The following is a 72089-nucleotide window of genomic DNA, read 5'->3' on the forward strand; positions in this document are numbered from 1 at the left end:
GGGTATCTAGAATTATATTCGCCTCATCTGTTCATTGAGTTTTCACGCAGCTGAAACTACCGAATTATTTGTACATAATTCGTACTGACACAACAGCGCAACACAGTTCATTCGATACATTCTGAAAACAATTGGTCTGTGTACATCTAGTAAAATACATATTATATCTCTACTGCTCAGTCTGTATGTCGATCTATAAGCGTCGCTATATAAGGTATATGCTTTGTGGCTAGCGGTGCGCGGTATTACCGGTGTACTGGTTTACCGCGGGATCTTTATTCTTGTGGTACGTACCACAGTACCTTTTCCCTGTACCGGTACTTCAGTAGTTTCCATTAATAAGTAATGTACGGAATGTTAATTTTCGAGCAATATTGTTCCTACTTTAATGATATTAACAGCGTTTTTATTTTGCAAGGAGAAGTAATAATTTCATGAGGATAGTAATATGTTTTCCTAATGTTCATCTATACCCGTCAGGGACCGGTAAAACACTTATTATATTTGCAAACTGTATGGCATCGTCCAACTACAAAAGTATTCTTTTTCTACTCCAGGTATGCATGGTTGTAAACGAAAAGAGTTCAGATTGGATTTACGACTTGGTCCTTTCATTATTTCTAAATATATGTTATTGGATAGAACAATGTCAATCTCTTTCTATTCACACAATGCTGACAGTAACTGCAACGGTTTTAACTCTACTGTCACGGTCTAATTTTATTCATTTATTGCAGGTTAGTAAATGCACAAATTTGTATTTAAAGATGTACTGCTTACCAGGAACGGAAACTATGTCAGCTTTAATAAATATCAACTGATGTTTTATCTTTGATATTTGCAGTGTCAAAGGATTTGTTACTTTGTATTTAAATCAAAGGCATCAATGTCATTCGACCTTCCCATTTTTATCATGCAAGTATTTATGTTTGTTCCAGCACTTGACTGTAAACATAGTTATTGAACACTAGTTCTGAGTTATTATTAAAACAAAATTATTAAATTTTCAGTGAGGTACCGCGTTATAATTATGTATGTAATACAAAGAATATGTTTTTTCTTTTTTCAAAACCATACTACGTCAACATAAGGTCTAATTATGTAAAATGTTTATCAAAGTCAACAGTTAGCTAAGGTGTAATGCAACCATACAATTATCTAAGGTCTGATGCTCATAAATGTTGTTAAAACGGTAAAACTAGCTAACGTTTGATGACTGGCGCTTGAACTTAAATCTACCTTGTGCTAAAAATAGACCATAACATCCTTGTGCCCGGCTGCCGCCATACTGTTTTCGGACAAAGCACCGAGAGACTCTTAGTAACACGTAGTAAATCGCGATATATATGCAAAAATATTTTTATTTGCACTTCCCTCACTATATATGTGAGCGTGTACAGTAAAAATTTTGTACATTTTATTTCTTTGTCATACGTTTGTATTGTTTTCCAATCTTCGTTTAGGAAAACTCTCCTAAGTGCATATTATATATGTATTTGTGTGTGTGTGTGTGTGTGTGTGTGTGTGTGTGTGTGTGTGTGATTTGGGATTTGTAACGTAGCTTTAAAAAAATCAGTCATATCGCTACGATGTCTGCAGTGTGGCAGTTTACAGTGATGCCTAGCACTGGGGCATCATGCCGCAGACATGTAGCATGATGTCCCACTCTGTCACATTATTTTGACACTGGGGCCAACCAGTCCTAGCACTAACCTCTTAATGCTAAGCGCCTGTTAGTACTATTTTTATACGTTTTTGTATGACTCAGCCGGGGATCGAAACCCACGACCTCCTGCATCCGAGGCAGACGCTCTAACCACTCGGCCACTTGAGCGGTATGTATGTATGTATGTATGTATGTTCTGAAGCCAAAGGCATGAAGAATCTGAGAGTACAAACCACCATCTAGGCATCAATAAGTGGTGCCAGGGGTGATGGCGGGCCAGCGCAATTCCATAAGAATAGTTTCACGCAGAGACTTTAAATCCGTTTTCAGCACCGTTGAAAAGCCAGAGAAATGACTGATCACATGGTACTCTATATGATCATGCAATGTTACAAAAGATTATCTGCACTGGTTGGTTCTTTGAATTCAGCTACCTTAGGCAACGCATAGGAAAAGATTTGATCATGCTCACCCCAATTAATCAATTACGTAACAGTAGTAAAATTCCTAGGAATGTTCTTTGACAACCACCTCACATGGAAATAGCACACTGAACAACTCACCCAGAATTGTAACAAAGATCTCCATTTACTCAGGAACATCATAGGGACTGACTGGGGATCCAACCAGGAAACCCTCCTCACGATACATAAAAACCCTAATTAGATCAAAACTGGATTACGGTTGCAAAGCATATAACTCGGCTAAGCAACCTGTACTTCAAAAACTTGACACTATCCAGAGATAAGCCTTAAAATCATGCACAGGAACACTCCCCTCAACATCATTAGAAGAACTACAAGCAATAAAAGGAGAACTACCCTTAAAATTACGTAGGCAAGAACTGCCCCTCCGATACTCCATTCGATTAGATACCCACCCAGACAACCATCCCACCAAAATAGCTGCAAACAAGTGTAACGTTGTCTTCAAACCCAAAATCATACCCACCACACCAAGTGCCAAAGTAATCCTTGAACTAAAACAAAAGATACCTCTACTAAAAAAACAGGTAACAAACAATACAGACCAGAACAAATCACCATGGTTACAAAAACCACCAAAGATTAACACTGAATCTACCAAATTAGGCAATAAAGAAGGACAAGAAAACTTACTAAAACCTGTACTGGTAAACGAAATCAAACAAAAATACCCGGACTACATTAAAATATATTCCGATTGATCAAAAACAAACAACCCACAAAGAACAGCAGCAGTAATAATCATCTCTGAGTTCAATATGTAAACGGGATCCAGATTACCTGACTATTGCTCCATTCACACCACTGAATTCTGGGCTATACTTGAATCACTACAATGGATCAAAGACAACCAAATACCTAAAGCAGTCATTATAAGCGATTCACTAAGCGTTATCAAATGGATCCAGAATCGCAATACACACTCTAGGGAACAATTCCTCGACAGAGCATGCTAATTAATCGACGATATCACCACAGCACATCAAGTAGTCGAGAGCATGTGGATACCGTCGCACATTGGAATCTCTGGCAACGAAAGAGCAAAGTTGCACAAACCAAACTATGAAATCAAAACTCTATCAAGCTTAACTATAGCTCTACAGAAGCACTAAGCTTCGCACAAACATATAAAGACCAAACTGGCAAGATTTTTTGGAACTCCTCCGCAAAAGGTAAAAAGCACCATGAAACCCCAGAAACCGTAGATAGGAACATACAGCTACCTAAGGGTACCTATTTAGAACAGAAAACCATAAACAGGATAATAACTGGAAAAACTAAACTAGCAAGCAGTTTTGGAAGGTTTATAGGACCCAAACCAGCAACCATTAACTGCTTTAACTGCCACACCACCGAAGATCTACACCACGTATTCAATATATGCCCAAAATATCAACCCAGAGTTAGTTATGGACTCTAATAAAAATAAAAGATCAGCATATGAAAATATAAATAAATTCATAGAGTCAGCAGGACTTAGGAACAAATATAATTACTATCCCCAAAAAAGCAAAAGACCCAATAACTAGCTAAATAAATTTAGAAGCCCCCACATAAAAACCCATAACATATCATTCAATTTTACAAAAAAAATTATTAATAAAAAATTCACTTACGAAGCACCTATAAAAAACTAAGGAAACCGCAAAATCGGTTGTCCTAGATGTCCTTAACGAACCGAGTAATTAGCTAGGACTCCGGTCGTAGATGTCCTTAACGAACCGTGCATTCGGCAGAACTCCGGTCTCTTGCTAAATAAAGTAAAAATAACATTCAATCTCTAGAAGTATTAATACATAAATAACTTAAAGAAGCAATATCTAAAAACTTATAAATAACATAACGTAGGAAGCACACCCTAAACACCTCGACTAGTAATACCATAATAACCTTGAAAATCTCTCTCCATACATGATTTCTTTTAACAACCTCTATAACCAGCATAGAACACACACACACACACACACACACACACACACACAAACACACCCTTTTAGAACATTTTGAAAGAGAAAAAAGCATGAAACATCAGGCAAATGCAACAAGAAACCAGCGATGTGAAGCAACCAGGACCGTTCCCGAGCTCTCCTTCCTACTAATGACAGCCAACCATTCAACTGTAAGGGACCTTTATGGACCCACAGATTGAGGCCAAACTATCAGGGTTCCTTGAACCCATAAAAGCCTGGGGGAGGTGGCACCATTCCCGTCCCCATGAACAACTTGCAGGATGCGGTGCAGGCAGAAAAAAAGTGGCACATGCAACATTGTGCGCACGCCACTATAATTAAACTCAACAACAATAACAAATGCCCAACCCACGTGAGCCTCCAAACAAGCCTCGTGAAGGCAGCAAGTACTATTGCATAATCCCCTGTCAGTCGCAAGGTACATGTGCAACATCCTATTCGAGTGTTAGCCAACGACTAAGCCTTATAATTGACATTACATCAGCTTACCACACCAGCAATGTCCCCGTTAATGGCCATAATCAGACAAAGCCCATTGCAAAACTGGAAATTTGTACCTGAAAAAACTCAGGATCATCAAGCTGTGCATAAACTAAAATATATTCAATTATCGTTAACTGTGCATGTCTATTAGAGCATGATCGTCTGCTTGAGTAAAGAATAGAAACTGTAGTAAAGATCCGAAATGCTATGGAACTACAGCTTCAAGACTCGAGTAAAACATTTTCTGCTCTTATCTGATAATATTTTCTTTACAAAATATGAAGAGCATGGAGTATTGCAGTGTGAAATGCCTTGCAAACAGTAGCCGTCTATGTACAGACATCGATCATATTTATTCAGTTGCTATAGTGGTCTCAGTACAAGGTACAGTACAGCTTTGCGATGTCACAGATCTTGCATTTCAAAAGATAGATTTTATTATTATTATTATTATATACAGAGAGAGAGAGAGAGAGTATCATTCTTGGATTTCATTGCATTTATAAATTATAATGCAAGGAACTATTAATAGTTGTCAGAAGATAGATTGTATTATTATATATATATATATATATATATATATATATATATATATATATATATATATGCTGTTTTATCTTTGATTTTTGCAGTGTTAAAGAATTTGTTACAATGTATTTAAATCAAAGGCATCTATGTCATTCGACCTTCCCATTTTTATCATTTAAGTATTTATATTTGTTCCAGCACTTGACTGTAATCTTAGTTATTGGACACTAGTTCTGAATTATTATTTCAAAAAATTATTAAATTTTTAGTGAGGTACCGCGTTATAATTATATATGTAATACAAAGAAAATGTGTTTTTTCAAAACCATACTACGTCAACATAAGGTCTAATTATGTAAAAAGTTTATCAAAGTCAACAGTTAGCTAAGGTGTAATGCAACCATAAATTATCTAAGGTCCGATGCCTATAAATGTTGTTGAAACCGTAAAACTAGCTAACGTTTGATGACGTTAAGTGCTTATTAGGCCATACTAGAAATTTATACGGTCTGATGTTGTTTCAGATTAATGTAGCCCTGCAACTAGCTAAGGGCCGACACTGTTAATTGTTGATATAATAAGAAACGTACAATTAGCTAAAGTCTGATACCTTTTAGTGTAAATTAAACTCCTGCTGATAGTTAAGGTCTGTTTCTATAAGGTTTCGATAGAACCATCATGTAACTAGTTACGATCTGATGATGTTACTTGCTAATTTAGGCTTACTACAACAGGCTACAGGGAACAATATACCGCTAGTAGGTGTCTGATAATGCAACACCATATACTACAACGAGGAGGTGTTTCGACAGGTCATTTGGAACGATACAACATTACATTAATATTCATCAATTACTGCATGACGTGGTGCTTTACCAACTCTACAAAGGTTTAATGCGTTGGCAATTAATTTTGGGCTGCATTTGTGGAACGATCACCTGGCACTAAAATCAAAGACCAACTAATATAGCTTATTTATAAGGATGAGTCTTTCAAGGATAAATTCATTTCAATTCTGAACATGTCGATGATAGAACCAATAAAGAGTATGAATCAATGCATCAAAAACGTTATGTATACCGAATAGACTTTATTGTTCACGATCATGTATAATAAGTTGTATTTGTTAAAATGGCAGAACCCGAAACTTAAACCCACGCGGAAAGAAGTGAGATGGCAGTGTTCAGATAAGGCGAGCTTTCTTTAGACCAAACATATTATTTCGAATCAAGGCTGATAAGTGTCCAAATTTATTGCGTTTGACTAGATCACTTACAAGACTGGTTGCCGATTTCACTATTTAGAACAATGTTTCGTACATAACACATAATGTGAAAGACACCTTAACATCTAAGATAAGTGTGAACTATCCGATCCACAAAGTTGTTATAGATAAATATATAAAGCTTATAGTTTCTGAATAACAAAACATGCCAAAAGTATATTTACTCCATTCATGACTATAAAATATTATTCTTCAGTCTTTTTTCTCCTTACTTTATTTTTTTCGAAACACTATTTTGCAGCGTAGTGGTCATGACATTGTACATCTTAAGATGTAGATATTTTCAGTTGGCATTGCATATGGTCCAGAAGTCAATGTCATGCGACCTAGTCTGTAATAAATAGCAGATTCAACTATGCCCACGTCGTGCCTACTTTGATCTACAGGGACATTAAACCATCGACATATGTATAATATTCCATTCAGGGAACTAGTTTGCAGCTGACAAAACAGATACCATTTTAAACACAAGCGAAAACATAGTAACATAGCCGCCTGGACAGATGTTGATTCCTTCAAAATGAATTTCATCGCCGGCAATTAAGGATGTTGATAATGTGAATGCAACACGATATTACCAAAGCTATTTGCGCTCGATAGAATTCAGGCCTTCAGGTCCTGTGCGCAGAATTTGTTTATTTCGGATATATATATATGTAAGACAACCGAAAACGGCAATCTAATGCTAGCCATATAATTGGAAATTCAACTGAGACGAGTGTGGGCTTGAGTTTACGTTTCAAACTTTTAGAGTCTTTGCCTGTCGCCAACGAAGTACATTATCATTGACTGAGTCAATCTCGTATGCACCTTCCAACTTAATCAGCACATCAGAATCCATACCCGGTGACGAAACGTAGTAAGCTATTCTTATATTCTACTCTCTTCGAAGTATCAGGAAGCGTTTACAGACCACGACAGTCGCAGTCTTTTTGGCAACAAAACGAGGGGCCAGACTGTGTTTTTATGTTCATTGTTGTGTGACAGAACTACCGCCAAAAGGCAGACATGAATTGAATGCATCGATCGGTGGTATCCCATTCGCTCATATACTTATATGCCTTTAATGTTTTCTGCAGATCCAGCGCAAGCGAGTGTTAATTTGCTATACTGGCATATTTAAATAGACCTAAAATACAATATATGTAAATATTGATCTCTATACGAGCAACATATTCAATATCCGTGGCAACATTCAACTCCAAAGATGCAAATTATGTATGTACTTCTGGCATTTGTCCGTGGCCGTGGACCACATTTGCCTTGCAGACAATGCAGTGAGTAATATTGTAATCTATAGTTTGTTAATTTCAACCTAGCTTGAAGTCACCTTCCGAAAGTGGTTTTCCTCCTCTGAGGTGCCTGTGGTAATATTCACGTGTAACATGTGCGCGTGATGTGAGGACAAAGTCGAAGATGGTTACCTAGATCAGTAAAAAAAATTACGAAGCCGCTATTATCATACTACTGATTGATCGAAAGATAAATGTGGTAAAATATCGTCTGTAAAGTCATAACGTGCGATTTTCCAACTAAGTGCCATTACTATTGGTCATGAGAAATCTTCACTTAGCTAAGCCAATCCGGTCGAGTTCATTGTAAAAGGTAATAATCATAAATATTCATTATTTGTTTCAGAACGTTAGCCAATTTGATTTGCAAAACAAATATCTGAATAGGAACGCAAATAATTTCACAAAATAAATTATGTTCAGTTGGATTTCCCTATGAATAGCCTGTTCAAAACAATTCAAGTTTCTTTGTAAGATATTCACATTAATAATTGCCTGTAATCTTCAAACTGCAGTCTTTACATACTTCGACACCATAACACTCCATGCACTTTACTCTCGTCTACATTCCAAAACACATTGATCCAGTATCATCATTACCGCTGCCTTCTCCCTATTCTAGATGGCCTGAAGACAACCTCGCGTCTCCATTTTAATTTTAAATATAATTTATATCCAACTGTTTCTTTATTAGCGTGTCTACTTAGCCTATTACCCATTTAGTACAAACGTGTCCAGTACCAACACATTGTCTTGACGAATATAGCGTCTGGTTACTGAGATACAGTTCAGAATATCGGACACGCATATAATTTTTTCACAGACATTATTAGTAATACAACATGCTAAGAATACAATATTCCATTGCGCATGCTAAATCACATCCTGTATCAAGTATTGTCAACCGTGATACAACACAATGAACAGTGTGAATAATGTTATGGCCCAAAGACGAAATATAACTGTTAGGGAAGGCCGTTTTAGAGAACGCTCACATTATTCGGTGGGTAAGATAAATAAATGTGTATCACGCACTATTTTGAAAGTTGTTGTAATGCATAGAAAGCGTTTATACATTAACGACTGGAATACTCCATATTATTTTCGTCGATAGTCATGAGCAACTAAAAAATATGTATCTACCATGTATAGGCTTAACATAACAATATATTCCGATACGAAAGTTCTACCAAAAGACAATCTATTTCCTAATCTACTCATGCTATAGATATATTCAGTCATTGCCACCTAGCCACCTTGATCATATGCATAATAACATACTTCTGCAAGCTATTGCTACTTACTGACGGCTACATTTCAATTAAATTACAAGAAACGGACGATACACTTTATACAATTCCATGGTTTCCTGACAAACACGTGTTTTCCTTGAACGGTGATTAAGAAACAGATAAACAAAATCAAAGAGTGCATTAGATTATTGCCTTCGTACGCTCCTAGAAATGGTCTAGTTTGTTTACATCTACATTTGCAGGCCATTCCAGCCTTTTCAACTTGCGGCATCTTTTTCTTAGTGAAGAAGAACGAGATTTTATCTGTATTTGTTCCAAAGCGACTATAATAATTTTGATAGATGGCAATTCCAGGTTCCAATTCACACCAGCGACTATATGCACATTATGTCGATATGACAAATAGTACGGCTGAACATGAATATATAGCTCGTATAGTTGTATCTAAGATATAGGTAACAACGTCAGAATCTCTGTCTTATATTCGCACAAGCTTGTCGTCAACTTTCATTTCTCGCTGAAGCATGGTTTCTAATTCAGGAGAGATGTGTTTCAGCTTGAAAGTACTAATGAACACACAAGTGTTTTAGTGGCATCAACTGAAAGATATTTGCGAATGGAGCTGATGCGTCTCAGCTCACGGTATGCAGCCTTGCATATGCTCATGACATGTTGGTGCAATGTGAGAGTACTGTCCAGAGTAACACCTAGGTTTCGTACTGATTGTGTGAATTTAATGTTGGTGTTGCTGATATTTATTGTTTGAGATAAAGGATGTGAATGAGAAAGTCTTTGTGTTTTGATCAGAATGGCCTCAGTTTTATCATCATTCATCTGCAGCTTGTTACATGTCATCCATGATTTCACATCGGAAATGCACTTCTCTACACCTTGGATAGTAGCATCAACTTCAGTTGGGTGGCTAGATTTGCATATTTGGGTGTCATCGGCGTACAATTGGTGAGACACTGGATGATGATCTATGACACTTGAGAGCTGCTGAGTGTACAGAATGAAGAGAACAGGTCCAAGAACAGACCCCTGTGGAACACCACAACATAGATCAACTGGGCTGGAGTGTATTCCATTTACAGATACAATTTGTGTCCTGTTGACAAAGTAGGAGTTGAACCAGAGGAAGGCTTTATCATGAATGCCAAATACATGCTGGAGACGGTGAAGTAATATATCATGGTATATTGTGTCAAATGCTGCAGACAAGTCAAGGAGGGTAAGGACTAAACTCTTTCTGCTATTCAACGCAAAGAGAATGTAATTAACTACTTTTAGAAGAGTAGTTTCAATACTATGGTAAGGGCGATATGCAGATTGTACATTGCTAAAAAGACTGTTTGAATTTAGATGAGATACAAGCTGGGATAGAAGAACTTTTCCTAAGATTTTTTATATGAATTGGAGATTAGAAACTGGGCGGTAGTTCTTTAAATCGTTATGGTCTAGTGTTGGTTTCTTCAGCAGAGGCTTTAGAATGGCAGTTTTTTGAAAAATGATGGTAATTCCCCAGATGAGAGAGAGAGAGTTATTAATAACATTAGTTAGTGAAGGCAATACTGGATCTAAGCACTAAAGCAGCAGTGATGTTGGAATTGGATCAAGTGACTTTGGTGCACTCTTCATCAGGATTTTACGTACAAAATCCATAGAGACAGGTTCAAATGCTGCTAATGGTTGCCGCTCAAATTCTGTATCCCAGCTCTATGGTGACGATGAGTCAATTAAAATTGTGGTGTCAAGCTTATCTCTAATAGTTTGTACTTTGTCTCGGAAGAAATTTGCAAACATGTCCGGAAGGTCGACTGGAGAGAAGGTAGCTGGAAGTGGTGTTGATTTGTTCCTTGACATTAGCTTGTTAGTAATCTCGAAGAGCTCTTTGCAACTCGAACTTTCCATGATCTTAGTGGTGTAGTGGGCTGATTTCCCTGCATGGACTCTATTTGTGACATTCTTCTTAGCGACTTCATAGATTTGCTTATGAATAGTGAGTCTGGTGGAAAGCCAGAACCTCTCAGCTTTACGGCGGTCTCTTTTAGCAGTGCGAAGCTGATCCCTAACACTGCTATATCACGGAGAACACTTTTGAATTGATACTCTGCATTTGGTAGCTGGGGCATGCTTGTCAAGCAATGAACGCAGGCAGTTATCGAGTTGTTCTGCAGTAGGAGGTAAGCAAGTTGTTAGGTTAGCTTGGATGTCGTGCATTAGTTTAATTCTATTTATCATACGGAGGTTTCGCTTAGTAGCAGATAAAGGTGGAGGGTTAGGAACTGATACGTCAAGATGGCATATAATGCAGAGGTGATCTGATGCAAGGTCATGGGATACCAACGAGGACCGTAGAATGTTATCATCAGAATCCAGTCTAAAATGTGACCATGTTTATTGGTGGGTTGGTTAACTGACTGTTTGAGGTTGAAAACATTAATGGAATCTATGAGTTTTGATTTTATTTGAGTTTCCGGGACAGTCAAAGTAAAAGTTGAAATCTCCAAGTATAAACAGGTTGCCACCTATCAAATTTCCATAGTCCAGGAGATTCAGAAACTGCTCCAAAAATAGAGTCAGCCAGCTTGTTTTTTCTACTAGGAGGAGGGCTGTATAGACAGAAAAAATGGACCGACGTTTGCTCCAGTGTGAGTGTGGTTTGGACTAGTTCAAACGATGTGTGGTCGAAATTGAATGTTGTGGTGTAGTTAAGACGTTTTATCATGGAGTTCTTTGTGATGACGGCAATTCCACCTCCGCGAGAATTACGGGGGAACGACTTGATGCAGTAACCAGTGGGTGTTAAATCCGTACACTTGGGTTCATCGCCTGATGTTTTTAGCCATGTTTCTGTCAGGAAAAATAAATCAACATTTTGGTCGTTGATAAAATTAACTATTTCTGTGCACTTTTCCGGTGGTCCTACTGACTGGGCATTTAATAATGCAATGCGTAGAGGTATTTCTTCGATAGCTGACACAAATGTTGACGAATTAATAGGGATTTGAATTAGGTTATCTAAATTAACGGTCGAAATTATTTTTTTAAATTGTTGAACCGAAATAAGGGAGGTAACTGGGATTCTTCTTCCTGTTCTACGTTTCTTTTTTCGCTTCTGTTTACATTTAAGCAATGGTGAACGTAGTCCCAGTTCGTTTAGTTTTGAGCACATTATAGCGTGGAGAGCCAAGGAGTGATCATTTAAAGCAATTAAGGAGGGTCCATCGTAGCATAAACGCATTGTCTGGCGAGTATCACGTGATGGCGGTTTGTTCAAAAACAGTGGAGCAAGACAGCTGAGAAAAAGTCTAATTGTTCTCGTTTCCAAAACGAGGAGATGAAGAAACACATACGAATTTAACAGCCAATACATAATGAACACAATAACGAAGATGAAAACAGGCAATAAGCACAAATATCATGAAAACGGCACTAAACAAAGAAAACGGAACAGCTGCTTCAAGCCGGTAAAGTGAAAGCGGCCATCTTGTATAACTGTCTAACTGACTTACAAATTAACTAGTTACAAACTAACCGAGTGACAAAATAGATGACCATTATTGCTGTAGGGTTTAACGCCATTTTCAGCACAAGATAGGCTATACATGGCGGACAGTATTAATGGTGGAAAAAGAACCCGGAAAAACGGAAAGAATCACCGACCCACGAGAAGCTACTGGCAAGCTTTCTCACATACCCACATTGGCGGGACCCGAGACTCGACGTACGCAGAGAGAGGAGAGATGAACGGTGAGCGCTTTAGACCTCTGCCATTTTCCCACCCAACCGCCAACATCTGACCTTTAATTAAAAGCTAAATAATACTGACATTCTTTCCCACAGAGCGACAGACATATAAGTGTAACGAAAGTTAATGGAAAGATATTAATTTTTGGAAAAATATAACAATGATGGTATTAATACACTGAAACTCAGTTGCGTTTGAGACAAATTAGATCCATTTGCGACCTGAGCAAACGCGGGTCCCGATTTGGATCCTTTTGGCCTGGCCCTTTGGATTTACGCGCTTAGCCCCCTGTGAGCACGGCGTTTGGAAATAAAATTTCGAACAAGTTTTATATAATATTGAAAAATTGATTTCTTCCATCGCTTTAAAATTACTTTCTCTTTATATATGCTTTTTTCTTAAAAAAATTACTAACGAGATGGGTCCCTGTGGGCGCTGGGCTAGATTTGGCCAAATCAGACTAATCGGTCTAAGGTCGGCCCTGATGAGCCCCACTGATTATAGAATATTGCACCAGACAGAGGGTAAAACATTCCAGAGGTAAAAATGTGGACGGTAACCTAAGTTAGCTAAATGGCATTTAAAAAAAAATATATAATGTTATGAGCAAAAATTACAAGCCCTATCAGTATCATGTAAAGAAAGACAAGATATGATCTATATAAAGTCACGGAAATCATTTTCCTTATAGTTTTTATAACGTTTTATAATAATAATAATAATAATACAAAACTATCTTTAACGAGGATAGCACATTAGGTCATGGCTGACACATCTGCCTTTTCGTCCTCTGTTTTTGTAATCGGCTATGTTAATATATATATATATATATATATATATATATATATATATATATATATATATATATATATATATATATATATATATATAATGCACAAATAAAAAATACAAGACTATGCACATAACCAGGTATCGTCGCACACACATTCATACATATTTAACATGAATGACAATGTGTGCATTTATTGGGAAACATACAAATATGAACAATATTCAATACACAGTCGAATATATTTCTGCATAAGTCGTACTATATATATATATATATATATATATATATATATATATATATATATATATATATATATATATATATATATATAAGATCTGAACATATCATTTATGTACATGATAATAAGGTTTTAGGACTCACGCTAATAGTAATATGCATATAAAATGATAAATATAATAATGATCTCATTTAATGACTAAAAAGTAGGCGAGGTTTACAAATTAGTTGTCACTTTAACGCAAAGTAGGTATCCGTATTTTGTGTCATCTGGCGTCATTATCCGTGTTGAATTTTGACTGTTGTCTCCTAATAAGCTTTCCAAGATGGCAGCATCCTTTGCTACCACATTGAGCGAGAAAGACAGTAAGAAGGCGGTGCGTTCTAGAAACCCAAATAATTATATACAGAAAAAAACAGTGCTAGAACCTCTTCAACTTAAAGGGTAAAAGTTTTATAACTTTATTCTACAGTGTAAGCGAATACGGCTAGGTAGCAATACATGTTGTATAGTCCAGTAATATGTTTTCGATGATCATTTCCTTTCGACGACGGCTGTGTCGCTGTGCTCAAAATATTTGATCGGTTTTTAAGGCGAACTATAAACTTTTTGGATTGAACGGGTCGCATTATTACAGATTTATTTTGTTTTCCTTCATAAATCCAGCGTTATTTCGCAAAGAGCTCGTCAAAAAAATCAAACCTTAAAATAGCAATATTAAAAGTTCTAATATTGAAGATCAGGAGTTTTCTCGTCAACAACTGGGTATTTCCGAACATGTCAAACTGGTGACATTTTTATAGTACCATAAACAGTAATAAATCTGTGATGTCCAAATAATTTCTTTAAATGAACTAATAGGATAATGAAAGCAGTTATGCCGATGTTATTCCTATTTGGGATAATTCGTAAGTAAATTGTCCATGATTGATTGTACATTAGAATTCACCTTGCATTAATTTACTCAGAAATAAAATCATAATCCATGCGAATCAAAGAATATAAATTATGTTATTTTCATTGTTTAAATTGTATCTGAAAATTAAGTGGTAAAAATATAAGTCAATACTTAACAACACTCGTGAAGAATATGAATTGGATATTCCTTGTTGATAAGTTCATAGGATGGCACTTACAATCACCAGACGAACAGTCCAAAAGTTGATACATTTAATCAGGCATATTAAAATTACATATCTAGTGTTGAAAACTTATGAATTTATTACATGGTGTGCCAGTTTGGTACAAAAGTTGACATACTTTTGAAGTGTAACATATATTTGAGCCTTTTGAATGACATCACTTACAGCTTTCTTCATGCTGACAATGTGACAATGTGTCTTCCAGTTTGGATTACATGCCTGATCCACTTCATTCAAAACATTATTTCATTCAATGCACATTAGCTAATATTTATTAAAATATCTCTCAATATTTTAAAATTGTTACACTGTCTAAAACTTTATGTGTTGAGTGCATATTTGGCCGAATAAGAGAGTAAAATGCAATTTAAACTTTTCGTCATGCCTTTACTCATTTTAAAATGCTTGCTAATTAAAATAAGTTCAGATATGTATCATTTGGGTTTATTACTTTGCAGAGAAACCAATAAATCCATGCCAGCCATTATTACTTAAACACAGTGTATGGTGCAAACATAGACATGTTTTGATCACTCAGTCTAATGTTAATTTCAAAAAGCTGCTATGTGCTATCCACCCTTGCTTGAGAATAGCTACTATATGGGTCTAATGCATGCATAGGTTTAGTTTGGTGTGGTCTTTTATGGCAAAACATTACAAAGAGGTTATTAACTGCCAAAGCAATTGGAATGAATGGTCTTTACCGGGACGCTGTCATAGTATGATACGAGAAACCGGGCCTTTACCATGCTGATCAGATCAATCAATCGCAAATTATATCCGCATATGTTTCTCATTAATTTTTCATGTCAGCATCTCAAATTGTATCTAAAATTACTTAATGTGTTTTGTGCATGTATGATTTACCCATAATACATATTGACAGCAAAATCATTCTATCAAGGTCAGTGTACATGTAATTGACTGAGTTCTAGAAGAGTCTGTATATGATACTGCAAAGAAATCAAAGGGAGATAGGAACACTATGAAAATGTACCTAAATAGGAGTTCTGATCACTCCTCGCTAAAGAACTGTATTCTTCCACAAGTCATGGTAGCATAAAAAAGTTTGTAAGAGAACACTGTTTTATGAGATGTGTTATACTCTATGTTGATTCAATGTTGAAATATTTTGTGCATGAAACAAATTACTTTCAGCTACATTTAATGATGTTCACAAAAAAATTCAGTGAGTTAAAGATTTTTTGGATATTATTTACATTGCTGTGTGGAACGAACTATAGATGCCACTTACAACATAAGGGATGGAACCTTAAGGTCTAATGTAAGCTAATGGTCTCACCTTTAGCTGCAAAAAGATGTAAACATATTTGAGTCAGAGAACAATGATTCTTCAAGAATCGTGAAACATAACATCCAATGGGCAAGTAGCTAGGATGTTATTGCCTGGTATATCATATTACTACTTAGAAAACATATCTAAAAATGTTGAGTATTCTTAATTTCTCATTCTATATCCTACTTCATCAATAAGCAATTGGACATGGTGATTTGTATCCTACTACATCAATGAGGAATATGACATGATTTGTTTCCTACTGCATCAGTAATTAGCATGTGTGGAATTGGACATGGTGATCAATTTTGATTTCTGACAAATGGCTCTGTCCAATTACTGGGTGTTCCAAGGTGACCACTGATACAGTCTGAAAAGAACATCCTATTACAATGACAGTTGAAAAACAGTGTGACTGTTGGTGGTAGTATGATGTGAAAGTGAAAAAGAAAGAAGATTCAGGAAATGTTATGTAAAGGCAACATATTTAATGATAAAAAATATCCAGATTAATTATTTAAGATCTTTGCATGCAGTTGATCCATTACAAAAATTATGATTTATGATATCCTCATATTGTATTAGATGGCACCCCAACCCCAGTAAATTGAAATTCTATACCCCATGTTTACAAAGCACCTTTTCTGAATTTGAAGGGCTGACTGAATTCATTAACTTCCCTTTCTATTACTACCACTCTGAAGAAAAAAACTCATGAGTTTGACAATACACACTTTATGTGAACCCACAATTTAGATATATGAGAAAAAAAGTTTTGAATAGCTATTTGATCAATTCAGCTTGTGTTGTTTAAATTGTTGACATTATGGTTAGCATGAGAAAATATGGAAGGATTGAAACTGGATAAGGTATGAATTAGATTTGATCACTCACTTACCTAAATGTATTCATGCACATAAAATCTAAGATTATCTTTTATGCCACAAATAGATTTATTCTTCATATTTTTTATCTTCAGGCTCTGTGAACTTCCTGACATTATAATTATTACATTTTTAGCACTGTAATAAGTAATTTTAAAAAAATGAATTTGCAAATCTTTTTTTTGTAATAAAAGAACCTTTAAGAATTCATTTGATTGATGTAGATAGTGCTTCAATGACATAAGTTTTTCAGCATTATTTAAGCATATTTTACCTGATATAGGTGAAATTGTCATTTTTTAAAATCAATACATTATATGTAAGCACTAAAATGCTTTAAATTTTGTGACACAGAGAGAGTATTTTGATTCAGATCATGCACAAGTACTTGTTTCTGTTAACCACAGTACAGATTACTAATTTGATATGTTTAATTAATTTGTACATGTATATAGAATACAAGTTATATTTTTATTTTTTACCTCATCTCTTCCCTTTACATTCTCAGTTCTCTCGTTGTCATCTGGATGGAGATGTTACTTCTCACATTTTTAGAACAAAGTTTGAATCCTTAAATAGTAATTGTTACTGTGTATTTTACAGGATTCATTATGTCATGAAGTTGATCACAAAATGCATGCATGGCCATAGTGAGGCAAAGGCTGTTAAGGCATAGTGTAAAATCATTCATTTCCAGACTATATGAAGCCTCTGACATATGAAGTTTAAGTCTTATTGAGTACAAATTGTTTAAAGTACTAAAACAAATCTCAAGAAATAAATGAAGTTTATCTTAAACATATTAAATATATTTTATACCGAAAAATCACAAAAGAAGGATTTATGATTACCTAGATACTGGTAGTTTATTCCTTTTGACATGAACTTAGGTCTCACTCGACAGTTTTTTCGTGAATTTTTATCAGACTGATAGATTGCAGAAAATTGAGAACAGTTCTTTATTTAAAGATACAAATAAAAGCTAACCAATTAATTTAACAAAATGCATGCTTGTCAGATATTAATTAACGTAACTATTCAGGTTAATTCGTTGTTACAGCTGATAGCTTTCACACCAACAACACCACTCTAAGCCATCATTTTAATTTTTCATCATAAAGATCTCTTTTTAGTGTTTTCCTTTGACAAGATGGCTGAAGCAATCAGTATGGACCTTAAACATGTTAAAATTTCACTTGTATTGCAACAAATTAAATGCTTCTCATCACCCCTTAACCATCTCAGTTTTGTAGACAATTACTATAGTGGCAGAGACATAAATGTGCAAACAAAGCTGGCTGTACCTTTGCAGCCCAAGTTACACATTTGATTTCCAATGCTAGTCTAGCTGTGAGAGGCAGTCGCCAAAGAAGCTCACCCTAATTCAAAGTAAATGTGAGCCAAATTGTATATTTAGCTTTTGTGTGAATTTATAAAAACTAGTCTCATGCTTTTTAGACACATGCTGTCTTCCTTAAAAATGATGGAGGTGTCAAAATATGAAACTATCCAGTGAAACGGTTATATTGCCAAATCACATAAAAAGTGTTCATGATTACATAAATTGTTCCTTCCTGGTGTAGTGAGGAAAGAACTTAAAAGTTGTCATGAATTAAGAACCTCTGGTTTACTTTGTCACATGTAACCAATCAAAATGCTTGTTCCTCAACTGGTAAAAATTCATAATTATATTATAAAATCTTTAGATTTAATTTACTGGAAACCTTGATGGTATTTATATGGATGTTTTTAAGGAAATATTTGCTAATGTAGTAACATTTTGTTGATGAACTAACTGTCATTTCTCCTGCAAAGTTGTACTGTATTAATGCTTGTAAGGGAAATAACTCATAAATAAAGTGCTTAGGGGGCAGGGGCCAGCTTTTATGTACAAATTTAATGCTGCAATCAGCAACCTAGTATAAAAAATCATAAAATATCAAATACACAAGTGAAGTCAAAAAGGTCCATATTTTTAGATACCTATATTAAAACAAAGCATAAGAATAGTATTCACTTGACCAGAGAAGTCAATGGCAGTTCACAGCAGAAGAGTTTTATGCACCCCAACCCCTATTTTATACATGCATTTTTCACATCCAGATGCCATTTTTGATAGCATGTGGTGCTCACAGTGCAAATGCAAGCCCTTTCCCTGGATGAAAATTTTGAAAAACATTGTCTACTAAATAGTTTGATGCAATTCAGAATAGTCAGAAAAAGTCACACCATAGCCTTAAGTTAAGAAATTCACCAGGAGCCAATTTACGAAACTGGACCCTGCCACCTTAAAGAATTTGGCTGAAAATGGTTTATGTCAAAAGTTGTGTACATATCACATATTTAGACATGATCTAGTACAATGGTATAAAGGAAAACTTTTTGTGCACAAAACTAAAAATGGTATTATGCTTTTGAAAAAGCTACCTCTTTGCGGCAAAAAGCACTGCATTATTTACATTGTGAATTATGACTGACTGCAATTCTTGAAAGATTTCAAATTGTTTGCAACCTACAATGCTTTTGGTCTTTGTTTACAACCATAGCATCAGTACAAATTCAAAATTCCTTTACAATGTTTCATGAATGTCAAGAAGAGATCTGGAAGTTAAAATTTTAGGAGGAAATGACAGAAATGCTATGTTAGGTGTCAGTGACAGAAGTGAAAAGTTTCTATAAAAAACTTAAGGAAATCACACATTTAAGTAAATCATGTGCTTTAGAAGTACTCTTAGACTGATATAAAAGAAGTGGTTCCTAACTTTTCATTATCATTCTGGAGATGCTAATAGCAGCATCAGTGTTGTGTCAGTGTGTGTTGTGGGGGGGGGGTAATTGCAACACAAGTCTAGCTAGTCTGGAGAAGTCAAAGTTTAATCAATTAACATTAGACAATGCTGGAATATTTATATACTGATGTGTGGGACCCTAAAACTTACAAAGTGACATATCAAATAAATTCATTGATACATAGCCAATGAAATTGACCATACATATACAAATTACTCAATACAATTTAACAGAGAAATTTCTTCTCAGACACCAATTTACTTACAACTGACTTTAATGTTTTCTGGAGTTTACAAAATCATAGTAAATAATAAGATAAGGTATAGAACAAATATTTATAGTAGAAAATCCAGTTCAAGGTAAAAATCATTTCACCGGCTTGGCTTTTGATAAGCACGTACCATAAAACAACTCCTGCAGAAGCTAAATCTGTCTGTCAAAGTCATTCTCTTGTGCACTTAGATCAGAATGAGTATCTGGATGAGATTGAAGCTATTGTTTCTTTCAGCATGACTAACCGATTAATCCTAATCTCTTACCATGCAAACTGAGACCTGCAAAAAGAAAAGAAACCAGTGATATTTATGTACTTTTAACATTCAGTGAAAACATAAGACTTTCAGAGGAGAAACTGTATGTTTATTGTCATATGCATGAAGCTGCCACTTAATTTTAAGCTTTTCCCCCTTTGTTAACTGAACCTAGAAATTTCAAGATATATGCATAACACTGAAACATTTTCTATTATCACCCAAGTGTGAGATATGAATCTCTTATGTCAACTTCAGAGTGGGGTCATGAAAGTAGAAACTATGTCGGTGTGCTAAAACTTTCATTCTTTTCACTAAAATATAGCAAGTAATATGTCATATGCATCATTATTTCTAAGACCGTTCCACTGGTGACATTCAATATTCACAACAATATGTTTATGTATGTTTCCTCTGAATTCCATCTGCTCCTGTGGAGTTAAATTACTTTAAAGAATACATGTTGACATGCTGTGCAATTGTTTAGGTGTGTCTGTATTGAAATGTGAATATTATTCATAAAAATAGGGGTGCAAAACCTTGACAGCTACAGAAAGTGCAAGACAATACAGTATGGTTACCATTTTGTTCCCATATTTAGTAAGGTATGTCCAAAATATGCTACTTTGTCATGATATAAACAGTTCTCACATGGAGGTACAAAACACAGTTACCTCCCTCTCCAAAGAGCATTACATACAACACTAAGTGATGTATGGAAAAAGGAAGGAGATATAATAAAGTTAATGCATAACGATTATTTAACTATACACAAAGAAACAAAAAAGTGCAATAGATGTGGCTGACATCACCATCAAAAAATTATCAATTTTCCTTAAGGGGGCAGGGTCCAGTTTTTATGTGTACAAATTTAATGCCACAGTCGGCGACCTAGTATAAAAAATCATAAAAAATCAAATACACAATTGAGGTCAAAAAGGTCCATATTTTTAGATACCTATATTAAAACAAAGCATAAGAATAGTATTCACTTGACCAGAGAAGTCAATGGCAGTTCACAGCAGAAGAGGTTTATGCACCCCAACCTCTATTTTATACATGCATTTTTCACATCCAAATGCCATTTTTGATAGCATGTGGTGCTCACAGTACAAATGCAAGCCCTTTCCCTGGACAGAAATTTTGAAAAACATTGTCTACTAAATAGTCTGATGCAATTCAGAATAGTTGTCATCCAAGCCGTTTTTGAGATACTCTAGTTGCCTTGAACCCACGTGTCTACTGCTATGGGAGGCTAGCTCTTCTTCCTAGTCAGCTACTGGTATTTCACTATCAACATATGGCAGAGCAACTATGGAAGGTGTACATGCCTGACATCAATTTCAAGAACATTACAAGCCCAAAACACCTAGTTCACAAATATATCCATATCTATAAATACTAAACAATAATAGCTGAAAAAGTCACACCATAGCCTTAAGTTAAGAAATTTGCCAGGGGCCAATTTACGAAACTGGATCCTGCCACCTTAGGGGGCAGGGGCCAGTTTTTATGTACAAATGTAATGCTGCAATCAGCGACCTAATATAAAAATTGATAAAAAATCAAATACACAAGTATGGTAAAAAAAAGATCCATATTTTTAGATACCTATATTAAAACAAAGCATAAGAATAGTATTCACTTGACCAGAGAAGTTAATGGCAGTTCATAGCAGAAGTTTATGCACCCCAACCCCTATTTTATACATGCATTTTTCACATCCAAATGCCATTTTTGACATCATGTGGTGCTCACAGTACAAACGCAAGCCCTTTCCCTGGACAAAAATTTTGAAAAACATTGTCTACTAAATAGTTTGATGCAATTCAGAATACTGTAGTTGTCATCCAAGCCGTTTTTGAGATACTCGCCTTGAACCCACGTGTCTACTGCTATGGGAGGCTAGCTCTTCTTCCTAGCTAACTATTGGTATTTCACTATCAACATACTGCAGAGCAACTATGGAAGGTGTACATGCCTGACATCAATTTCAAGAACAACTCAAGCCTGAAACACCCAGTTCACAAATAAATTCATATCGATAAATAGTAAACAATAATAGCTGCAAAAAGTCACACCATAGCCTTAAGTTAAAAAATTTGCCAGGGACCAATTTACGAAACTGGATCCTGCAACCTTACTATGAAAAGGGAAACAATTCATGTTTTTTATGATAAAATACTGATAAGAAATCTTTGAAACATAGTGAGTTATAACATTCATTTTGTATTTTATTGTACATATGGATAACCATACAAAAAGTTAAAATCTCTTTAGTACTTTTAAGACATCAGGTTGTGTGTGTGATTGATCAGTTTAGGATATTTGCTCAGCATACCCAATTCCCATCGATTGATCTATTTCTCCCTCTAAACCCCTCCCATACTGTGGTTGATTGGTCTGTGGAAGTTGCCTCTAACCATTATTGAGGAGCCTGTCTGGTGGTTTTGAGGTCAAAGGTGGTAGATTTTACAGACTGTTCATAGGGTCTGTCCATGTGAGTTTGAGTCTTGAGTCATACCAAAACATAGTTTCTATCAGAATTATGATATGCAATTGGTTCTAAAAGATATTACCAGTCTAACAATATATCTTCCATCATGATCATTTTGAAAATATTGTTATTCCTAGATGGATGGGTTTATCGACACAAGGACTTCTTAATCTTAACTTTCTCAAAATTCCTTTTGCCAAGTACAGTGTCATTTCCTGCAGGGTAATGTTGTTTGAGTTTGGGAACAAGTATTTAATGAAAAAAATAGTCATGAGAGTGGAGTTCTACAGATATATGTATTTTATTTAAATTAAACATCAAAATGTATTCTTGTAGACCTACAGGTATCTTGTCATACTTTAGATTCATGTACGAGTTATTCTGATATTAAAATCATGATCATTTAGTGAATAGATGAAGTACATGTATAAAGAGCAAATTTACAAAGTCTTACAGTTTTTGCATTCAAAAATATTGAAATATGTTATGGTTCTCCTTGGGATGTAAAATTGAGGGTTAAAAAGATGCCTTGGTGTCAGAACTGGAAATAAAAAATGTGTGGTCAAGAATGTGCTGACAAATTTTCATGTTGTACCTAATTTTTTCAGCTGAACATGAGAACTTACAGTTTGTATGTTATGCCCCTCCCCCCCCCCCCCGGACTTATCTCACAGAAAATTAGAAATCAACAAACACGTGCAGTATGCATACATTGTCCAGTCACAGAGTTTATTAAACTTTTAATTGCACTCTGCCCAGGCTCTTTCATCTATTTCTAGCAAAATTATAAGCCAAAACATTACATAAAACATTACACAAAACATTACATTTCAAATACAGAATCCCATTTAAACCATTTTAACCACATGACAGCTAGTTTAGTGCCTCTGTCATGAAATGTTTACCTTCATCTGTAAAATTTTACTTCATTCTAGGACCACTCCGGTGGCCTAGTGGTTAGAGCGTCCGTCTCAGAAGCACAAGGTTATGGGTTTGAACCTCAGCCGAGTCATACCAAAGACTAACAAAAATGATACTAACAGCTGTCTCACTAGGCGCTCAGCATTAAGAGGTTAGTGTTATGACTGGTTGGCCTGGTCTCAGGATAATGTGACTGTGTGGGACATCTTGCTCCATGTCTGCGGCATGATGCCTTAGTGCTAGACATCACTATAAACTGCCACACTGCAAACATCATATTTATATGACTGAAATTTTTTAAAGCTTCGTTAAAAATCCTAATCACACATACACACTTCATTCTAGAGCTCATTTATCCAAAAATCAGAGTTCTCCTTTTAGTAAGTTGCACTTAAACGTTTAACAGTCGTTCATATTGCAACAAAGTTACAAACCAACAAATTACATATAAATAATTAAAAACACTATAAGTACCCTCTCTAATCCACAAAATGCATCTTTTTCTAACACATTTGATGTGAAAGAATGTCTTGAACGATAATGTATCTTTCATATAATTCATGATGAACACGGGCAGAGTTTTGAACATTCTTAGGCTCTGTCATGAATGGGCTCACTTTTGCAGTCTTTGCACTTGTGTAGACACATATCCAGCAGGTTATCCCAAGGAACTTGTCATATTCCTCTATTTTTTCATCAAGTTACACTCGAAAGATACTTTGCTGCATTCTGCTTCTTTCACTTTCTTGGCTGGTGATTCAAAGTGCACGTCCTTTTCATCTGTAGATCTTATTATAGGTGAAAATGCATCGAGGTTCTTTGTATGACATGTTGCTGAGCCTGAATGAAATTGCATATGAGCTCATGATATCAGGGGAAGCTATTAGTCATAGCAGTACCTATACTCAAAGCAGACATGGTGCCATCTTGTGTCCTCTGCATTTCAGATTGAACAAAATCCTGATTGCATTGTGTGAATGCTTGAGATAAAAGATATGTACAGCAACATAAAGTATGCATCCAGGCTTTTATTTTACATGCATCTCTGACATACAAATGTGTGCAAAGGGGAACACTGACATAAAAACAAATACATTTTAGCTGGTCATAGGCAAGATGCACTTATATGATATCCTGTTGTCCAACATCCATACATTATCACTAGTTTCTTATGACAACTCTTGGAGGATTTCCTTAAAACTTTACTCACACACTGCTTCCATGATCTAGTTGGTCTCAGTTAATAAATGGTGCTTCTCAAAACATTCAGGATGACTGCAATGGTGTCCATCTTGAAAATTTGATTATCACTACTTCTTCAGAATGGGTGGTCATATCAACATGGATTTTCACTACAATACCTCTAATGATATCTGTTTAGTCCTTATTGAAAACCATGTTTATCTGACGGCCAATGTGACCACCATGGAAAATGTTATCACTACTCTACTGAATGGAAAGTCATATCAGCATGAGGTTTTAACCATAAGACTTCTTATGAGGTCTAATTGGATCTTCATGAAAATGGTCCCATTCAAACATCAGTTGTGGCCAACAGTGGCCATATTGGAAATTGCTATATCTCTTGAATGGATGGTCATATGAAGATACAGTTTTCACTACAAGTCTTCTTACTATGATTGCTCCTAAATGAAAATAGCACCAATGTAATATCCAGTATGGCCACCATGTAATATCCAGTATGACCATCAATGTAATATCCAGTATGGCCACCATGTAATATCCAATATGGCCATCAGTGTAATATCCAGGATGGCCACCAATGTAATATCGAGTATAGCCACCATGTAATATCCAGTATGGCCACCAAAGTAAAATCAAGGATGGCCACCATGTAATATCCAGTATGGTCACCATGTAATATCCAATATGGCCACCATATAATATCCAGTATGGCCACCAATGTAATATCTTGGATGGCCACCATGTAATATCCAGTATGGCCACCAATGTAATATCCATTATGGCCACCAATGTAATATCTTGGATGTAATATCCATTATGGCCAACAATGTAATATCCAGTATGGCCACCATTGAAGTCATCTTTCTTACCACTAGACCACTCCATGGCCTAGTGGTTAGAGCGTCTGCCTTGGATGTGAGAGATCACAGGTTCAGACTACGGCCGAGATATACCAGACTTATTATGATAGTGTTAGGACTGGTTGGCCTGGTGTCAGGATAATGTGACTGGGTGGGACATCATACTACATATCTGCAGCATGATGCCCCAGTGCTAGACATCACTATAAACTGCCACACTGCAGACATCATAGTGATATGACTGAAACATTGTTAAAGCTACATTTAAAGCAATCCAAACCAAGTTTCTTATCATTTCTTTTGCATATTAGCATGGGGTCTTCACCACAAGATTTCATATGATGTTTCTGTGGTCATAAACAAATGGTGCTGAAGTGTTATCCAATGTGGCCACCATAAAATAAATCTTGGAATCTTATTATTGCAGTTCCTTAATGGATGGTCATATTCACATGCAATTTTCACCAAAGAGACTTTCAGTGATGTCTGGTTTTTCTAGGGGAAAATGGTGCTGATCTTGCATCCAGAATGGCTACCACTGTGGCCAGTTCGACATTGTTACTGTTAAAAATGTCAGAGATATTTTCAACATTCAGGACTTAAAAAGAAGAAATGGTCTTTTTTTGAATTCCTGGATGAATTCATTTTGAACTAAAGATCATCTGCCGCATCAAGTGGTGCGTGTTTTAAAGAATGTGTTCTTCATTGTTTGCACATCCTGATGACATTTAGAAAACGAGTTTTCGCAGAAGTCCAAGATCTTTAACATAAAATTAAGTGGTCAGAAATGTTTGTATTTTATTTATGTTTTAATTTTTAAAAAGTGTTTGCCTTGCAGGTTGGTAGTTAGCATGCCACTAAATAACAATAAATGATACATTGACAAGAATAGTAATTATTTTAACCAATGCTTTTTTGTACGACATAATTGAGACTTGTTTAACTTATTATATTATGTGTTACTGTGTACTAATATTGATTTGCCTGAATATTTTGTAATTTGTCTCATGTATATACTCTATTAAGTCATGTACAGCTTTTCATTAATGTCTGTACTACTGTGTTGATTTGCATGAATATTTGTAATTTGTTCAATGTAATATATTTGTTGTGTACAATTTTGTATTAATGTCTGTACTACTATATGGATTTGCATGAATATTTGTAATTTGTATGCTGTAATACATTCTGTTATGTTGTGTACAGTTTTGTATCGATGTTTGTTGTTGGGTTTAACGCCATTTTTCAGCACACGATAGGCTATGTATGGCAGCCACTGTTAATGGTGGAGGGAAAACCCCAGGAAGAACCACTCACCCATGAGAAGCTACTAGCAAGCTTTCTCACACACCCACATTGGCCGAATCCTAGACTCAAAACCCACGCAGACAGAGGTGAGATGGCAGTGATTTATAACGCAGAGCTCTTTAGACTACTTAGGGCCCCATCAATGTTTGTACTGCTGTATTGATTTGCATGAGTATTGTGTGTGTGTGTGTTTGTGATCTGGATTTTTAACATTGCTTTAACAATTTTCAGTCCTATGGCTACAATGTCTGCAGTGGGGCAGCTTATAGTGATGTCTAGTCATGCTGCAGACATGTAGCATGATGTCCCAAACTGGTGACCCAGTCACATTATGCTGAAACCAGGCTGACCAGTCCTAACACTAACCTTTTCATGCTGAATGCCTTGCGAGGCAGCTGTTAGTACCATTTTTATGTCTTTGGTATGACTTGGCCAGGGTTCAAACCCACAACCTCCTGCATCCACAGTGGACACTTTAACCACTAGGCCACTGGAGCATTCAGCATGAATATTTGTAAATTGGCCCATAAGTCAATTATAGCTTTGTATTGATGTGTGTACTACTGCATTAATTGTATGTTGAAAATCTGTTATTGTGTATAAGTCATAATTTCAGATTTGTTTACCTTATTCTAGCCATATAAAATGCCTTAAGGAATCGTTGCACTTGAAATTGTGTTACAATTAGAAAAATACATTCAGCAGGAGCATGCAGATACATTTGACATGATTCACATCATTTTGTAAAGTTTGCCATTAAAAATCATTACCCCCTTTCCTCTGCTTATTTTGAAATTATGCTATCAGAGGTCATGACTCACTTCCTGCTGTTGATGTTGAGAAAGCTTTGGTTAACCACATTATCTCTTGAGCCCTTTAAATGATTGGAGGGAAGTGCAGATACTTCCAGTTGTTTATTGGAAACCATTATGGAACATTAGAACTCTGCTTACATTCATGTACATGTGGCTTTACAGTAAGTTTAACAATTGTCCTGATTTAGCAACATTAATATTCCATTTTGCTGGGATGAGTAAGACTGAACCAAAGAATAAAACTGCCAGCAATTTCAATTTCTTTTTTTGTGACTTGTAAAATAAGTCTCTTTCCCTATTGCAATAAGATAAATTTGTGGGCGAATTCAGTCATATTTTATTTTTATAGTGATATGGATCATGGTAAAAGATGCTGAAATTCATTCACATCAGTAAAAATCGTGGTGCAAAGTGACACCTCATTAAAGAGGACAAAGTCAGCCCTCATGACCCACTACTTTTGAAGTGTACATGTACTAATAGAATCATTTTGTCTGAATCTTCCTCAAGCATGGGCTCTTGGTTTATGACAAACTTATAAAGACTATATTTTACAGATTTGTATTTTTTTAGGTCTCGGTTGGATGATCATGTTGACCAAGAAATACTGGAAAAATTAAAGAGGTAGATATTTGATTTGATATATAATTATTTCAATTTAATTGTTTGTCAATTTTAAATTTTTTATTTTTCATTACATGATAATATAATGTAAATTTATTCAGTAAAGATGATACTTTTTCCAGAAAATAGTTTGACCTTGACTGTTTGTTTTATAAACACCAGGTGTTGATCAAAATCCTGACCTTGTTTCAAAATTTGTAGTAACCATGTAAACAAGTTCTATCTTTATTTTAAAATGATCGGTTGTTATGGAGGTCATGATGGGACTTTGTGTTTAAGATGTAAACAATTTTTTAAATTTTTTTCTCTTAGAGTAAAATGATTGGTTTTCATCAGGGTCACAGTGGGTGTACATGACCTTTAACAAGTACCTAATTTCTATGGATAGTACTTAAAATGAAACGAATCATGGAGGATTGAGCAATCTTATTCTGAGTTATCTCCTCATTCCTTACTTTAGTAATGTTGCTGACATTGCATAATGAAAGTTTAGGATTACAATCAGTGGACAATGCTAATGATATATTTAAAAACAATTTGGATGTACAATATTGTATTAATACCAAACTATTGCTTATGAGCATGTTACTGTTACCTTAAAAGACAAAAACGAGAGAACCAAAATATGAAGATGTTAGTATTACTATTGATGGAGGTGGAGGAAGGTAAAGGACTTTTTATCTTCTCAAGTGGAAAATATATAATAACTAAATATATACCAGAGATATAACAGCCTAGTGAATAGACCAAATTTGTGATTAAACAAATCTCTTTGATGTAATTATATCATTTTTAAATGACTTACACATTTTCTCATTGATCTCAAGCAATTGCACAGGTTTTCTTTATTCGTTTCATCTTCTACATTAGTGTGTCTGTTTACAGGATTCTTCACTTTGGAAACAATCATTTAAGGGGGGGGGGGCAGTTTGAGCCAGGATATTTTAATTTTTTAACCACCAGATAAAAGTTTTTTTGTTACTTTTATGATGGGTATATTAAATTGTTCCCCTTGTTATCAGAACAAAAATATATATTTCAAGTTATTCAAGAGATTGGATTTTTCCCCAATATCACAGTCAACCCCTGACCATATAAAGATCATGTTCTTTACAATGTTATGATGACTGTTATGATGCACACTGCATGTTGCCTTATAGTCTGTTTTTTGTCTGTCTGTCTACATTAAACTTCTCTTATCAAAATCATATTGTTTTCAGTATTATGTTGGTTAATATTATGCACATTCTATTTTCCCTGAAGGTCATTTATGTCATAAGTAGTATCTGATGATTTTCCCTGAAGGTCATTTATATCATCTAGTATCTGTTGATTCTCCCTGAAGGTCATTTATGTCATAGGTAGTATCTGTTGATTCTCCCTGAAGGTCATTTATATCATCTAGTATCTGTTGATTCTCCCTGAAGGTCATTTATGTCATAGGTAGTATCTGTTGATTCTCCCTGAAGGTCATTTATGTCATAGGTAGTATCTGTTGATTCTCCCTGAAGGTCATTTATATCATAGGTAGTATCAGTTGATTCTCCCAGAAGGTCATTTATATAATCTAGTATCTGTTGATTCTCCCTGAAGGTCATTTATGTCATAGGTAGTATCTGTTGATTCTCCCTGAAGGTCATTTATATCATAGGTAGTATCTGCTGAAGCAATATTTGGATGCAACCCTTTACAATTTATGTGAGTCTAATTTACTGACAATATTTTACTAGTCATGTACAAGTTAAAATGTGAAAATGAGTCAGTATGCACACCACCTGCATCAGGGATATTATATGACAAAATAAGATACACACCGTGACACTGTACCTATATAATGTCATCACGGTTTATTCATATTTGTACTGCATTATGACTGGCACTGAAGATAATCTTGACTATAAAACAGAGATGTGGTTTGTTTCAAGTGACATGTATGAATTGTACATCGTTTTCACAGTGTTATGTCAGCTAATTTTCTCACATGTAAGATCAGAAATCTCATTTCATTGCACTTGCTCATAATTTCCAAGATTGTTGGCATGCATGACTTATTAATCATAAGCAGTATACTAAATATAGATTGTCTTCTATATCATTTTTAATTGTATCCTGGGTGTTGTTGTATCCAGACTTTTGTCTTGTTTTATCTGTCTCCTTTCAAATCATTGATTTATATGTTAATTTACAAATAAGTTTATTGATTGATTTTCTTATTTGTACAGCACATTGGAACCACTTGTATATCTGAACAGGACCAAACAAAAACATACTCGAAAGAAGGCGAGTGAAAAGCTGGAGGCAATTCCCTTCGATGAAGAATCAGAAAAGAGGAAACAAATCTGGTAATCAAGTAGTTATCACAATCTGGTATTTGAGGAATTTATATTTCTATTACATAAATTGAATTTACTGGTGACACGTCATTGATTTGCATCAGCTAATTATACATCATGTCAGGGAGTCATGGTGGCATAGACCCCCCCCATGATTTCTTCCTATTGCACTGGTTTTATAATTAGGGCAGGTAGCTAGGGTTTTGTTTCTTCTGACATTATTTATGTTATGATGTTTAGTAAACCAGTTCAATTAAATGCGCAAATCAATTTCATAATTTTTGGTGGATATTTTTTGTTACCCTAGCCTAGGGAAAAATTGTTAGGGTCGGCAACACATACTTTTTTTGTTGGTCTTAGTTGTTGGCATGAACGAGTTGTGATATGAAGAGTGCAGGTTATAATCCTGTCCAATCCAGGAAAAGTCAGCTGCCTTAGTGTGTCTCGAAACAAATAGGAACTGCATTTTTTGAAGTTACACGTAATAATAATATGTTTGGATTTTTCAATATACAATGTCAGATTGGTTCATTCCATCAAGTAATTTATAATGTATATTGCGGTGTCACTTTTATAGATTTTACTTTTTGATCAGTTTTTTTCTTTTTTAGTAAGCTGTCCTCAAAAAATTGCATGGGCATGATGTAACTTTCAAATCTTAATGTGTTATTAAACACCAAGGTAAAAAAAAACATGTTCGACATGATTCTACCAGTTGTAGACCTAAGATACAATTTTAAAGGCCAAAATTACAACAGGAACATTATGTGGACATCAGAGTTTAGATGTGAATAACAAGGGACCTGTGTTTGCATTGTAGGGGTCAAGCTAGACTTGAATTTTAGGGAGAAGTGACTTCTCCTTTTGGACAGAACAGGAAGAAGTGGGAGCTTAACATGGAGAAGTGGGACCAAAGCAAGAAATGCGAGACATACATACATACATACATACATACATACATACATAAATTATGTCCGCTATTTCTCAGTATGCATTTAACAGTTTTAAGCAATGCCTTATTTTCAAGTTGAAAAATATGTGTTATATGTTTATTATCAACACATTTTGTACATGTATACAATTTATTATATTCATACCTATTGTATTCGCACTTGTAGACCTATATGTGTGTTTGGATTATGGTAAATGCAGTGTATTTTGGCCATATGACTTAAAAAGGCACAGCATAAACTTTACATTGTAATTAATTTTAAATGATAGCAGTAGCAAGATTAGAGTCTTGTAATTGCAAGTAGGTGGAAATGCTTAAGAAACTACCACTAATTATTTTATTTACTTTTTTAAAAGTTTTATTTAAAATTGAAGTCAGAAAGATTTTTAGCATTTTTTGAAACAACCCCTACAACATGTACATACAAGTATATACAACATGTACATACAAGTAAATGCACAAGTGATTTCAAATCATACTCTTTGTCCTGATTTTATTGTTCTCGATAAAACATTACTGTAAATATTCATAGACAACACACTGAAGATTAAAGTCAATATAACTAAACAAACCCTTTTTTCCAACCAAACACATCCATGAACAGATATTACGCCATTTGAGTGCATCTATTTTTAGAAAGAGGGATTTTCTTAATATAACTACTCACTTTCTAGCTTCCTTACAAAAATCCATTAATAGGACTGCATATTTATATTTTATAATTTGTCTACCTACTGGTAGTAATAATATGCATTGGATAAATAGTATTTGTTTCACTACTATATATATTTTTCCTATTTTCACAAAAATGAATTACAGTATGTCAGAAAACAGCCTTGACCTTACAGCATTTTCTTCAAATTCCACACCATAGTATTGGCCCTTGTATCTGACCTACATTATTCAATATTTAGACTAAATCAGCAGCAATGTCTGCCATTACTGGTTCACTTAGGTTTCAAACTGAGTTTAAAAAGAAAATATGCAAATATGACTGTTAATAAATTAGAAAATGCTCTTCACCGATTATTGTTTTTGTAAAAACAAAGTACTATTTACATATTGATGTTTAAATTGTCAAACAGAATTTTGTATATTTTCATCACAGTAAAGTAGACCCAACTTCATGAAATCGAGCAGTGATATCTTGCTCCGGAAAGGGTTAATAGTCAGTTAGGTATTAAAACACGCCTGTGAATGTGCACAAGTTTGTTTGCAGGCATAGGCTGATTGGTATCAACACCGCATAAATACATTTTGCCTTGGGTTACAACACTGCCAGAACTTCCTGGCTACAATGAGGGGGCATCTCAAAAGTTATCACCTGTCATTTATGTCTGAAAAATCAGAAGGCAAAGTAGTTTTCGCTTTCCCAACAGAAGGAGGCAAAGTTTGAATTTTGCAGGTGACTTAGTTTCCCACTTCGCCTGATACTGTGATCCCAGCATTGTGTGTTTCATTTCATGCAAATAGGATTTTAAAATGGTATATTGAGGAAGAAATGGTATCACCAGACATATGAGGACACCATCAGATAGGAGTAATGATTCTTCTGTAACAAACACTTACTTTGAAGGCCTAATTTTAAACTGGATCAAACACAGATCAAGTGGCATTTGCAGAGACTTTATTTGCAAATTTTGTGGCTGAGCACAATTTACCATTGCTCATAGTATATCTGTTTGCTATTGTATTTACTATATATATTGGGGGCCCTGAGTGGCCAAGTGGTCTAAAGTGCTGACCGTTATGGATCACTGCTGTCTCACCTCTGTCAGCGTGTGTTTGAGTCTCGGATTCGGTCAATGTGGGTATGTGAATAAGCTTGCCAGTAGCTTTTTGTGGGTCGGTGGTTCTTTCCAGTATTTTTCTGGATTCTCCCTCCATCATTAGATTAACCAGGGATTTACTAATTCAATAAAAGTCAACTTGCCCAGGGCATGCTGTATGGAAAATTAAACTTCCCATTTTTAACATTTAGCTTTCTCCAAACATAATATATGAGTAAAACAATTAAAGTGATATAAAATATGGGATATATTAATGAAATTGTGTCATATGCTTTTTTAACAAATAAATAAAACCAATCTTTATTTGCACCTTAAAACCATGTGCCAATCATAAGTTTCAAAACAGACATTTAAAATATTACTTGGAGATATAAGAGATAGGGTTTGAATGCAGATATAGTTAGAAGAGCAGAGACAGACATATATGTGTATATTATTAGATAGACTGATAAATGGATAGGTAGATAAGGGTTTCAGAAATGCTAGAATTTTAAGTAAGATAGAGATGTTATGGTAAAAGACTCGCAGTATTATATAACTGCTGATCGAAACAGAAAATGAATTTGCCTTGTTTGCAGTTTTCAGGTATTTTCAGCAGTGTCTACAGAACATTGGAACATTTCTGAGCGTACTCTTGCCAAGGAAATTCTTTAATCCATGTTGATTAGAACTTTCTTGAAACTTCATCAAGTTTCCTTTCTTTTCCTTAATAGACATTGAAAGCTAGACTGTTTGTAATGATTTATGTATACTCACAATAGAATGATTTATTTATACTCACAATAGAATGATTTATTCATACTCACAATAGAATGATTTATTCATACTCACAATAGAATGATTTATTCATACTCACAATAGAATGATTTATTTATACTCACAATAGAATGATTTATTTATACTCACAATAGAATGATTTATTCATACTCACAATAGAATGATTTATTTATACTCACAATAGAATGATTAATTTATACGCACAATAGAATGATTTATTTATACTCACAATAGAATGATTTATTCATACTCACAGTAGAATGATTTATTCATACTCACAATAGAATGATTTATTTATACTCACAATAGAATGATTTATTCATATGCACAATAGAATGATTTATTCATACTCACAATAGAATGATTTATTCATACGCACAATAGAATGATTTATTCATACTCACAATGGAATGATTTATTCATACGCACAATAGAATGATTTATTCATACTCACAATAGAATAATTTATTCATATGCACAATAGAATGATTTACTTATACTCACAATAGAATGATTTATTTATACACACAATAGAATGATTTATACTCACAATAGCATGATTTATTCATACTCACAGTAGAATGATTTATTCATACTCACAATAGAATGATTTATTCATACTCAAAATAGAATGATTTATTGATACGCACAATAGAATGATTTATTCATGCAATAGAATGATTTATTTATGCTCACAATACAATGATTTATTTATACTCACAATAGAATGATTTATTTATACTCACAATAGAATGATTTATTTATACTCACAATAGAATGATTTATTCATACTCACAATAGAATGATTTATTCATGCTCACAATAGAATGATTTATTCATGCTCACAATAGAATGATTTATTCATGCTCACAATAGAATGATTTATTCATACTCACAATAGAATGATTTATTTATGCTCACAATAGAATGATTTATTCATACGCACAATAGAATGATTTATTTATGCTCACAATAGAATGATTTATTCATACGCACAATAGAATGATTTATGCTCACAATAGAATGATTTATTCATACGCACAATAGAAAGATTTATTCATACGCCCAATAGAATGATTTATTCATATGCACAATAGAATGATTTATTCATACGCCCAATAGAATGATTTATTCATACGCACAATAGAATGATTTATTCATACGCACAATAGAATGATTTATTTATAAGCACAATAGAATGATTTATTCATACGCACAATATAATGATTTATTTATACGCACAATAGAATGATTTATTCATACGCACAGTAGAATGATTTATTCATACTCACAATAGAATGATTTATTCATACGCACAGTAGAATGATTTATTCATAGTCAGAATAGAATGATTTATTCGTATGCACAGTAGAATGATTTATTCATACTCACAATAGAATGATTTATTCATGCTCACAGTAGAATGATTTATTCATATGCACAATAGAATGATTTATTCATACTCACAATAGAATGATTTGTTCATACGCACAATAAAATGATTTGTTCATACGCACGATAGAATGATTTATTCATACGCACAATAGAATGATTTATTCATACGCACAATAGAATGATTTATTCATACGCACAATAGAATGATTTTTTTATACGCACAATAGAACGATTTATTTATGCGCACAGTAGAATGATTTATTCATACTCACAATAGAATGATTTATTCATACGCACAATAGAATGATTTATTCATACTCACAATAGAATGATTTATTCATACGCACAATAGAATGATTTGTTCATACTCACAATAGAATGATTTATTCATACGCACAATAGAATGATTTGTTCATACGCACGATAGAATGATTTATTCATACGCACAATAGAATGATTTATTCATACGCACAATAGAATGATTTATTCATACGCACAATAGAATGATTTATTCATACGCACAATAGAATGATTTATTTATACTCACAATAGAATGATTTATTCATACGCACAATAGAATGATTTATTCATACTCACAATAGAATGATTTATTCATACGCACAATAGAATGATTTATTCATACTCACAATAGAATGATTTATTTATACGCACAATAGAATGATTTATTTATACTCACAGTATAATGATTTATTTATACTCACAATAGAATGATTTATGAACACATATTTACTTAACAGTGAACAAATAATCACCTTGAAATCATCAACATCCATACAAACCTTTGACAAGTCGACTTTAAATGAATGATTTGAGAATACTTCTTTTGTGGATTGAATTTTTGACCAGCATTAATTTTGTATCATTCATCTACAGTTAACACATAAATAACAGATCATAAACACTGCATGTGGGTGCTCAATGTTTAGTACATCCATAATGCTTTTAAAGATATCCTGGTTGTTAATCAATAGGGATGAGTTCTGTTGATTTCTAATCACAATTGTCAAGGAAATATCATGATTTATTCACATTTATCACCTACTTATATTGAAATTGGCAACATTCATAAACACAGTGTTTGACAAACCAAGTGTTTTATATTTTGCAAACTCACAAACTGAAGATAGGTTATAACTTGAAAATCCCCAGATATGTATAAAATATTACTATTAAAATGTAACTCATAAGTTAAAATATAAATATATATTCTTGATTTGTCAAAACTTAGCTTGCTTTAAATAGTGAATATTCACATTTTCACATCAGTGTGAGAAAATGAGAGGCTGCCCTTGACACTGACTGCATGATGGAAATGATAGACTGATTGTTCAGCAAACTCTTGATGTATGCATATTTGACTTACCCGAGTCTCACCTTTGCATGAAGTAATGCTAATACTCTAGCATGAAAAATACATCCCAAAATGCAGTATGGTTTCCCAAGCAACTGACCCTCAGCCCTGCAATTCTATGTGAGATTCAGCTTTCCCAGAATTTGACCCAGGCTTTTCACACCCCATATTAGAGATATCACTACCATCTTTGTATGTGTTTGACCATGATGAAGAGTCAGCTAAACATGGATGGAATTTTTGAAGATTATTGTCTAGCTTGTATTTTTGTGTGAATTTCTTATAAATATATTTCCATTTTTTTTGTAACATAATAAAGTATTGGTTTGAAAAAGGTTTTATTTTGGTTCCTTACTTATCTAATATATACTATGGAAAATTTTGCTGCCTGTTGCACAAATTTGGCATGCACACAGTTTCTCAGAAACATGATATATATATGTAATCAGATTATACTGGATAGATTATTTAAATAATCAATAAATGAAAGAAACTGATCATTAATGTAGAAAAGGAATGCAGTAAACACTCAGTAAAGTTGATGGTATATGAACTATGGCAATATCGCAGGATATAAAACTTGCAGCCACATTCAAATGTCTTTATCTCAATTCATGTTATAATTTATTATATCATGGATTCACTATCAGATTAAAAAAGATTAATCTCTCTCTCTCTCACACATACACACACAAACAAACACACACACACACATCATCATCATCATTATTAAATGAAATAATCAATTTTAGTGACATGATTTTCTTTTTTATTTTGCAGTTCTGCCTTGTGCTTTGGATTTAGAAGCGTTGTTCGAGCCCTGGAGAAGGATAAATTACGTCTCTTGCTGATTTCACAGAAAACACAACCTAGTGACCTGAAGAGAGTTCTCCTGACGCTGGTAGCAACTAGAGACTGTCCATGCATATGTCTGTCTGACATTCTGCCATCTATTCAGCACAGATTTAATTGGATCTCATCAATTACAGCTGTGGGATTTTATGTAAGTGTCAATTTATAGGTTATGAATTTCAATTATAATGGGTGGTACAAAATTAGTTCCATAAAATTTAGTTAAAAAGATGGAAAACAAAGATTTTATGTAGTAAATCGGGATATTGGTCTATTATAGGTCACAAGTGATTAGAAATGAAGTTCTAGGATGCAAGTCAGTCATACATTTCTGAGTTGCCAAGGTCTCAAGCAAAGCGTCTCAGTATCAAATGTTAGTAAGGGAGATAACTCCTAATTTATACAGCAAAATAATATTTTAGCATTTTCGCTACAAAATCAAACTGTGGACAAATCTTGGATCTTTTCATTAAATAAATACAATTGTATAAGAATCAATACATTTGAACTTTCTTTAAATTATCAATACACATCAAATACACCATCAAGTATTTAATCAGTATATAACAAGTCATTTTGAACTTTATAGTAGATGGGTGACCTTTATTAATGGGTTTGAAGCTCAGCTTATATTCCATTTTGACTGGTTTATTAGCAAAGGTAAAAGAAGCAAAAGTCTCGTTGATTTATACTCCTTGTCAGCTAATAGCAGAAATATACAGTACAGAATGTCTCAAAGTGTTCAATCTTCGTTTAAAATGTAGAATTTTAATCTAACTTAATTGCTTCATCAGAATTTTAAGATTTCATGAGAAATAACATCTTGGGTACTGATCCAAACTCATTTTTATTTCATCCTTTATATGGTACAGTGCTTATTTCATCGTTTATATGGTACAGTACTTATTTCATTCTTTATATGATACAGTGCTTATTTCTTTCATTATATGATACAGTGCTTATTTCATCCTTTATATGGTACAGTGCTTATTTCATCCTTTATATGATACAGTACTTATTTCATCCTTTATATGGTACAATACTTATTTCATCCTTTATATGGTACATTACTTATTTCTTCCATTATTTGATACAGTACTTCTTTCATCCTTTATATGATACAGTACTTATTTCATCCTTTATATGGTACAATATGGTACAGTACTTATTTCTTCCGTTATTTGATACAGTACTTATTTCATCCTTTATATGATACAGTGCTTATTTCATCCTTTATATGGTACAGTACTTATTTCATCCTTTATATGGTACAGTACTTACTTCAACCTTTATATGGTACAGTGCTTATTTCTTCTGTTATTTGATACAGTACTTATTTCATCCATTATATGATAGAGTACTTATTTCATCCTTTATATGATACAGTACTTATTTCACCCTTTATATGGTACTGTACTTATTTCTTCCGTTATTTGATACAGTACTTATTTCATCCTTTATATGATACAGTACTTATTTCACCCTTTATATGATACTGTGCTTATTTCATCCTTTATATGGTACAGTACTTATTTCATTCTTTATGATACAGTGCTTAATTCATTCTTTATATGATACAGTGCTAATTTCATCCTTTGTATAATACAGTGCTTATTTCATCCTTTGTATAATACAGTGCTTATTTCATCCTTTATATTGTACTGTACTTATTTCATCCTTTATATGGTACAGTACTTATTTCAACCTTTATATGGTACAGTGCTTATTTCTTCCATTATTTGATACAGTACTTATTTAGTCCATTATATGATACAGTGCTTATTTCATCCTTTATATGGTACAGTGTTTATTTCATCCTGTATATGGTACAGTGCTTATTTCATCCTTTATATGATACAGTGCTTATTTCATCCTTTATATGGTACAGTACTTATTTCATTCTTTATATGATACAGTGCTTATTTCTTACATTATATGATACAGTACTTATTTCATCCTTTATATGGTACAGTACTTATTTTATTCTTTATATGGTACAGTACTTATTTCTTCCATTATTTGATACAGGACTTATTTCATCCTTTATATGATACAGTGCTTAATTCATTCTTTATATGATACAGTGTTTATTTCATCCTTTGTATGATACAATGCTTATTTCGTCCTTTATGATACAGTGTTTATTTCATACTTTATATGGTACATTGCTTATTTCATCCTTTGTATGATACAGTGCTTATTTCATCCTTTATATGATACAGTGCTTATTTCATCCTTTATATGGTACAGTACTTATTTCATCCTTTATAGGGTACAGTACTTATTTCAACGTTTATAGGGTACAGTGCTTATTTCTTCCTCTATTTGATACAGTACTTATTTCATCCTTTATATGGTACAGTGCTTATTTCATCCTTTATATGGTACAGTGCTTATTTCATCCTTTATATGGTACTGTACTTATTTCTTCCGTTATTTAATACAGTACTTATTTCATCCTTTATATGATACGGTACTTTTTCATCCTTTATTTGATACAGTACTTATTTCATCCATTATATGATACAGTACTTATTTCATCCTTTATATGATACAGTACTTATTTCATCCTTTATATGGTACAGTACTTATTTCATCCATTATATGATACAGTACTTATTTCATTCTTTATATGATACAGTGCTTAATTCATTCTTTATATGATACAGTGCTAATTTCATCCTTTGTATGATACAGTGCTTATTTCATCCTTTGTATGATACAGTGCTTATTTCATCCTTTATATGGTACAGTACTTATTTCAACCTTTATATGGTGCAGTGCTCATTTCTTCCGTTATTTGATACAGTACTTATTTCATCCTTTATATGGTACAGTGCTTATTTCATCCTTTATATGGTACAGTGCTTATTTCATCCTTTATATGATATGGTGCTTATTTCATCCTTTGTATGGTACAGTACTTATTTTTTTCTTTATATGATACAGTGCTTATTTCTTCCATTATATGATACAGTGCTTATTTGATCCTTTATATGGTACAGTGCTTATTTCATCCTTTATATGATACAGTACTTGTTTCATCATTAATATGGTACAGTACTTATTTCATCCTTTATATGGTACAATACTTATTTCGTCCTTTATATGGTACCGTGCTTATTTATTTCTTTATATGGTACAGTACTTATTTCTTCCATTATATGGTACAGTACTTATTTCACACTTTATATGATACAGTACTTATTTCATCCTTTGTATGGTACATTGCTTATTTCATCCTTTATTTTATACAGTACTTATTTCATTCTTTATATGGTACATTACTAATTTCATCCTTTATATGATACAGTACTTATTTCATCCTTTATATGGTACAGTGCTTATTTCACCCATTATATGGTACAGTACTCATTTCATCCTTTATATGGTACAGTACGTATTTCATCCTTTGTATGGTAGAGTACTTATTTCCACTTTTATATGGTACAGTGCTTATTTCTTCCGTTATTTGATACAGTACTTATTTCATCCATTGTATGATACAGTACTTGTTTCATCCTTTATATGATACAGTGCTTATTTCATCCTTTATATGGTACAGTACTTGTTTCATCCTTTATATGATACTGTGCTTATTTCATCCTTTATATGGTACAGTGCTTATTTCATCCTTTATATGGTACAGTGCTTATTTCATCTTTTATATGGTACAGTACTTATTTCAACCTTTATATGATACAGTGCTTATTTCATCCTTTATTTGATACAGTACTTATTTCATCCTTTATATGGTACAGTGCTTATTTCATCCTTTATATGATACAGTACTTATTTCACCCGGATCACTGCCATCTCACCTCTGTCTTCGTGGGTTCGAGTCCAAGGCTCGGCTAGCATGGATACATTGGGAAAGCCTGCCAGTAGCTTCTCGTTGGTCGGTGGTTCTTCCCTGTGTTTTCCAGGGTTCTTCCTCCATCAGTAATACTGGCCGCCATGTTTAGCCTATCTTGTGCTGAAAAATGGTGTTAAACCCTAGAACAACAACAACTTATTTCATCCCTTATATGGTACAGTACTTATTTCATCCTTTATGTGGTACAGTACTTATTTCTTCCGTTATTTGATACAGTGCATATTTCTTCCGTTATTTGATACAGTACTTATTTCATCCTTTATATGATACAATGCTTATTTCATCCTTTATATGGTACAATGCTTATTTCATCTTTTCAATGATACAATGCTCATTTATGTTTTTTGCGGGTATTTTATGAAGATACTGATATTGATTTATTCAGAAAGCTGGATAATAGAAAACAAAATGTGTTGCCACAGACTTTCATGTTATCTAGGTTAGGCCTTATTAAGTATCACATAGGCAATTGTTTGCATTATATACTGGTAATTGATCATATTTTTTTATGGCATGTCATAACAATTTTAATACACATGTTATTTCCAAGTATTTTTTAGGGATATTGTAAAGTTCTCTTTTTCTCATCTTGTCCGTAGATTTATCTCCTAAACTGCTGGGTGGAAATTCACCAAACTGGTATATATGTTGTCCTTGTGATTGCCATATGTTAAAGGCGGTATTACATTGGCACTTAATCTCATGGGTCCCTGGGACAGGTCAAAGATCCAGCATATTAAAATTTGAAATAACACCGGCAATGTGATGGTAAATTGTGTTGTGTTACAAAAATGTAAATATGCAGTCATATAACTAGGGTACCTGCTATATATAACTGATTTGAGGTTACATGTTGCAGGTGGGGGGCCCAAGTTGGCGTGGCACAATATATGTATAAAAAAATCTGGGTAATTGCCATGGCAAACCGTGTAAGTGGCTTTTTTAATGCACTCTTTGTATTTTAAAAAAAAGTATATAAAAATTTCTTGTTATAAACAAATCCAAAGAACTTTTTAGATGTAAGTAGGTAGGTAGGTATATCTGTGTGTTTGTGTGTGTATTGACATATGTATGTGTAACTTCTTAATGGTGGTTAGTATATCTATGGAGGTTTCTGAATTCAAGCTCAATTCAGGACATGTATAATTATTCCTATGGTGAGCAGTTTTGTTGGCACTATCCATGTGTTCTTGAGGCTTTTAATAATTTGCTTTATTAATATGAATTCTTGTCTCTGTTTTAGAAAAATAATGAACATGGAGAAGTATTTGATGAGTTTGTGAAATTTGCCAGCAAGTATGCACAGCTGATATCTCTTCCATATGATACTGAAGATTCACCTGTAAAGGGAGATAATTTGTGCTCTTCTCTCACAGAAGATGCATCCAGTCCAAAAGATGAAGGGAACAATGTGGCAAAAGAGCAAAATATGCCGAAATTTCAAAATGAAAAGACCAAAGGAAATACAGTTTTTGATGAAGACTATAAAAAGTACTATATTCCTGCAACAAAGTCAGAGACATCTTCAACTTTTGCAAACCAGGACTTCATTAGTTTTGGTGATGAGGGCTCAGAGACTATACTAGTTATTGGGGGAAAGGTCGAGGAAAAAGGGAACATGAAGCCAAGTGGTATATCTGACCCCAGTGAGCCCTTTAGCATCACATCATTTCTTCTAATGACAGTTAAAGAATCAGTTACTTTAACCAAAACTAAAGCTTTGGGAACAAATTCAGAGAAGAGGAAATATAATTCCATTGAAGATGAGTGTGGCACTCCTGCATACAAATCTGCAAAAGTAAATCAAATCGTGATGAATGTTACTAAAAAGAAAAAGAAGAAAAAATGATTTTGTTTCCACACCCTCCTTCCTTGATTAGTATTAAATTTCATCCATAGTTGTCATGCATCTTGTCTTTTCATCCTTCCATCAGTCCATGCTTCCCTCTGTCCATAATGCCTTCTTTAGTTTCAGTGCAGTGATGCTGTTAAACTGAATTTGGTTTGTGGTTAGATATTGCTGACGATCTGTTCAGTTATTGGCATTTGGCATCTGTGATTTGCATCAGCAGCACCTGATTGTTAGACTAATATACTTTCATTTCTTCGCAGTTTGTGTGTGTGATTTGCATTTTAAATGTAGCTTTAAAACATTTATAGCCATATCGCTATGATGTCTGCAGTGTGGCAGTTTATAGCGATGTTTAGCACTGGGGCATCATGCCACAGACATGAAGCATGATGTACTAACCAGTCACATTTAGGGCTGTCAATGGGTAACCGGATACCCCACTGTAATGAAAAACCCGGGCATTGAAAATTAATGAGTACCCATTCACAAAAATAATTTGTCGACAACACTATTAAAATATATATCATCAGCAGTACAATGGTCTGAGTTGCAGCTCCAGTCTATATTTAGGGGTAGGACTACCCATTATGCATCAGCTGCCCACTACTAAATGGCTGCTGCACACTGGGCTGGTCGAACGGCTTCACAGTTCAAAACAATACTAATATGTAGATTACGCATGTTAACATATCACTTACACATCAGTCAGCGAATGACCAACATTATTTAGCTTTGATAAAAGTTTTCTTAGTTCATTCATTTTTTAGTTTTTAGTTCATAAAAACATTCAAAAGTTATTTTATTCTAGTTTGAAATTTTGATGTAATGTTTTGCTTACTTGCTTATGTGTGTAAACCTCCTTTAGTATTCAAGTTCTCAACCTGAAATTGACTTTCACTGCCATTCGCCGTGAGTAATAAATAGCAAAACACGCTGTGGAAGTTGTTGGCAGTTTATTAATAAGTGAAAGGACATTGTAATATTAATTCATTATTATTGACAAATCAAACAGAATATTATAGCACAATTTATAATAGACAATTTGAAGTACAACAGGAAAACAAATTATCTCCATTGACAGACTATCAGCCTTATCCCATTGGTTGTGGGTAAAGTGCAAATATGAAAATGCAAAAGTGTGAATTGGTAAAATGCGAAAAAGAGAATGCGAAATAGTGGATAAAGTGTGGTAAACAATATGCAAAATGATGTGAATAGACCATTCGTTTCGTCACTTTACAACAATCCAGGTTTGTGAAAATTTGACAGTGGGGTAACTAGGGTTGTACATGTCTTTTTATGTTTTAAGGGTTACCCGTTAAACGGTGCAATGGGTACCCGGGTGAAGTTTTCCGTGGTTTTTGACAGCCCTAGTCACATTATCCTGACACCAGGCCAACCAGTCCTAACACTTACCTTTTAATGATAAGTGTCAAGCAAAGCAGCTGTTAGTACCATTTCTGTAAGTCATTGGTATGACTAGGCCCCCTAAATAAGCCACGACCTCCTGCATCTGAGGCGGATGCCTTAGCCACTAGGCCACTGGAGCAGTCTGTTTCTTGGCAGTAATTCCCTTAATTAGTATTGGATTTCAACAAAATTTGGTATATAGCTTGATGTTAATAAAACCTTGTTGGAGCTTGATTATCAGATTTTACTTCTCTGTTTACCAGAATTAGGGTTCTTGATTGTCAGTCACACTTAATTTTTTTCTACACAAATGACTCCATTAATTATGATGATAGTTCTATGAAATGGAATATGTTTCTTGATACCAATGCAATCTTGGCTGAGTTAATTTGTCAACATTCAGCATTATCAATTAGAAGAGGTATAGAAACTTACTGTCTGGTTTGCTGCTTTTATTTAGACAGTCACTTCCTTAATTATCAGTCATATTTAGTATCCATCTTAATATTTGTGAGATATGGCCAGGTGTGATTTTCAGTTTCTATGCCATCGCTTTGCAGAGTTAGAGCCCCAATTGTCAGATCCAGCCATGTTTGTTTCAGCACAATAACTCTATTAATTATGACTAGATTTTAGTCCAGATTTATTATGCTGCTTGATCTATGTCATCGTTTAGTTATAGGCCCAGATTCTCAATCGTAATTTAGTTGAGTTATAGCCCCAGATTGTCTGACTTGTACCATTTGTCTACAAACTGATCTTTGTCATCATTTAGTTGTGTTATAGCCCCTGATTGTCTGACTTGTACCATTTGTTTACAAACTGATCTTTGTCATCGTTTAGTTGAGTTATAGCCCCAGATTGTCTGACTTGTACCATTTGTCTACACAGAGTCACATAATTATTGTTAGATTTCACCTGTATTAGGAATGTAGCTTGATAGTGATGAGATCTTGGCTGAATTCATTTGCCAGCATTTGCATGATCATTTGGTGGAATTAAGCAATGAAAAGTTTTCACAAATAGGCTGACGTAAGAGACATTAGAAAGAATACCAGGCTCAGATTCCACTTCCCCCAAAGTCCTATACATTTTTCGCTATTACTTTTATGCTGCATATAGTGAATTGCTATAGTTAAATAAAATAGAAATATCAGGATCTTTTAAATGGACTCATTTTCGTTGCCAATCTGCCATTATAAATAATATGTGACTTTTGCTACTAAAATGACATGATTTAATTTAAATTATGTTTTGTTCCAGTCCTGGTGTGAACCATTACTTGGTACCAAATCAGTGTTTTCTTCTAGTAGTGGTGTAAACCATTACTTTGTACCAAATTAGTGTTTTCTTCTAGTAGTGGTGTAAACCATTACTTGGTACCAAATCAGTGTTTTCTTCTAGTAGTGGTGTAAACCATTACTTGGTACCAAATCAGTGTTTTCTTCTAGTACTGGTGTAAACCATTACTTGGTACCAAATCAGTGTTTTCTTCTAGTACTGGTGTAAACCATTACTTGGTACCAAATCAGTGTTTTCTTCTAGTAGTGGTGTAAACCATTACTTGGTACCAAATCAGTGTTTTCTTCTAGTAGTGGTGTAAACCATTATTTGGTACCAAATCAGTGTTTTCTTATAGTACAGATGTAAACCATTACTTGGTACCAAATCAGTATTTTCTTCCAGTAGTGGTGTAAACCATTACTTGGTACCAAATCAATATTTTCTTCCAGTCATGGTGTAAACCATTACTTGGTACCAAATCAATATTTTCTTCCAGTCGTGGTGTAAACCATTACTTGGTACCAAATCAGTGTTTTCTTCTAGTAGTGGTGTAAACCATTACTTGGTACCAAATCAGTGTTTTCTTCTAGTAGTGGTGTAAACCATTACTTGGTACCAAATCAGTGTTTTCTTCTAGTAGTGGTGTAAACCATTACTTGGTACCAAATCAGTGTTTTCTTATAGTACAGGTGTAAACCATTACTTGGTACCAAATCAGTGTTTTCTTCTAGTAGTGGTGTAAACCATTACTTGGTACCAAATCAGTATTTTCTTCCAGTAGTGGTGTAAACCATTACTTGGTACCAAATCAATATTTTCTTCCAGTCGTGGTGTAAACCATTACTTGGTACCAAATCAATATTTTCTTCCAGTCGTGGTGTAAACCATTACTTGGTACCAAATCAGTGTTTTCTTCTAGTAGTGGTGTAAACCATTACTTGGTACCAAATCAGTGTTTTCTTCTAGTAGTGGTGTAAACCATTACTTGGTACCAAATCAGTGTTTTCTTATAGTACAGGTGTAAACCATTACTTGGTACCAAATCAGTGTTTTCTTCTAGTAGTGGTGTAAACCATTACTTGGTACCAAATCAGTATTTTCTTCCAGTAGTGGTGTAAACCATTACTTGGTACCAAATCAATATTTTCTTCCAGTCGTGGTGTAAACCATTACTTGGTACCAAATCAATATTTTCTTCCAGTCGTGGTGTAAACCATTACTTGGTACCAAATCAGTGTTTTCTTCTAGTAGTGGTGTAAACCATTACTTGGTACCAAATCAGTGTTTTCTTCTAGTAGTGGTGTAAACCATTACTTGGTACCAAATCAATATTTTCTTTAGTAGTGGTGTAAATCATTACTTGGTACCAAATCAGTGTTTTCTTCTAGTACTGGTGTAAACCATTACTTGGTACCAAATCAGTGTTTTCTTCTAGTACTGGTGTAAACCATTACTTGGTACCAAATCAGTGTTTTCTTCCAGTCATGGTGTAAATCATTACTTGGTACGAAATCAATATTTTCTTCCAGTCGTGGTGTAAACCATTACTTGGTACCAAATCAATATTTTCTTCTAGTAGTGGTGTAAACCATTACTTGGTACCAAATCAGTGTTTTCTTCTAGTAGTGGTGTAAACCATTACTTGGTACCAAATCAGTGTTTTCTTCTAGTCATGGTGTAAACCATTACTTGGTACCAAATCAGTATTTTCTTCCAGTAGTGGTGTAAACCATTACTTGGTACCAAATCAATATTTTCTTCGGGCCCTGACATAAACCAGTATTCAATAGCAAACTAAGTTTACACCTTACTATTATTTGAGACAATATTTATGTCTGATTTTTTTTAATACTCAAATTTTGATAACATTTTACTTGAAGGAATGTTTTCATCCAAGTCCTGATGTCAGCCATTGTCTAGTTGCACTATATTTGACCTACTTACAGAATGAGTCAGTAGAGGGATGTTCTTTTGGATTTGAAATCTGACCTAGTTTAAACAAATTCTATTAATAATGTTGATATTGCTAAGGAGTCTAAACCATCATTCACTCTTCACAATTTCTGCATATTCACTTGTGGAATTTCTTGATATCTGTGCAATACACCTCGGTTTAAACTTTGCCAAGAGGTTAGAGGTCAATGAACCATCAGTGAATGTCATTATGATCTGTGGAATGTGTATTCAGAGGACTTGGGGTATGGTATATAACTCCCTGTTAATTTTTTATCTGAACCAAATGTGTTGTTGATGATACATACCTGGGATGAGTTTGATTGCTTGTGTTCTGCATCATTGTTTTGTCAAGTTAGTTCCTGATTGTCAGACTCCAAAATTTTGTTCAGGCTCAGTAACTTTGGTAATTACTATTCTTAGATATCGTCCAGATTTGGTGTGCAGGTGTTTTTAATGAGAACATGGTTGACTTTGATTTTGTTTGTATTCGCCATTGTTTATTGGAGTTATAAACCTTGACTTTGAATCTACCCACTTTTGCATGCAGTAATTCCCCTATTGATAATTGGATTTGATCCAGATTTTTGGTGTGCTGTTAATGTTGATAAAGACCATGGGTGATTATGATTGTCCACTGATTAGCAGAGTTATAGACCTGATGGTCCAATCCATCCACCTTGATTTTTTGCACACAATAATTCCCTTCCCTAATTATTATCATTGGATTTTAACAAGATTTGGCATGCAGTTGATTTTTATGAAAACTTTGGTGATTTTCACTGTCAATTTGCTATATTCCACATTGTTTAGCATTGTTATAGACCTAGATTGTCCAATCCACCCACTTTTACTTACACACAATAACTCCCCTTCCCTAATTATTGTTGGATTTGACATGCACCTTGATATTGAAGTTTAACTAATTGTGAGTATTTTCCATTGGCTATTGGCATTGTAGATTCTGTACAATCCATGCACTTTCATTTGCACGTAGTAATTGTTATTGGATTCTGTCCAAGTCTGGTATTCAGGATGATTTCATTGAGACTTGGACTGAGTTCTTTTGTTGGGTTTCTGCATTGTTTAGTGTCGTTTAAGCCCATGATTGTCAAATGCACTCACTCTTTTGTTTCTGCTTGGCAGCATCCTTAATTATTGGATTTGTATGACTCTGTGGTCATAAAAAGTCTGCAGACTTCATTTTAAAACATGAATAGAAGAAAAAAGAATAAGAAAACTATGCATTCTGAGCTGCTTATATAAAGACAAAAAGTCTATGAGACGCATATTATCACTAATCCAATGTGACAGATATAAAAGAACTCACATGATTTAAACCATCCAAAGGGAATTGATTCTTCTAAGATACCACCATATGGATCTGTCCAGTGGGATAAAGCCAGAAACTTATCAACACATTTACTGAAATTTTATTATTAGTAACTATCAACATGTATGCATCTACATGTATTTATAAATCCTATGCAATTTTACATTCTTTAATACTCTGTCTTAAAATGAATCCTATGCATGTATGCAATTGTTTAAACTAAAGATACAGTTTACATCCATAAATAAAAATTGCACAACATTCAAATATATGTAACAGATTTTAACCAAATTGTATATGTTGCTTGATATTGATGAGGGCAATAAATGGCAAGATATGACAGACAGTTCCTGCAATTTGCTTGTTCTTTCTTTGTAACTATGCTCTTTGTGCTTGTGTGATTTGGATTTTTAATGCAACTTAAAAAAAAATTCAGTCATATCACTACAATGTCTGCAGTATGACAGTTTATGGTGATGTCTAGCATTGAGGCTTCATGCTGATGACATGTAGTATCATGTCCCACCCAGTCACATTATCCTGACACCAGGCTGACCAGTCCTAACACTAACCTCATAATGCTGAATTCCAAGTGAAGCAGCTGCAAGTACCATTTTTGTTAATCTTTGGTATGACTTGGCCAGGGTTCCTTTTACAGTTTGCTGCAGAACAGGAGTTCATGATAGTGGAGATACATTCTATGGTATTAGTTTCTGCTATATATTAGCACCAAATAACATTGACTTCCTGGTTTTCACTGTGAAAAGAAAAAGTTTTTACCAGTTACATTTATTATTATTTCTGATTTGGACATGAATGAAGATGGCTATAATGCAGATTTGATTTTTTCTTTGTCAGTTATATTTTGAAAGCTATTATAAAATTGCAATATTATAGAAAAATGAGATCCTTTCAGATTATCTTGATTTATTTTTCTTCTTCTATTTTCTTTGCAATTTTGTCTATGTCAAAATGAGTGCAAGCATGAAGTCATTATATCTGAAAGCAAACCTTGCATTTTTACATGAAAAATTAATTTAGATTGCTAATTTTTATTCTGTGATGGACTGATACCTTTGCAAATTTAAATGTCAGGTCAAAATGAAAGGGTGGGAGAGAGGAGACAATTCTCATTTTACAGCGTTGTTGAATGACTATTCACCTCATGCTTTCCTCGTACTCGTCTCGTACTATCTTTCAATATAGGAGGAGGTAAAAAATCAAATATTTGATATTCAAATTACAATTTCATTTTCAAATATTTTTTCTTACTAACTTTTGTACATGAAGTCATTGCAAGAAGATGCATTTTGACTCCGGGTTTATTAACCAGGGATGGAAGATAAAATGAGTGCAGTGGTGGTGGTGGTAGGGCTCTTGAATATGCTATAAAAGGCATATGGATATGTGATGACTAGCAATTGACTTGAACTGGTAAGAACATCACAAGTTGTCTCCCTTGTGTTTTGGGAGTTACAGCCCTTTTTCTCTTTATAACAGAGATGTTTCAATAGTATCATGTCGGGACTACTGCAAAATAATTAACTCGTGTACAGTAATATAAATTGTGCAAATATAAACTACTTGTCTTCGTATCTAAATGACTACATTAGCTTTTCAACTTTTTGTGTCAACAATTTTATGACAACCCTTTTAGAGACCACTGATGTGTTGCTTGTGACATTTTCTGTGGATCCAGTCTTCATCCATTTATCGATAGCACATACAATTTGTCTGTTAAATAAAACTTTGGGCAACTTCAAAAGTTCACAAATACCCTCATTTTTTCCGTGAATAACCGGAAATCCTTTTATTTATTGTGAGACATCTTGCTCTAATCGCTTTACCAAACCCCGCCAAAACATGTCAATTTATTATCAGTAGTGAAGTGGGGCGGTTTAGGGTCTATGGGACTTACCATTAAAACAGGGTCCTGGCACTATAGGGTCTATGTAAATTTAACATGGGGAAAACTAGCCCGGCACTATAGGGTCTATGTAATTTAACATGGGGAATACAGGACTGGCATTATAGGGTCTATGTAAATTTAACATTAACACCCCCCTGGGCCTATACAGGGTCTATGTAAATTTAACATGGACAAAAACCCCTGGGACTGTATAGGGTCTATGTAAAATTGAAACAGGGAGGTTCTCTATTTTTTGTTTTTAAAAAAAAATAAAACAAAATAAAATAAAATAAAATAAAAATAAAAAATGGGGTAGGCAATGGAAAGTCTATCTCTTTTCGAGAGATTGGAGTGGCCCTGAAAAGGGCCTTTGGGTTTCTTCTTCTAATTTCTTCTATTTCTCCACCAGCTTCTTATTTTCTGTCCTACACTTTTTCTCTTCTTTTCTTTCTTTTTTTCCTCCTTTTTCTCTTCTTTCTGCTTCTCCTCCTCTTCTTTCTTTGTCTTCTCATTTTCTTCTTCCTTTTTAATTTTTTCGTTCCATACTCTCATCCTTATCCTTTCCTCTTCATCCTCCTTCTCCTCCTTTATTTCTTTCATCAGATCACTGATCATTTCCTTTACTTTTCTTAAATTGTTGATCTCCATCTTCACTCGATGGGGACTATAAGAATAGCGATCCTCGTTTAGCCTCACTAGCATTTGCTCCATCATACCTAAATTGTCCAGGACGTCTTGCAATGTTTTCATTTTATCAAATTGGTTTGAAGCCATCTTCTTTTTTATTCTCTGTAGAATGGTTTGAACGACGAATACTGTGGGTTCTTATATGAAAAGCGCGGACGTGATGGAAAACATCCCCCTAAGACATAAAATTGATATTACCTAGATCATTACTCAAAACGCGCGGACGTGAAGGAAAACATCCCCTACTTTTCTCATTTCATATGATCTACTATCCACATACGTGAAGCAGAATAAACTATCCACACACGCAAAGCATTAAAATGAAATCCTAATCTACTATCACACAAACCAACTTAAGCTCTTACATAACCCAATAATCTGCTATCCACACAAACGTACGTGATCGCTTACAAACACACACACACACACACACACACACACACAAATAAAAAAGAGTCGGTGTTTATATTCACACTACTCTACATACACACATTGGCAAATCGATTACTATTTCTTTTCTAAAGGTTTGGGTAGCCCTGAAAAGGGCTGTTTGTTTTTGAACTCCATGGCACCTGGTTAATGATGGCACCTTCCAGGCCTGGCACCACACACACATCTTCTTCCCCAGTCTCTTTTCACTCTTTTTTGGGGGAGAGCAGAGGCGGGATAAGTGGCTTCAGAATCCCAATTTTCTGTCTCTGGGATTCTGAAATTTTCTTCTTGTGGTTGTGGTACAGCCATTCCTCTCTCCTTTTCCTCCTCTTCTTTGTTTCTTCTCTCCTCCTCTTTCATCCTGCCCTCTTCTACAATGGCTTCCGCGGCCAGTTCATTTAGTATGTGCCTGGCATATTCCAGGTGCACATGAAGTTCCAACAGTTTTGCTAGCCTTCTGCTCATTCTCAAGTGTTGATCAATCAACAAGGGTAGCTAGACTGCCGAGCGAGTTTCAATTTATACTAAAAGCGCGGACGTGAAGGAAAACATCCCCTAAAACAAAAGTTATATTACCTAGATCATGACCAAACAACGCGCGGACCTAAAAGAAACACTCACTTTTTTATACTACCCATTACTAATTTTAAAATTTTCATTAATTACTTCAATATACTATTCACATACGCAAAGCAATCAAATCAAACCCCAAATCTACTCTCCACGCACGTCAAACAGCAAAAAAAATATGATCATTATCTACTATCCACACAAACACATACAATTACACCAGAAAAGAGTTAGTGTTTATATTCACACTACTCTACATACACACATTGGCAAATCCATTGTTATTTCTTTTCTAGAGTATTGGGTAGCCCTGAAAAGGGCTGTTTTTTTTGCTTGTGTGAAGTTGAAGCTAGGGCGATCTTTTAGTTTCTAAGAATGCGACGTCCTCTGAGGATAGACTTTCTGACGATAGGTCTGCTTCTTCGGAAAGAGAAGAAGAACTCTACAAAGCCTCTGTCAGGTTCAGGTTCCTGCTGCTGCTGATGTTGCTGTTGCTGCTCTCTCTGCTGTTTCTGAAGTCTGTACTTCTCTGTCCATTCTTCTTTCTCCCTGTTCACTTCTTCTCTGAAGAGCTCTTCTATCAGGTCTTCAGTGACTTTTAACATTCTCACATTCTCTATCTCTTCTGGCTTCGGTATCAGACTGTGTCTGACCCTATGCAAATTCACGTAGGCTTCGTTTAGCTTAGCTAGTTTGGAGCACATCTTCGTAGGAGGATGAGTCGACAATGGATGGTTAGACTGTAAACTGCCCCGGCTTTAAAGTCAAAGCGTGGACGTGAAGGAAAACATCCCTCTACGGTTTTTGAGCCGCAACGTTCAATGAGTGTCATGAGAGGGATAGTAAGAAGTCAAAGAGCATGAATCAGGATTCCTATAGCCAAACAAACCACAAAGGCATTTTTTTTTCAAAACACAACATTTTTTTAAAATTCAAAATCACTTAAAACTAACAAACAACTCTAACATTTTTTAACAATAATCCAACAATATAACAATAAACATTTTTTCAAATCACAAACATTTTTTCTCAACTAACACATTATTTTTGACAAGGCTGACAACCTTGTGAATGAAATTGTGATTTCCACTGTTGGAAGTCATTAGGCCATTGATGGACACTACGTTTCCTAGCTTGAGACAAAAGATAAGCATAATGGTCACAAAACCATCGATCTACTTTCACATCGTTTCTAGAAGAAAAACGAGGATCAAAATGAGTCACTAAATGTTCTAAGGAATAGCCCAGACTGCGATGATGCAGAAAATACACACAATATTGTCCACACACCAAGGAATCTGTGCCTTGTAATTTCACATTATTGAATCGGGTGGTCTGAGCATTTCTTCTCATAAAGTCAATGATATCGTCTTCCAAAGGGGGCAATCCGTACGAATCGAAATATTCCACACATCCTTCTTGAGGAAAGTTGACGGCTACCCTGTGGGTTCCTGGGAGATGACTGTCGTCCGTGTTGATCACATAAGCTAGATGGTCTTGAGGTTTGCGATGAGGGAGTTCATCTTTAGCACAGACGACAGGATTCCAAGAAGCCGTGTACGAACTGTGGTTCAAAAGATAATAAAGTTCCCAGGAATCCATTGATTTGTGTTGTTTTGTTTCTTCACAGGTAATGATAAGTCATCAATTCGATCCTGACTTTTTGCTTGAAAATGTCTGACAAGTAAAAGGCGTTTGGCTCCGACTTCTTATTCTGGTCCAAGAGAGGTTCGATGAGACGGCGCTCCAGAGACGTTAATGGAGGAGAAGAATGTTTATCCAAGCCTTTATACCACTCGTTCAACACGAATTCTATCTCGATGACACCCCAAGCTTTGTCCAGATATTCGTCCAATTTTTCTTCTTGGCTCAACATCAGACATTTGTCGTGTTGAATTTGACTGGGATGATCGTTGTGACATCCATAGCACTCTTCCTTGATCAGTTCTTTCATTACATCTGTCAGGAATGTAGCAAAACAGGAGACTAAATGGGCTTCTTGTTCTGGCCATCTTGACTTCATCATGATAACTTCTTCGTCTTGGGATTCTTCTTCTTCTTCTTCCACGGTCTCCTCACATTCCATCTCCAAAGTTTCTCCACTAGGTAAAGAGGGATAACAGTCTTCCATGGCTTCTAATAATCTAGAATGACTTCTCTCAAACTGTTGATTTCTATCGTATTGTCAAATTATGCATACAGGATGATGTTCACCGTCTCTGGTAGATTTGTAGTAAACTGAATTTCCACACGAATCTGGCCTGATTTTATAGGGTGGAAATGTCCCTCGTCGCTGCCTTGGTCTGGAGTGAAATCAAAAGCCCACAAAGCATAGCCTCCTGCATAATCGTCGTACGAAATACCGTGACTGGTGTTGGTTCCTAATTGTCCCGTGGCTTCGTATAGGGACAAGTACGATCTCAAGTAATTCTTCTTGTCAAAGTTAGGTTCGAAAGGTCGGGTACACAAGGTCTTGCCATCGCGACTGACTTCGATCTTGGACACATTAAAGTGTTCAACGTGGAAAGGATTTTTAGCCAAAGCTCCGTTGAAGGCTGCATTCTCGACGATACCAAGGATCAAACGTTTGGATAACTGTCCTTGGAACAGATGATCTTCGATCATGGATCGTTGCCCTGTAGGAATGGTGAAGGTTTTTACTTCCACGCGTCGTATCGGATACTTAGCGGTCGTTCTGCTCAACGTCTGACTGATGTCGTTTCCCACTTTAGGTAACACTTCCACGCGTCGTACGTAGAGCCTGGCTTCCTCGATGACAGTTTTGCAAGCAGTAGTACCTATCAAATGGAAAGCGGCACTGCTACGATTCAGTCTCAGGCGAACATTCACCCCATTCAGCAAATATTTCTCTTGCAACCACATGTCCAAATGCAAACGATCCATCAGTTCTAAACTCTGTCCGTCTTTGATTTTGTCTCTTCGTTCTACAAATCCCGCATTGTGTACTTTGCTTGCATTAATTTCGAAATCTTCAAACTGGCCTGCATCGTCAGCTTCCCATACCACACAGGCATTGAGATGAGTGTTCTTGGCGTCTATTCCGTACGTCAAGAGATTTTCCAGGTACGCTCGATAAGGGTAAGTATCCATGCTGCTACTGACTAGTTTGTTATTCAAGTACAAGTCCACTCCACTGAACAAGGAATGCACGAAATTGTTGACGGGAGCTATTACCTCATCACCATCTAGGGGCGAATTGTCCTCATCGACAACTTTGACTTTCAGGTACAAGTAACTGCTATTCAGATCGATGTAATCTTCGGGCTGTCCTTTGATTTCAAACTCAATGGGAGCTGAGGCTGTCAAAGAGGAGACGGGATGAAATTCCACCCACTGGGATTCTTGCATGATCATCATGGTGGGGGCATGGCAAACAGATCCAGTTCCGACTTAGAACAAGCGCAAAATTCTCGGTGCATCATTTTTCTCTTTCTCAATAATCGAAAACGTCTAAGTCTCGAACGGTTTTTCTTTTCTTTGCCTTTCTAGCTTTAGAAGTGTGAAGTCTGGTGAAAGGGTGTTTTCTTCGTCGTCTCTTTCTGCCTTGTCCTTGCTGAATGCCTGACTCGGTAGCGTGCAGGGCATTTATAGGTGTTTCTCGTCGGCTCAAAAGGTCTTTACCCGTTTGCAGCAAGACATTTTTGCCTGCCCTCATGAAGGCTTCTTTGGGGTTTTGTTTGTCGATGATGACATTTTGGAGAAATTCTTTGCCTTGCGTCAGTGCCGCATCTTTCAAGGCGTGCAATCCTCGTGTCACCATCGGTTTCAACACCGGAGCCACCGAACGAAAGGCCGATTTTAACATATCTCCTAAACCGTGTCCTCGCTGTCGAACAACCCCTCGGTACACTGGATACATGACTTACGAGTCGTGAGAGAACCGTTTTCGAAAATGGAGTTTCACCGTGACTTTTCCTTTGGTGAATGGAATATTTTGTCCCAGATCTCCTTTTATAGCAATGTTGAGCGTGTCCAAATAAGACTTACTGACAGGCAAATAGTGAGGATGTACAAATTCGCGGTGAACGTGGTAAGTGTTTCCACCTTCCTCGTCAGCGTTCGTGGCAGAATCCACTTTGAAAGGAATGACAAGCAGTAACGGCACAGAGGTGTGTCCCACCACGTTGTGCTCCACCACATCGGAGTACACAAACATCAAATTCAGTCCTTGGTTCAGTTCTACCGGGGCACGAAATAACTTGCTAAAAGACTCGTTGTCGTAAATGATTGGTAATTCGTTTTTCTTGATCATGGCCATTCTCATGTCCATGTCTCCGCCCAACATGTCAAACAATTCAGGACAAAATAAAATGGACACGATTTTACTCCCGTCAAATTTCATCAAGAAGCGACGAGCTGCTTTGTGGTATTCCAGGGTGACACTTTTTTTGACACTTTCCAAAGCTTTCAGAAACACGACATTAAACCTGGAGGCTATGGTGCTGACCAAATGTTGACCACTAAAATAATAGCCTGGGGGAACGAACAAGTGATAGATGGTGTACTTTTGATTTTGTGTGCCAGGGGTTTTTATGTTATATTTGCCATGGGTATCCAACTACTGTTGCATTTGCTCGTCATAAACTACCACATCAAAAGAATTTTGATTGGGAAGGACATTGAGGACTTGGGTCCGGTGAATGATTTCCACTAAAGCCACTTCCCAATGGGCTTCTTGATCTAATGGGATGGCCTGAGGTAATTTGGCCGTGTAACAGCACAACGTGTTCTTGGGAAACACCTCCATGGAACTGTCACTGGGTAAAGTTAAGTAAAATTGGTTTTGGTGACTCATAATTCCAGAGTTCCGTGACTATCCGAGGGGTTACTGGACGTCAGAGGCGTGTCTCCGCCCAAAATAGGGTTGTTGTTGCTGTTATTGGAGTGGTGACTGACACTGGCACTGGACACAAGGTTCCCGTTGTTCCCGTTCGAGGAGAATTTCAGGGAGGGATTGGGAAGCAGGTAACCGATGCAACTGCTCAGTAAAATGGTCCACAATTGTTTGTCTCCTTGTTGCAAACTCAAATTGGCAATGGCTGCCCCAATGACACAATACACCACAAAGATTTGGCAGAAAAAGACGATTTGCGTTTTAGGCACACGTTCTCCACACCACACCCACAAGGGTTGTTTTTGTAAATCTTGCACAGAAGAACTAGGTGAAGGAGTGGTCGACGTAGCTGCGTCTGCGTGAAAGGGCATGATGGTCACTTCTTTTTATAGTCGATGACTTGCGAAGCGTCGATCCAAGAATCAAAACTGGGTGGATATCCTTTCCAACGTACTTTGACTTCTTTGACACGTCGTTTGCCCACTTTATGGGTTCTGCGTTCGAGAATGCTTTCGATGTCGTACACGTCGTCTTCTTTTTTGGTCACACGTTGTAACTCGGGTCAGTAAAACGTTCCTTTGAGCACTTCTCCGTTCATGTCTTCCAATTTATAGACGGTAGGATGACGGCCATGCACTCGTCCAGTGACAGGAAACAATTCGGTCGTCCAGTTAGGTAAGTAATCTTTGTCGAAAGTGCGTTTGCTTTTGCCAATGCGCACCCAATCTCCTACGGCCAACACTCCACTTTTCTTGGGGGCAGCCCTCGTCGGGGACGTACCATACAGGCGCTCAGACACCAACACTTCGTTCTCGGGAGTCACTTCTTGCGGGGCACGTCCGATGCTTCGATGGTAAGATTGGTTGTACGCTTGCACCAGGTGCGGTAAGATGTCGATGTACTTCAGAGTGTGGTGATTGGTAAAATATTTCCACATGCGTTCTTTCAAAGTGCGTTGAAAACGTTCCACGATGCTGGCTTTGGTTTCAGGATTCTCGGTGGTAAAAAAATGAATGTCACGTTTTTTTAATTCTTTTTGGAAAGCTTGGTTCAGAAATTCGGTACCTTTGTCCGTTTGCCATCGAAGAGGGTGACGACCGCTTTGTTTCAACACTCGTTGCAGGGCTCGCACTAACTCGCTGCTCGATTTGGAAGTCAAGGGTACGACCCAGGCAAATTTGGAAAAGACGTCGATGACACAAAACAAATATTTGTAGCCACGATTGTAGCTGGCCAAATGAGAGACATCGGCTAAATCGGCTTGCCATTAATGATCGATGCCTTCCACTCGGGTGCGACTTCTGGAAAACTTGCGTCGAATGGGTTTGTGTAAAGTGTAGGTAGCTTGTTCTTGTAACCATCGTTGCACTTGAGGTAAACGGAGACTTTTCAGTCGCGTTTTGGCAGCACGATACAATTTTTGAACTCCTGCGTAACCTGCAAGATGGGAGGGATCGTAGTAAAAGCTGGCTAACACTTTTTCCATTTTTTTGTGTTTGTGTGTTAATAAGGCACCCACTCTTGGAAGATGCTACTCTTTTTCTCTTGGGGTATTTTCTTGGATTGCAATGCTTTGCGTGTGCGACCAGCAATAGGTGTCGAGGAGGAGGATGTCTGAACAGGGGATATCGGTTCTTGTTTCACTTCTGTCTTCACTTCTGTCTTCACCTTCTTTTTCTCTTCTGATGAAGAAGGAGTGGCCATCATCTTTTTAATCCATCCAATTCTGGAGGTAGGTGGTGTTGTTAACTTGCGTACTTTTTCTGGGGGAGTTTGAAATCCTTCTTCTTCTTCTCCTTTTTCTTTCTTGGTCACTGGTAGTGGTGGTAGTGGTACTGGTGATGGTGCTGGACTTTCATCAAGGTCTTAAAATCTTTCAGAGTGGGAAGAGTTGTTTCGTCTGAGGCTTTCTGGTGAAAGAGTTGCAGTCGTTGCAAGAGTTGACCGTACTTCTGCGATTTTTCTGTTTCGGACAAATCTTGGCGATCCATCAAGGACTGCAGTTCGTGTTGTAACTGGGACATCTCGCTCAAATTGGGATTGGGAGGTAAATGCGGGGTGCGTTGTTCTCGCCAACAATGGTATTCCATCCATCGTTTGTAAGGTACTAAAGCTAGTTTTCGTCCTTCCATGGGATATCAGGGGTCGATTCTGAGATCTTGGGACTTCAGAGGGTCTTTTTATCTTGCTCCCATCAGTCCTCCCAACATGGTTCCCAAGACTCCTTTCAGCAATGGGCCTAGCAAGAGGGGTAAAATGCCTCCACGTTGGACCAACATCTTCTTCTTTTGACGAATGGGAATTTTCTTTTGAACCATTTGGCGCAGAACGTGACGATGTTTGCCTAAGCATTGTTTCTGGTATTTGGACAAAGGGATCGTGCCTTTCAACACGTTCAAACAACATTCGCACACGGTATCGATGACCTCCTTGGAGGCTGATTGAATGAGTTTTTGTCGTAGGGGTGGAGAAGCTTTGGACAGGACAGATAACATGTCCCCATGTTTGACTAAACGTGGAGGCAGTCCTTTCCTTTTCTTTCCTTGGGGTTGTTTAGAAGAGGGATGTTTTCTGGAGGGTGACATCTTCAGGAGCACCAAAACACTGATACCCCTACTCGGTCACAGGCTTTTTTTATACTGGAACGCGTCGCCACTGGTTGTCTTTACGGCGTATCAACTTCAGGACAGGCATGACACGTCGTGCAGGGGTACGTAACGGACAAAATCGAGCCAGTTCTTGCTTGGACAAATCCAGTAAACTTTGTAACATGCCCGATCTTACTTGAACTTTGATTTTGGGAGAAGGTACTTTGTGAGCAGCGGCCACTGCCACTAAATTGGAGGGTCCTGCCACTGGGGAAGTTCTTGGGGTCATCAACGGAGATGTTCTTGGTGTGATCAACGTCTCCAAGTACTCTTCAGTTCTTGGTGACATCAACGGGGAAGTGAATGAACCAGAGGCTACCGGAGACGCGGTCACCTCCTTTGCAGGTCGTGGTTTGCGAGTGTAAGGTTGCGTCCTGGCCGAAGTGCCTCTCTTGGGACTAGTTTTTTGTGGACTTTTTTTTTCTGGGGACTTTTCCTCTGCTTCTTTTTCTGGGGGGCTTCTTTTCTGTTTCCGGGGTAGTGTCTGGTAAGAGGAGGGTCCCGCCACTGGAGAAGTTCTTGCAGACAAGGGTCTCCTTGGGGACCTGGTCTTTTTCTTCTTCTTGGAGCTTCGTTTGACTTTTTTCTTGGTGAGAACTTTGGGGTCATTAGGATCCCATCTTAAGAGAGAGCGAATGATGACCCCTTCTAGAGAACCGCTCCCTCCAGGTTTCAAAATGATTTGTTTTTTGGTTTGAGTGTCGATGCGAGGATCGGCCAGTTGGGTCAAAGGAACTTTGTTTCGATCAAAAAAGCGTTTAGTTTGATGAGGAATCTGAATGATCCATTGGAGTAATTGACGTGCTGTCACCGTGAACCATCGTAAGACTTCTTTGAGACTAGCTTCTAAGACACGAGCCCTTATTTGTGGATTTTTTTTCTCGACTGATGCCATACAAGGCACGAATCAATTTGACGGGAAGATGCGACTGAAGGGACGTCATGTTCAAACTGTGTGAGACAGACGAAAAGTGTCTGAGGTTTTTATGGATTTTTTTGTGGAGTGAAGTTAAGTCGAGGACGGAGACGTGTACAGGACAGGCCCTCCGTCCTGGCACCAGTGGTGAAACAAGTGGGTAAGAAATCGCAAATCATCGGGGGTCGTAGGTTTGAAATCGACGAGTAAATAGGCGTGTTGAGTTTGAGTGGCATCGTCGTACGCCTGAGTCAGCCAAGGCGTTCCTAACTGTTTGGCTAAGACTTGCACTTGCGATTTATCTCGAGGGCTTTTAAACAAGACCACGTAATGCGCATTGAGACTGATGGTGCGATGGGCTTTACTTTGTTGAAACAAATTTTGAGTGATGTAAACGACACTGGCATTACGGTGATACCCTTTGCGCGTGAACCACAGTTTAATTTCTTCTTCGTCTTCTCCTAACATGTCGTCGAAAATGACCAAATGGGTTTGACGGGAGTCAGAGACGATGCCGTCGTCTTCTTTAGGAATGCCTTCCACAAACACGATGGAATCGCCTTGACTTTCTCGCAAGAGGCTGTACGCCGATTGCCACTCTTTGTAACACCACACGATGCGCTGAGCTGGTCGATCGATCAAATGATGTTTATGTTCGATCAAGCGTTTGACGAATTCGGTTTTGCCTGAACCGCTAGGTCCAGCAATGAGCATGTTAAAGGGATGGCGAAGATACAAAGCCTCCCAACTGGCACGATCTAAGTGTTCGTCGATGACTTTGACAGTAGAGGAAGAGGGAGCAGAGACAGCAGAAGTAGCCATAGGGTTAGGAATGTCACTTGTGACACGAAAACAGACAAGACAAGAGTTTATATACTTTTTTCAGGACACGTTTATTGAATGCTTTAAACATGATCACGAAAGACAAAAATACATAAAAGCCAAAGGCTTAAGTACAACGATAAAAGGCACATGATAACCATCAACGTGGAATAAACACAAGTGTCTGTACAACATGTTTTGGGTAATGTTCTGACCAGTTCTATAGGGGGTAAGGTCACACAAGTGTCCTCCAGAAAGGGTCTTTCAGGCATGTCCACGACAGTCCTGTCCTGGGTGACTGGTTCTTCTTCTGGCACTGTCACCAAGACAGGTTGAAAAGTAACTTTTTTCCTTGAACAACTCTCGTGCACACTGGGCCACTTCTTGGATCCAAGCCTCAAAACCCCCTTTTTTCCAGTCACGGACATCTGTCCAATGGGGGTGTAAGTCACAAGCTACACACACATCGTCATACACGTCTTCGGTAGCTAAACGTTGACGGATCTTTTTTTCCTGTTGAGGTCGAGAAGTATCCAGATGAAAACGCAAAGCTTTAAGCAAAAGGAGTCTTTCGTGACCATTTAAGGCCATTGGGGTGGTAAGTACTGATCGTAAAGAGTCCACAAAGAATCGGCTGGTAAACGAAATCCCAGAAAATAAGTCACTAAGACACATACCCCTTGTCGACCCAAATTGAAAGGATACAGTTCTTGTAATAATTGATGGTAATGATCCACGGTTTGAATATGGTCATCGAGTTCCTTCCACGGAATCTGTTCAATTACATGTGACATAAGTCGTGGCATGGCAGCCTGTTTTTATAGTCTCTTTGTTTCGGAAACAATACACGTACTTTCTAGCCAGAGATCTTCGTTCTCCAGTAGAGAATCTAAATCTTGCATACTGTAACCGAAACGTCAGAGTTCGTTTAGATGTTTCCTCTTCCGCTAAGTATATTCCACGTAAAATATGTTGGTAATCCTTTAACTCGTCTTCCTCAATGCGTTGCACTATGTGAATCTCGAAGTAACCAAAATGATCAACACGTGGATCATCGGGGCCCTGGAAGTATTGAACAAGGTCTGACCACTGAAACAATTTCTGACGAATCAGTTCTCTTATACCATTCAGGTACCAGTGGTTAAAGATCTGGTGACGTAACAGATGCAACTGTTCTTTACGTTTGACTTGTATTTTGACCAACTCTCGGTAAATGCGTTCTCTCAACATCACAGGCAAAGCACGAATGTTCTCTTGTAAAGTATCCATGAATAGGTCATACTAAATCCTCTTTTGTCTGACACAGTAAATGTACCGTTTGCACAGACATGGTTTTAATTCACTGTCGAATCTAAATCGTTTCATCACTAATCTACACATTAAAATTCGTTCAGAAGTTTCCGATTTCACTAAGTTGACATTGCGTAAAAGATGTTGGTAATTCGTTAACTCTTCCTCTGGAATTGGATCCAGTACGTTTACAATGTAGTAGATAGAATCATCCATACCAAACCAATTCTTTTTATAACCAGGGGGTCGTTGATCAATGTCTGTCCAATGGAACACTTTCAACTCAATCAGTCCTTGTATAGCATTCAGGTACCAGTGGTTCAAACACCGGTGACGTAACGGATGCAACTGTTCTTTACGTTTGACTTGTATTTTGACCAGCTCTCGGTAAATGCATTCTCTCAACTCCACAGGCAAAGCACGAATGTTCTCTTGTAAAGTATCCATAAACAGATTATGGTAAGTTACATCAATGTCTCGGTCCCACTAAGGGTAAGTAATGACAATTCGGTGACCATCGATCATGTTCTACGTAGGCCGAATCTTGCGGTTCCCAGTGATGAAGTGACACTCCGCAACTGAAGCACTTGACTTTATCTCCTTCGCCCAAGTAGAACAATCCGGCTCTGGCTAATTCTTCGGAGGTCGGTCCTCCCAGATACTTAGGCCATTTTCCTTTGAACGATTGAAGACGATTTTCAAAGTCGCAGTATTCCGACAAACGCACAGGAAACGAATATTCGTCTTTCACAGGTTCGTTTCGATGATGGTTGGGTGACATGGACAGGAGTTTGCTCAGGGCTGGATGACATCCGTAGTGGAGTAGACGTGAAGGTGAATATCCCCCTTTAAAATGAAACCCAGTAAAGTGTCCAAGAGGACGAGCGGCATCGCTTTCGCATCCCTCAGGTTTGGCACGCACAGCATCACTTTCCATGATAGGGGTAGTGAGAACAAAGTTCCCATGATGCTTTACGGCATCGCTAAGGTCACAGCGTACAGCATCGTTCCCATCGCAAGGCTCACAATCGCATTCCACTTCCGAAGTCCCACACTTGAATTGCGCCTGTCTGAACTTGTTTTGTGTTTCTCTGAAAGTATTCATCTTGTTCGCTTGGTCTTGGTAGTCACAATGAACTATCGATCTTGCCTAGGGTTCCTTTTTATATACATACCAATACCAACGTGTCCGTACGGTAAGGTAAAATGATTGGGAAGTCGCACTCGCTTCTGGTACACGATTTGATAGACTTTTTCTAAGGGTCGACTGACGATGTGGTGAGTGGGTAAACGTACAATCTTGTTGGGTTGATAGGTGGTCACTTTAAAGTGTTCATCTTCTCTAGACTGCAAAGCTTCTTTCAATACGCCAAAGTTGCCCACACGACTGGCACGATAATTCAGAGTCAATCCTTTCACTTTACACGTCGTGTGCACTTCTCCTTGTTTGTCCTGGTATTCGTAACCGTAATTTTTAGGACCACCACTGGCGAAACTTAGAATCTTGTCGTCGGGGTGCTCGTCTGTCCAGGCTCCTAAACGGTCTCCTTCGATGTCAGGGTGCTGTTGACTCGGGTGATCGATGTAAATGCAACTGTCCGTGTCAAAGTACAGGACACGTTCCCCTAACAGTTCTAAAGCTTCGGACAATTTTAAGCGAGCATGGGCTGTCACGTAAGCCGCAATGATGACATTTCCAAAAGGGTCGTCTTGTACAAAGTCCAGATCTTCTTCATAATTGACCAACATCAAATCCTCGCGAACGACGTCCACGTGTTTTATGAATCTGGTTTTGTCGTGAATCATCTGAAAGTAGCTGGAAGGTTCTGACAAATATTCCGTCTTGGGTAAACACGGACGTTGTGCCATTTTACCCCACAAGCAATTTAACATCACTTTGGCAAACGAACGCCTACCTTCGTTTTTCTCGATGTGATCTAAAGTAATGCCTTCTTGTGCCCAGTATTTCTCTTTGAATGTCTTTTGGTCTTCGAGACTGTGACACCAGGAAGGATAGCCACTGGCTTCTTGTTTCAGTTTCAAAAAGGCATCCACGTAGTCGGCGAAAATGCCTTTCTGCGTGGGGTCACCCTTGTGGTATTGTTCTGTCTTGGGAAAGTGACAAATTTCGTACACTTCTAACAGTTGATATCCCATGTCCAGAGCTTTGAACAATTCTACGCTGACCCACGTCTCCGTCAAGGCCCGTTCTTCCTGGGTGTGCTGACAAGGCTGATCTTGGTTGCACGTTTCGGCACAAGTGCGGCACAAAGGAAACATCAGTTTGCCTTGGCAATGGTGAGGTAAGACGGGATGGTACAAGTCCTTGGGAGGCAAAACTTTACACTTGATCAAGCCTTCGTATTGTCGAATGTTGACCAGGTCGATGTGTTCCGTCAGCAATTGCGGGTGCCCTGCAGGAAAGTGACAATATTTGCACACGTAGGGATACAGCGAACACACGTCCAAGTATTTGATTTCTTCTCCTTTCTCTTCGTCGGCTTGGTACAGCAAACAGTTGGCATTGGTCCTTCCTCCGTACAAACTATCCCTTGGGTTCAGGGGGTCCATGAACTGGTAACTTTCCACGAGGCGTTTAAATTCAGGATCGGTTTTCAAACGGTGATCCTATTCGTGTTCCCACATTTCCACCACTTGGTATCCTTCCTGTTCTAACTTTAGGCGTCGCTGACAAGTGGCCTGGTACAAGTCTTCCATGGTTCGTTGTAAAAACTGATTTTTAGTGCCACGGTCAGGGTAACAGACGGGACATCCGTGAAATAAGCAACCGTTAAACTCGTACACGATCTTGGGGTTTTCTAAGTCTCAGCCATCGACCGAATGCGTTCCGATGGTCTTTTCGTCTCCTCCGTTGCGGGCATGCTGAATCCATTTGTCTTCCTTGTCACGCAAGTAATGTAACCAGCGTAGGGCTTTGACCGAGTATTGATGTTTGACATAGTTGGTCGTTTGAGGACTGATGACAGCCACGGTGTTTTCAGGCATGAACCGTTGCCGGTACACTAAGGAACACGCTTTGGCAATGGTGCAAGCTTCCTTCAAAGGATCGACTCCTCCGTGTTCCATGAACAGTTCTCGAAATTTTCCACAGCAACGCCGTAAAATAACCACGTCGGAACGATAATACTTTAGCATTTCTTCCTGAAAGTCGAAAGGGTCCGAGGCGTGACCCTGGTACCAAGCGTAGAAAGTGTCTCGTTGTTCGGTACGCATATTGTCAGGGTCGTAATAGTGAGCCTCAGGCAAATGGGGTAGAACGGCATGTTGATTGGCTTCGGTATTGAAAAAGTGAGGAAAATACCCTTTAGCCATTTCTGTCATTCCAAACGTTTTAGGCATTCGACTCAAAGACATGGCCAAGTAGCTCATCGAATCTTTAAACTGTCCTTGTCCCACTTGCATGAAAATGATTTTGGTTCCGTTCAAAGTGACTTTAGGACGTTCGGTGCCTTTTTCCGTATAGTATCTCAAAAGAAACTGTCCATCGTATCCGGAGAAGTTGTGAGCCATCACTGTGGCATGACGATGACAATCTCAGTAACGTTCGATGTCCTCTTTGCTCCACGTCTTGTCGATGGGGTCTAAGACCCATTGGGCGAAATCGGCTAGCGTGTTAGGTCCCCGAAAGATTTTTTCACGCCCTCCGGGAATCTTGCTGCAGTGAGGGCAATAACTTAAGATAGGTTCTTGAATGCACTTCTCGCACGCTCGATGAGCCACGCAGAAATTAGGAATGTGAATGCCGGTCTCTTGCATGCATTCGAAATCGAAAAAGATGAAATTGCCTTTCTTCTTGTGTCCATCCTCTTTCTCTGGTTGGGGTTGGTATTTTTGCACGTAGCATTGGTGTTCCAAGTCCACGATGTGGTGACAAATGTGACATTTTTTCTTTCCTGAACATACATGTGCCTTGGCATTATTGGTACGTATGCCTTGTCCACACGTAGGGCACAATCTCAGGAGCCGACAAGCACATTTCTGCTGTGAACCTTGCGTCTTCAGATGTTGTTGGTAACAGGTAGGGCTGACAAACGTGCGCACACAAGCAGGACAATGCAATGGTTCTTGCCCTTCGCTCAGACAGGGTGGAGAGGCCAAACATCCTGAGAATTTCGATCCGCAATGTTTGTGTTGCTCTCGATTTTTATAGCCATAGTCACATTTCTCACAGTAATAACTGTATCCCAGAAATCCAGTGATACTGGTAATGGTATCGAAATGGTCATCGTGATAATAGACATTAATGTATTTTCCGTTCTTAAAGTCTTTCCCTCGAAACAACAAAGGTCCGCGCACTTCTTGAGTGTGCACTTTCAAGGTGTATTGTGGAGCTAGGGCATCTTGCAATTTTTGCATTTCAGGAATGCCACAGGGTGTGTCTTTGGACAGGCCAGCTTGTTGTAACAGGAGTTCTGCTTCACTTCGTTGTTTGGCTCGGTCCGATTGTCGAATAGTCTCCCAGGCTCTTTTCCATTCTGTCGTGTCGTTCTTGTTGGCATAGGTTTGTCCCACCACGATGGCTCGGGCTAAACACATCTGGTCTTGAGAATTGTGAATTTGGACGAGACTCTTTTTGGTGCTGCGAAGTTCGTTCACCAATAACACCTTATTGCGTTGTCCGGTCCCTTGAGGAGGAGAGACGTGGGTCATGTCGAGTGTGACTTTTCCATCGGTGATGTCAAACTGGTCATTATATTGTTGCACATGTTGAATCTTGTCCATGACTTTGGAAGCGGTCAATTCTGCAGGGGTGCTAAACTCGATCCAAACAGGGGATTTCAAACCGTCGTGTTGTATGGAGAGTCTCAAGCGATCGTCTTCTTTGGGTTGACATTGTCGCTTGAGTGTGGTGAGCAAAGAATTCCACATCTCGGTGATGTACCCTTCTGCTTTCTCTAACGGTTCTTCAGCCTTGAAATCTTTAAACTTCACCGTGTATTTGTAAGCCGTGGTTCTAAATTTTCTAGAGGAGCGCTTTTCGGTCTCTCGAATGGAATAGTATTTTTCATGGTTGACTAAGGGTGGTGAACTTTGTTTAGAGGGTTTGGATTCTGGTTCACTCATGTCCTCTTCAAAATCACTGGCATGAATTTGTGCCAAGACTTCAGCTCTGGTACGAGGCGATAGATCACGTTTCTGCCTCTTACTTTCTTCTTTCTTCTCAAATGAATTGGATCGTTTCATCTTGAAAGCAAAAAGTCAAATGACTAAAGTTTAAAAACCATGGGCTACTTTATGGTCATGGCAGACCAGCGTATATAAAAGGGTATGTGTCTTGTCCTTTCACTATTCATTTCACTCTCTAACCGAGCACAACGATGGAAGAGACTAGCCAAATCGAACGTTTTATCAGAGCGTTGCTAGGGGTCATTAGAAAATTTTCTTCAGACCAGCCGACGGACTACTCTCCTTCCTTTCGAGATAAAAGTGAAGATACTTGCTATATCTGTCAGAAGAAAGGGCATTGATCTTCAGAGTGCCCAGACCGTCAAAAAAGAAAAAAAGTGGCTAAAAGAGACAAAAGTCAAGATACCTCTTATTATTGTCAAGAAAAAGGACATTGGTCTCCAGATTGCCCCAAAAATAAACAAGAGGAGTCAGAAGAAGAGAGGGATTCTTCAGAGAAAGAAGAAAAGGAAGAAGGGGAGGAAGAAAGCAGATAGGTGAAGAAAAAGAAACAGGAAAAGAAAAGAAGAAGGGAAGAAAGTGAGGAGGAAGAGGAGGAAAGACTGTGACGGTGAAGAAATTCAAAAAACAGAGAGAGTAGACAATGAGACAGAAGAAGTGTATGAACTTTTTAAAGTGCTCTGTTGTGAATTGTGAATTGGATTGTAAATATTGATAAAAGAATAAATTAGGTATTAAAAGGTAAGTGTCTTTGGGTTTTGATTTTAAAATAAGAACGTACACTCACACACTCATACACAAACACGTACTATAGGGATAAAATGGTTATTTTTTTAAATTTTTTTTTTGAGTTATTGGCAATTGAAAGTGTATCTCTTTTCGAGAGACGTGGGTGGCCCTGAAAAGGACCTTTTTTGGTGTAGGGGTGAGTTTAAGCAATCAACTTTAACTGTCTTAAGCCTTTGCCACGGCCGAGGCCTACTTCTGATGATGATGATTTGGTTGAAATCACTAAGGGTGGTACGGTAGGCTTAGTTACAGGGTTGGCGTGTTTAGCTCGGGAAGGTCATATTCTCTTCGGTCGTGATAAGGAAGTCTGATACATTTGTTTCAGACTTCTTAACTCCGCTAAAATGTCCAACAGTATCGTGACAATTTGACTTTCACCCTCTTGTTTCTTTGCTGCTTCTTCTTCTTGTTTTTCTCTTACCTCTTCTTCTTGTTGCTGTTGCTGTAGGAGAAAAGCTTGTTCTGCTTCCTTTTGCCGCTGTATAAATTTCTCCAATTCTTCTTTCTGTCTCTGTCTAAAATTCTCCACTTGCGGTAATGAAGGTGACGAAGGTTCCAGAACAAATTCTTGCGAGGTAAGAAAATCCTCAAAATCCCAATTTACCTCTTCTGAAAGTAAGTCCGGGTTCCCTTGGGCGGTCTCCACTGCTGGTGCACCCCAATGGATCGTTTTCTGAGTTTCCGTCATGTTGAATAGCTGTCGCATAGATTGACTGCACACAAGCGCTAGCGAATCTATATAGACCACGTGACGCCACAGACTGCTCTCTTCGGATTGGATGCGGGCTGACTGAATTTTGTAACGTGTGTTTGGATTGGTCAACAAACTCAATCCGTTTCAATCCTACCTCTACCTATAAATAAGCGCAGTTCACTGCATTGATTCGCCTGTTCTCCGCGCCTCAAGATGTGGACCGATGTGCAATCTTCTACGCTTGTGTCTTCAATGATGTTCCGGACGGACATACCCATGTATGTCCGATCCAACTGGACAGTTGTCCACAGGACAGACACCAGTCTGTGGATACGTAGGATCTACGTAGAAAGACAAGGATGCCTCAAAAGAGTCCTGATTTACGGCCCTACAGTGAGACGCAGCCTAAGGACAAGAAGAAGACCAATGCGGTGCCCCTTATGTTAATGGATACATTAACATAAACCCAAAGGCCCTTTTCAGGGCCACCCACATCTCTCGAAAAGAGATAGACTTTCCATTGCCTACCCCATTTTTTTTATTTTTATTTTATTTTATTTTATTTTATTTTATTTGTTTTAATTTTTTTTAAAAAAACAAAAAATAGAGACCCTCCCTGTTTCAATTTTACATAGACCCTATATAGTCCCAGGGGTTTTTGTCCATGTTAAATTTACATAGACCCTGTATAGGCCCAGGGGGGTGTTAATGTTAAATTTACATAGACCCTATAATGCCGGTCCTGTATTCCCCATGTTAAATTACATAGACCCTATAGTGCCGGGCTAGTTTTCCCCATGTTAAATTTACATAGACCCTATAGTGCCGGGACCCTGTTTTTAATGGTAAGTCCCATAGACCCTAAACCGCCCCACTTCACTACTATTATCTAACTTGTGTCGGTACAATAGCGGATGAAAGGTTATATTATTGTGCACCTTTACACATTGGACGAAATTGTTTAATCATAAATTGCTTTTAGAATGTGTGTATATGTGTGTGATTTGGATTTTTAACGTAGCTTTAACAATTTTTCAGTCATATCACTACGATGTCTGCAGTGTAACAGTTTATAGTGATGTCTAGCACTGGGGCATCATGCCGCAGACATGTGGAATGATGTCCCACCCAGTCTTATTATCCTGACACCAGGCTGACCAGTCCTATCACTAACATCTTAATGCTGAGCGCCATTTTTGCAAGTCTTTGGTATGACTCAACCGGGAAACGAACCCACGATCTCCCGCATCTGAGGCGGACGCTCTAACCACTAGGCCACCGGAGCGGTAGTAACATAAGTGTTAGCAATATCACATTGTTTAGGAATGACCAAATGCTTATGTTTACCATCTTGAAACACGTTGGGACAATGACACTAGCACCGTCCTAGGCACCCGATTTAATTAAGTTCTGTGTAACAGTGGATCGTATACAAAGCTTTTAATCCTCGTTAGTGGAACAATTCTGGCACAAGGTAACAGCGGTGATCAATCGACCGATGGCTTTGCGTCTATAATTGCCGCTGGAAACA

General features: G+C 36.8%; 1 protein-coding gene across 2 annotated transcripts; it reads left to right on the forward strand.

Annotated features, from left to right (window-relative positions):
• Positions 1-4784: 4784 nt before the first annotated feature.
• LOC149799438 (uncharacterized) lies at positions 4785-43869 on the forward strand. Of its 2 annotated transcripts, none has more exons than XM_089958783.1 (5): positions 4785-4988; positions 28568-28618; positions 30841-30960; positions 38018-38240; positions 43210-43869. In XM_089958783.1, the coding sequence occupies exons 1-5, from the start codon at positions 4936-4938 to the stop codon at positions 43813-43815; spliced, it is 1053 nt and encodes a 350-aa protein (XP_089814909.1). In that variant the 5' UTR covers positions 4785-4935; the 3' UTR covers positions 43816-43869. The 2 variants fall into 2 exon arrangements, with proteins under 2 accessions (XP_089814909.1, XP_089814907.1); XM_089958781.1 differs by lacking the exon at positions 4785-4988 and adding an exon at positions 14054-14188.
• Positions 43870-72089: the final 28220 nt, after the last annotated feature.

Source organism: Sinohyriopsis cumingii, chromosome 5 (assembly GCF_028554795.1).
Source record: "Sinohyriopsis cumingii isolate HCF-2022 chromosome 5, ASM2855479v2, whole genome shotgun sequence".
NCBI lineage: Eukaryota > Metazoa > Mollusca > Bivalvia > Unionida > Unionidae > Sinohyriopsis > Sinohyriopsis cumingii.

What these genes read in the sequence shown, in the direction of transcription:
- LOC149799438 (XM_089958781.1), top strand. Translation starts at nt 14,070, where the DNA reads ATGGCAGCATCCTTTGCTACCACATTGAGCGAGAAAGACAGTAAGAAG. An exon ending in GAACCTCTTCAACTTAAAGG is followed by an intron (nt 14,189 to 28,567) that starts GTAAAAGTTTTA and finishes GTATTTTTTTAG; the next exon opens with GTCTCGGTTGGATGATCATG. An exon ending in ATACTGGAAAAATTAAAGAG is followed by an intron (nt 28,619 to 30,840) that starts GTAGATATTTGA and finishes TTATTTGTACAG; the next exon opens with CACATTGGAACCACTTGTAT.